Here is a 70,487-nt window from a genome sequence, read left to right as displayed (position 1 = left end):
GACAATTCTCTAGTTCTGGCCTTTCCTGGTAGTTTGACTTGTGAATTCCTAAGAGCTTGCGTGCTTGGGAGGAGCAAGCTCATTGGTTGAAGTGGTTCTTCCCAGAAGCCCTTGCATTATCCCACGCCCATTCTCTGGGAGGATAAAAGAGGACAGCACTCCAGAGATAAGAGAAGTCTCTGCACTACATCAGGCTTGACAGGGCTCTCTGCAGGAAGGGAAGTCACTTCTCTGGACAAGAGTTAAGGGCAACTGCCTGGAGACAATGGTTCTCTACAGGAAGAAGAATCTGTCCCGAGAGATTTGAGTTGACACAGCAGATCTTTTCCCAGAGAGCAATCGGCAGCTTCTGGAGACAATGGCACGCTACAATTGGCATCCACACGTGGGGCCAGGACCTTTCCTTATCCTGACAAGGACTTATTCTGAGCCCTTCAGAGGAGCTAGACTGGACCATAGCAGTCCTGGACCTGGGTGGTAAAGAAAGCTAAGAGGTCTAAGAGAAGAAAGTGACATGGGAGACTCTAGTATAAATGCATGGAGATTGGATGTGAAGCCTTGTGTATGAGGATTGGTAAGAAGGCTAGGACCGAGAGGCCTGAGAGCAATCTATTTTGCAAATGCCAGTAGTTGGAAAGTTTTTTCTTATATTGTTCCAGTTGCAAATCAAGCAGACATAACTATACAAAATAAAGTAAATGGGGGAAAAGGAAGGGAAGCCGCAAAGTATAAATAGTCATTTTTAATCAACTAAGAGAGGAGACAGAGAACAATACTTATAAAGGACAGTGAAGCCTGTTAAGTCACCAAGGTTTTTTTTTTTTCTTGGTAAATATGAGGAAGACTTGGACAGGTTTATGGGCAACAGAGAAGGAGTCAGTAAATCGTGAAAGACTAGCAAGGTAAAGCCAGGATGGTGGAATAGCAGGAAGAAGTACAGTAACCCCAACCCTAACCCTGACCTTCCTCATCAAATTCCTCCAAACAGATTTCCAAAAGGACCTGACCAAATCCTGATTGAGAAATCCAAGAAAAGGTCACAGTGAGCCATTTTTACTGTCCAGAACAGCATATGGGGAGTCAGAGACATCTGTAGATACTGAGGAATGAGTCAGGTTAACAGCAGGCTGATTGAAGTACACCGAGAGCCTTTGCACCCAGGGCAAGAGGAGTATGGTCTCATGAATAGTGAAAGAAGAGGTCAAACTGGTAGGTCTATCACTCACCATCTAGTTCTGATTCACAGATACAGGGTGAACTAAGGATATGGGCACATGGAAGAAGAGTGATTATAGACACTAATCTGTGAACTGAGCAAGGTCTCAATTCTAACTCATAGTCCAATGTGAAACCTGCACAGGAATAAAAGTACAGGAATCCCAGACTGAAGGGGAGGTTATACCTTTGTTACTCTGAGCCAGCAGAGCTCCCTAAGTGACCGATAATAGATGAAACCTGGCAGGATCACATTACTGCTCAGACCTAAACCCACTTCAGGAACTTGTGGAGCTCAGAGAAGGGGGAAATGATCAGACTTTGCCCTAAATCAGACTATTTTTTGGGAACATTGAAAGCTTACAGATCCCCAATTGGAGCTTTCCATGAGATCATGAAACAATACTCAAAGCTGCCAATAAAAGAGCAGAATTCCCTCCAGAAGTGTGTAGAGCTTGGCCCCAACATCAAATCCAAAGTCAGTAAATGGGCTGGAAGAATGAGCAAAAAAAAAAAAAAGATCCCACCATAAAAAACTTCTATGGTGACAGGAACCCTCTAGATATAAACTGAAAAGAAGTAAATTTTTCTGAAATATTTACAAGCAAAGCTTCAAAGAAAAATACACTTGGGGCACAAATTCAACTAGAATTCCTCGAAGAGATGAAGCAGTAATTTTCAAAAGCATTTAAAACATTCTTATAAATGAAATCAGAGTGCTAGAGGAAAAGAACTAGAAAATAAGTGACAGCTATGGGAGAAAGAATTGGAAATGGAATTAACAACTTAGTACAACAGGTACAAAATCTTTCCAAAGGAAAAAAAAAACACCCTGAAAATGAGAACGGACCAAGTAAAAACCATGAGACCACAAGAAATATTAAAATAAAATCAAAAGATTGAAAAAATAAAACAAAATGCTGTGTATGCGATAGCAAAAACAGCTGACTTGGAAAACAGATCAAAGGAAGGAAGTAAAGGGATGAAATATGCATTTATTAAATTCCTATTATGTACTGGGCATTGAGTTACAATTGTTACAATTACATTGAGTTTACAAATATTATCCCATTTGATTCTCATTACAATTCTGGGAGGTAGGTGCTACTGTTATCCTCATTTTACAGTTGAGGAAAACGGAGGCACACAGAGGTTAAGTGACTTGCCCAGAGTCACACAGTTAGTAAGTTTGGGCCCAATACTCCATTGATAATTTCTCCTAACTTTCCTCTATTTCCTATTCCTATTCTCCCTCCCTTTCAGTTCTTTTAAGAGCAAGCCATAACAGAACTATGACGGATTTAGACTCCCTTTATGACCCCTGAGGATTGACATCAGAGGGAGATACATGTATCATTTCCCCATGTTAAAATATAAGCACTTTTTTCTTGTTTAGTCTTTGATTGTTCATACATGTTTACCTTTTATGTTTCTCCTGATGTCTGTATTTGAACTTCAGAATACCTAGGTAGCTCTGTTTTTTGTTTGTTTTTCAATCAGGAATGCTGGGAAGTTTTATATCTCATCAAATCTTCATTTCCTCCCTATATATATATAGCTTTCTCGGGTAAATTATTCTTGGGTTTGTAAGCCTTTGCTTTCTGCAACACTGTATTCCTTTATAAAGATGGCTGCTAAATTCTGTGTGCTTCTGAGTGAAGCTCTTCTGTATTTTAACTAATTTTTTTTGGTTGATTGAGGCATTTTTTCTTTGATATGGAAATTCTGAATTTTGGCTATCTTGTTATTAGGAGTATCCATTTTGCCATTTCTTTTAGGAAGTGACTATGGATTCTATTTCTACTTTGTTCTATGATTTTAAGAGATATGAGCAGTTTTATTCTATGATTTATTGAAATGATATCTGGATTATATTTTTAATCACAGTTTCAGGTTCATAATTTACTCTGACTCTTAAATTATCTCTTTTTAATTTTTTAGGTCATTTTTAATGAGCCTTTACATTTTCTTCCTTTTTTTAGGCTGTTAACTTTGTTTTAATATTTCTTGTTGTCTTATGGAGTCATTGGCTTGTATTTGGTCTAGTTTTTTGTGCTTTTTGTGCCAAGCCATCAATTCCATTTCCTTTTATATCTCTCATTTCTTTTCTAATTTCCCCCCCAACCATGCTCATTTCATTTATTTTAAAAAACACAATACACTTGAATTCTTTTTTCCTAGTTGAAACTGGGGCAAACAGGATTAAGTGCCCAGGATCATGCGGCTAATAAGTTCCTGATGCCAAATCTGAATTCACAAAGAAGAGTCTCTCTGACTCTGGTCATACCTGGTACTTTGCACTGTGCCACCTAACTACTTGAATTCTTCTTTGCTTACCTTCTCAGTGTGTGGGGGGGTGGGGGAGGGGGGAGGAAAGAGGAGAATCTGAAACACAAAGTTCAAATAAAGTAATCAAAGCTAGCTATATGCACATAAAAAAATATGCTCTAATCACTATTGATTGGAGAAATGCAAATTAAAACAAATCTGAGTTTAACAAATGTTAAATTTTGTTTTTATGTGTAACTGGAAAAAAATACTAAGTAGAAAAATTGTAAACATTGGATCCTTGTGAAGTCTCTTTCAATTTCTCATTTGCATTTACATTTAAAATTTCTCTTTTACTTTCTCTGTTTTGACTTCAGACTTTCTACTCAGCTTTGGTCTTTTTTTTTATCAGGAATGCTTAGAAGTCCTCTATCTAATTAAAAAACCATTTTCCCTAGACTAATTGTACCCAATTTTGTTTGCCGAGTTATTTTTGATTACAAACCTATATCTCGTGCCTTCAGAAGTACATAGCAAGCTCTTCTTTCCTCTAGCTATCAAATCTTGTGTGATCCTGACTATAGCCCCTTGATATTTGGATTCTTTATTACTGGATGCTCATAATATTTGTACATATGTATGCATGCATGTGTAAGTATAGGGAAACTCTAGATCTGGCCTATAATGTTCCTATGAGTTTTCACATTGACATCCTTGATTTCTTTCAGGAGGTGACTATGGGGTTCTTTCTATCTTTACTCTTTACCCTGTGGTTCTAATAGATCTGAGCAATTTCAAGATCATGATTTGGTGTTAGTGACAGAGCTGCAGATCAGCCCATTTTGTGCCCAAGGGCCCATGGCCGATGTGACAACTTCATGCTCATACCTGGTCAGCTCTTTCAATCCTCATTTTCTGCCTCTCTGAAGCATTTGTCCCCGTTATTCTCTTCCCAGATATTCTCTACTCTACAGACACTTTCTTTCTCTTGGTTCTCCTCTTATCTGTTAATTGACTACTTCTCAATCTTCTTTGCTGGACCTTTAACCATGTCATATTTATTAACTATGGGTGATCTTCAAGACTCTATGCTGAGTATTCTTTTCTTCTCTGTTTATACTATCATTCTTGGTGATCTGATCAGATCTCATAGGTACAATTATTATCTCTATGTACATGATTTCCAGACACACACACATACACACATATACATACACACTTCTAGTTGCTCTCCTAAGCTCTGGTGCGATATCGTAATATCACAACTAACTACCTGTGGATATTTCAAAATGAATGTCTCAAACTCCACATATCTAAAACCAGAATTCATCATCTGTCTCCTGAAACACCAAACTTTCCCGTGACTGTTAAGGACACTGATATCTTTCTAGTTATGGGAGTTCATAATCTCAATGTTAAGCTCAAGGCCTCCACTCCTCTTCTGCAATCATTTACGAACTCATGTTGTTTCGACATCTATAACGCATCTCATACATAGTTCATTCTCTCCACTTCTAAAACCAGCACTCTGGTTCAGGCCCTCATCACTGCTTACACAATTGCACTAGCCTTTTAATTGGTAGCTCTGCCTCATCTTCCCTTTCTCCAATTCATCCTTCATAAAGCTGCCATAAAGAATTTCCTAAAATGTAGGTCTGATCATGTCAACCCTCTCCCCTACTTAATAAACCCCAGTGGCTCCCTATTATCTTTAGGACCAATAACCCTTCTGTTTGACACTGAAAGCTCTTTTGAATTTAGATCCTTCCTGTCTTTGCAGTGTTCCCCCAAAACCTATGGCCCAGCTATTCCGGCCTCCTTATTGTTCCTTACTCACGTCACTTCAGATCCCTTTGTCAGTCCAATAGGGCCTGATGAAACTTTTCAGCTACTTGATCCTTAAAGAATATAGCCCTCCGTAGTGCTTGAGTTGCAGAGGAATACAGCAGCAGGATCCCATATTCAGGGTCAGTGTGATACTTCCACGCTCCATTTCTAGTCGCCTTTTTTCTTTTCTTTCTTGAGGCAATCAAAATGAAGTGACTTGCCTGATGTGTGGGACTGGATTTGTACTCAGGCTCTCCTGACTCTAGAGCTGGTTCTGTGTCCACCACACCACCTCCTAGCTCTCTCCTCCCCACCCTCGACTTTTCTTCAGGCTTCATTATTCTTCAACCCTCTGAAGCATTTGACACGGTTGATCACCATTCGTCCTGGGATATTCTTCACTTTCTGGGTCTGGGTCACTTTTCTCTCTTGCTTCTCCTCTTATTTGTCATCCCACTAGTTCTTTGAATCTGTGGACACCCATCTTAGAATGCTCTTCCACTTTACCTCAACCCCAGAGTCTCTGACTTCTTTCTGGATACAGCTCAAATTGCACCTTCATTAGGAAGCTTTGGTTCTCCTGAGTGCTATTTCATCCCACTAAGGTTAACTTCCATAAACTCTGCCTGCATCTTGTACGTACGTATACATATACATGTTGTTTCTGTGGTGAGTGAAAGATAAAATGACTGAGGAAACAGAGGTCTGAGATTCCAAGAGTATTGATTTATTAAGCAACGTATAACAATGGCCCCACAAAGTAGGACCGGGCCCCCTCAGCTTAGTCCTGAATCCTGAATACAAGGGGAGACAGACTTTTCTACATTAAAAACAATTCATCCAATAAGATCAATTCATTCAAAGAAAACAATTAACCAGGATACAAGATTAGGTTATCTAATTTCGACTTGGAAGAGAGATGAAGGATTTTCCAAGTTGGGTGAGAGAGCACAAATAGGAGTAATTCCCGAAAATCAGAAAAAGAGTTGTCCCACTTCTCCCAAGTGTCAGTGAACAATCAAAGGATCATGGAAACAGTAACAACTGGTCAGTGTGGGACCAGTTTTCAGGTAAGACATATGGGATGCTTGAAATATAATTGTGAGAAAAGTCCTTGCATCAATCTTTGAATCTGACCTGGATTCTGGTCAGCATCAAGAACCTAGGGGTCTTGGGTAAAGGGTCTTTAAATACCAAGCAGTGGTGTTCCAGCATCCCAGCCATACAGGTCAAGGTTCAAACAATACAAGGTTTTCTCCCAAATTCCCCAGTTGAATAAAGTTTTTTTTTCCCCCAGAGGCTGGGGTTAAGTGACTTGCCCAGGGTCACACAGCTAGGAAGTGTTAAGTGTCTGAGACCAGATTTGAACTCGGGTCCTCCTAAATTCAAGGCTGGTGCTCTAGCCACTGCACCACCTAGCCGCCCCCTCAGTTGAATAAAGTTGACAGAAGTTGGATTAAATCTGTAATTGAATAGAAAGAGCTAGCTTCAGAATTGAACACAAGACAGGATCAGTGTGGTTCACTCAATTCCCACAATTAATCACTTGCTGTCCCAATCCTCTCAATCTCCCCATCAGAATGTGAGCTCCTTGAGATCAGTTTTTGCCCTTCTGTATCCGCAATGCTCAGCACAAGATTAGGGATCTCCTTCCACTGGACTCTCTCCTTTCTCAGATCTTGACCACATCCTCTAAGATCTTCTCAGGCTTGTTCTTTGTTGTCCCTTGAGGATGAACAACTTCGTAGTAAGTTCTCCTGGCCTTGGTGGTGTCATAAGTGGTCTTTGGTGCTATTCTTTATTATAAACCTATCCCAGATTTGGTGCTCGCGTTGGTCTTAGAGGGCCAAGAACCCGAGACCCCAACCGGGATCGTTAGTATAGCTAGGGTCTCCCCATGAAGTCGTACACCGGCTCCATGGTCATGTTCACTGACCTCTCACTGACAGATAGATACTTCATTTTATCAGAAGATTTAGTAACTCAGTTAGGCCCCAAGTTTCCCTGTGACTGAAGGCCGTAGCAAGGAGATTGGCCACTCAGTGTCATGGGGGACAGAATCACCCACAGGAGGCCAGAAGAGCTATTTAAAGGCTTCACCTGCCTTTCTCTTGAAGGGAGCCATCTCTCTATTGAACTTACAGTCAAGTCCTTGGGACTTTCACTCCAAGAGAGGAACACTAATCAGAAGAGGTCAGGGAGCTGAAAGTCAGTCTCAATTTCATCTGGGCCAGGACACATTCATGGAGAATTTGTCATTTCTATTTTATAGTTCTTTTATTCTTCAAGATAGTCACATAAGCAGCTGCAACTTTTTCTTTTTGTAGAATTTAGCTGAGCCCTCCAACAATTTTGCTCCGGTGATTAAGTAGTTAATGATAAAATAATTCCTGGCTCAGCTTGCAACTTTTTCTTTTTGTAGAATTTAGCTGAGCCCTCCAACAATTTTGCTCCGGTGATTAAGTAGTTAATGATAAAATAATTCCTGGCTCAGCTTCATTTTCTCGTGATTGGCATTTCCTGGCTACTTGTAAATTATAGAACATATCCCCTAAGATTTACTGATCAATTTACACATTTATCCTATGTAGATATGTTTTACTATCAGCTCTTTGGTGTATAAATCTGAATGTTCCCCTTTGGCCTGGTAAAAATTCCTATATTTCTATTTTGCCTTGTGCTTGTTGTTGTCATTGTTTATTATTGTTGTTAGATATGTATATACATAATATTATTATTGTTAAAGATGCTACTTGTGGCCCTTCCCCTTTTTAACCATGGGACTGTGCTCTGGGTATAATAAACCTGTAATAAAATGTCTCTTATGGATAGGATAGAAAGCTAAAGCGACTTCATTTTGTCTGCAGTTGCTCTATCTTGCCCTCGAGCCTGTTTCTATTGCAACTCTTGTGTGTGTGACCTTCCTGCCTGGTGAAACAGCAGGGACAGTCCCATCTATTAGGGTGGGTTATAAGAAAGAGCCTTTCCTGCTATTAGGGCCAGCGACAGGCCTTCCAATAATGGATATCACATCTCCTATTCCTCCAGAGGTACTTCATACCCAATTCACTTCCCCTAAATTGGAACCTATATAAGTTTGGTCCTTTTGTTGCTTTGGGGAGTCTCCTGTGAGGGTGGGGCTCCCTTGCAGGCAAACTCAATAAATCCTCAATGGCTCCTCAGTTTCCAGTTATTGGGCTTGGGTTCTGGTCTGTTGAGGTACTGATGATTTCACCCACACACTCTGGAGCCTGATAAGTAGGATTGGCAGCAATAGCCATCAACAGATCCATGAAGAGTTTTCTCACTTGCATATGTACCAGCTGTAGGTGCTATTGTGATTTCCTTTGGGCACTGAGCATACCTTTTTTCCTTTAAGGAAGTATGCAGTTAATCCATTTTAGGGGAAACCCTAGATATGACCATGTGATAGAACAAAGCTGCCTCCCCCACCCCGGCTCTTGGCCAATGTGGGGTAGGCCTTGGATGGACAAAGCTGCCCCGGAAGCAGTTTCCTGGTTATCTAAGGTCAGACACAGCCTGGGTCATGTGAGATCTGCCATGGCCAAGGCCTTGGTGAGTGCCTGAGATTATCCTACTTGTCTTACCTTGATGACCTACTAACTAGTTGGGCCTTCAGAAGAAGATGAGGGGCCTGTGTCCTGAGAAGCAAAGTACCAGTATAAGTATCAGTTGCCTCTTCTTTCTGTGTTAGGGCAAAGTAAACCTCCTTGGCTAAATGTTCAGTGATTTATGAGAGCCTCATTCTAACCTAACATCAAACCTGAATTAAGGGGCCTCCAATATGAGATGAGATGAGACGGCTTTGTGGCTCACACCACGGTGGAGTTAGACAGTTGGAAAAAGACTGCATGGATCCCTATCACCAGAGGCCTCCTGAACATGTTCCTGTTGAGACCAGAGGCCTGTTACTTAGGGGGAGAAGAGGAAGAGGACGAGGAGGAGGAGGAGTAAGAGGAGGAGGAGGAGGAGGAAGGCTAGGCGCTCTCTTTACTGAGGAGCTGGTTGCAGAAGTTCTGAAGTGTCCCTGGAACTGGCTTCTGAGGCCATGGCCTAATAGAGCCAATGCTAAAAGGTTCTTGGTGGTGAATTCCCAGAGCCTGGGGACCTACTTTTATAGGAGGGTCAATGACATTTATTAGAGCCTTCAGGATGTGAATGCCCTTTGTCTCTTTTTAGGAGGCCCAGACAGAGCCTCACTCACACCACACCTTGTGAAGATGAATTGCCTCTGCCCATGGGAATCTACAAGGGCAAGAGTGAAGTTTCAATCAATTGAATTTCTTGCCAATCGGTGAAGTTCCAGATTAGGGTATGTGTAGCTTGGGCCAATTTTGCTGCATGATGGGATTGGGAGAAGTCAGGGAGAAGACGATGGCCCATCTCTAAGAGGAGGGTCCTGAAACTTGGAACTGAGAAGAAAGAATAGAGAGGGCTGTCACTGAAGTGTATCATGAGGCTATCATTGTGCAGTCTGAAAGAAAGCAGAACAGATATCTCTAGTCTCTTTCCCCTAGCCCTGTTATTAGGGGAGATTTTGATTCTCCCCTAATTAATTAAAAGCAGGAAGTTGGGGCCAAAGGCTGACCACTCTGCTCGATTTAAAGACAGGTGACTGGGCTAGAAATAGATTAGATATATTTTTCAGGCGCATTACCTTCTGACCACTTTTTCATTAATTGGGGTAAAGGAAGACTCTAACCCCAAGCTTTATAGCCAAGGCTCAACTCGCCACTAGATACCAGCTTCACAATGAACACACACATAGGGGTTAGCCAAGAAACCCATTGATCCAAAACATTGCAAAGAAAAAGAAATTAGAGAAAGTTTCCATAAAAAATACAGACTGAAGCTGAGAAAAAGGTAACTCAGTTCAACCAAGAGAGAGAGTCCCACATCTTGCCCCAAGAAAGTTCCCCAAAGCTTCTAGTGTAGTAAGCTAGGGATAGGGACATGATGGAAAGAGCAAGCCTCACTCCCATCTACTTCATCCCAGAGTCTTTTATTTCTGCAGCCTGAATTGGGTTGACATCTTCCATCATTTCTCCCAAAGCTAGAAGCCAGAAGCACCCCAGATCCCTGCACACAAGACTCTGGAACTTGAAGAGGAGTTAAACGCTCTCCTCTTTCCCACTCTCACCACCAACTCCACCCCACTCGTCAAGCAGGTGCAGGGCACTGACCTCCACTATTCAGGAGAGTCCCATACTAACGGGTGGGAGGACTGGAGTTACAAAAGCAATTGATGGCCAGCCCCTGAGAGTGCTGGTAAAAGCGTACGGGAAAAATAAGTCCCAGATCACTAAGGGCCCTTCAGCCCCAGAAAAGCCTGGATCATCCTTTAAAACACTTTAAAACATTAACAAGTGAATCATTCAGGAGAGACTAAAGAGAGAACTCCACAGAGGGAAGCTCAGCATCTTTGCAGACTCTCAGCGACCTCTAAGGCTGTTACTGTGGGCAAGGTTAAATGGAAATCCTTAGGGTTGCTCAAACTATCTCACATAATTAAAACCATATAAGATCTGGGCCTCAGGGGAGTGAAAGATATTTCTTCTTTAGTAATAGAGAGGAAGGAAGCTGGAGTAATTCATCACATCAGATCACTTTACAACAAATTCTGTCACTTCTGAGGAAGGAGGATGGCATCTGGTAGCTTACAGTGGGCTACAGAGAACTTACAAAGTCGCCGGGCCTATCTCTATGGCTGTACCTGACACAGGCAATGTTATAGACAAGGTACCCCAGGCTCAGGGTCAGTGGTCTAAACTAGCAACCCTGCCAATGATTTTTTTCCTATTTCTGTGACTAAGACAAGGAAGGAACAGCTTTCACCTGAAAAGGAGTCCAATATGCTTTTCCATCTTTCCCCAGGGTTACCTGAATTATTCTCTATACTGCCACATTATGGCGAAAAGGGGCATTTATCAACCATCTACTTTGTGCCAGACATTGTACTAAGCACTTTACAAATATATTATTTAATAGTCTCTCATTTCAAGAACGGACCTGAAAGAAGTCCCCCTTCCTGAGGGCACTGATAGATATCATTACAATGATGACATAACTCTCTCTGACTGGGCCAAATGAGCCCTTGGTGGCAGAGGCCCTAGATCAGATGGTGGCCCATGTGAGGGACAAAGAATGGGAAATCAACCCAATGGAAATCCAGGATTCTGCAGGATTCAGTCAAGTTTGGGGAAAAATCTAGAGGATTCTAGGCAGTCTAAAATAAGCCACTGGAACGTGTTCCTTTGATCTAAGAAGGAAGCCTGGAGACGATCCCACTTCCCCACTTGGCTATCCTGATGGCCTCCATTTATGGCACCATCTGTAAGTCTACCTCTTTTGAGTGGGGCCCAGAACAGGATCCAGCATTGGCAGATGCCCAAGTCTCCTCTAGGGCTCTTATGCCTGCAAGGCCCATGTTTCTGGATCTCTGGAGCTTTTGGCCAGTACCAAGGAGTGGCCAAAATAAGCCCCTTTGGGGTATCTTGAACACCATGTTCAATAGAACTGTCACACATTATACCACTTTTGAAAAGCCTGCTTCTTACTGGGTCCCACTTGTTGCTGAATAGATGGCATTGTCCTGTGGAGGGCACAGGACTAGCCGATCAGGGGCTCTTTCTTTGGGGGTGAAGCTTAATGGCGGTATTTTTCTGAAGCAGACAGTTGATTGTGTCCACAAACATCAGAGGCATCATATACGAAATGACCAAAGATATTATAAAAACAGAAGTTGGGGAATGGGTCCAGTGTCAATTTGGATAGTTAAGTGGTGATAGCATGCTGTGCTGGGTACAGAACTATATAATTTCCCTATCAAAGGAAAAGGTTGCCTTTCTTTTCTTTTCTTTTTTCAATCAACAAACATTTATTAAGCACTTACTTCAGACATTCTGCTGAGTATTAGGGATCAAAGAAAGGCAAAATTAGCCCCTGTTTTCAAAGAGCTTACATTTTCATTGGAAAGACATCAAGGATATAAATGGGCAAATACAAAATATACACGGAATAGAAAGAACAATTAGAGGGGAAGGGCTTAAGACACTAGAAAATGTCTCTTGCTAACGGTGCCGCTTGAGTTGAATTTTGAAAAGTAGATACCAAGAAATGGCGAGGAGACACATGGAAAAAACCTGCACCATCATTCCTTCTTCATCCCATTCCCACTCCCACCTCAATCCAGAATGGATACCATTCTAATTAAAATGGACAGTAATCATAAAGACGGTAATCATGATCATTCAAGAATTCACACAGAATTCTGTCACCATGTCTTAATGTAAAATTCCCCTTTGCTGTTTCTTAAATATTGGATGGAAGAATCATTTTCGCTAAAATCAAGAATCTTCATCTTTCCTAGAATCGAAATAGAATAGACTCAGAGATCATGTAATACAAAGAGCTTGCTATTCTTGAATGGAATGGACCTCCACCTGTCTCCAACTGGTAAAATGGTACTCTCTCATCTTAGGAAAAGCAGTTTAGCTCCACTGACCAGCAGCTACATCATTATGCATCTGACTCATCAGAAGCCGGATCTGGGACAAATCAATGCTAATCTAGAAAGGTGAAGCACTCTCCCATCCAGTGGTTTCTTGGAGATTTTACCTGATAAAAATTCGTTCCTTTTGGACATAGTTCTGGCTGACCATCTCCAGTCCCTCCTTACTCTTTCCCCAGCACAATATTGCCTTGGGCCTCTAGGTCCTTGCCCCCTCAGAGGACTCTGTACACCCTAAGTAGCTCAGGTTCCTCTCAAAGGGGAGGTTCACTTTCCTCTGAGATGGTTTGAGAACTGCTTCTCAGAAAGGCCTTGGGAACAGAGGGATGGAATTGCTGAGGTTTTCTTTCTTTCTAACAGCATAGAGGAAGTGAAACTGTGGCTGTATAACTATGGTGGCTGTTTTGAGTCATCGGATGAGGATGAGGGAGTCTCTATTTGGCCAGAAGAGAAGAAGAGCATCCTCTCCACAGTACTTTAAGGGAACCCAAATTTTTGTATCGTTCCCTTGAGGTGGCTCTTATGGGGGGAAGGAGGGTTTGGGCAAGTGGGCTGAGAGGCTGTACAGAGAGGCTTTATGGAAACATAGAGCCCAAGACAGGGTGAATGTAAGAGACTTATGACCTCTTAGTCATCTTGCCAGAGATGATCGTGATGCAGGAATACTGTTGATCTTCCAGAAGTTTTCATGTTGTGGTTCTAATGAGGAGACTGCGTGCCAAGTAGGATTCGGCAGCAATTCCTAGTTTGAATAAGATGCGAGGCGCATGTAAAGAATTCACAATGGCTTTTTCATTGCCGAACAGGCCATTTATTTATGAGAAGGTGTTACGGACAAAATGAAAAGCAGAGTGGTAAAGATGAAGTAGATGTGGGAGAGCAGAGAGTTAGCAAGGAAAAGGGTTTTAACAAGGAACAATGGAAAAAACAAGTTGCCCAGTGGCACTCACGATTAACCAGGAGAAAGGGACTATATCATGAGGTGGGAAAATGCCATGAACTGGCAGGCTAAAATCATAGAGTAGTTTAGCACCTAAAATAATTAATTAGCTATAACAAGGAGAAAGATATCATGAGGCAGGAGGAAGTGGGTGGGACAAGGGAGAGAGGGGAGGAGGGAAACTCCACGAAACCGAACGTCATAGCAGGCTAATTCCAACAGGGATTTAGCAAAGATGGGGGAGGCCATGGGCAGATATATAGGGGAAATTTAGCCTTGGGGGTTTGGTATCCAATTGGCTTTCTGATTGGATATAGTAAGGTGGGATTTCTCAAGACCTCCACAGGGATAGGACTGGAAGGTTGGGCTGCTCAACATCAGTGTCCTTCTCTATTTGACTCAGGGAGTAAATTTTTTTTAATTTTTTCTTTTCTTTTTTTTTTTAAAAGCTTTTTATTTTCAAAACATGCACAGATAATTTTTCAACACCGACCCTTGCATAGCCTTGTGTTTAAATTTTCCCCTCCTTCCCCCCACCCCCTTCCCCTAGATGGCAAGCAAGCTTTTTATTTTCAAAATACACAGTTTTCAACGTTCACCCTTGTGTTCCAAATTTTTTCACCCTCTCTTTCCCTCACCTCTCCATTAGAGTGTAAGTAATCCGATATATGTTAAACATGTGCAATTCTTCTATACATATTTCCACAATTATCATGCTGCACAAGAAAAATCAGCTCAAAAAGGAAAAAAAAAACGAGAAAGAAAACAAAATGCAAACAAACAACAACAAAAAAAAGTGAAAATAAGATGTGATCCACATTCAGTCCCACAGGGAGTAATCTTATCAGTACTTCAGACTTTCTCTGCCAACCTCATCTAGTGATCCAAGATTCATCATTAATGTTCCTGGAGCTGTTCCTGCTCCTCACAACCTCTTATCAGGAGAAGAAATATTCATCCACACTGAAGGTTTCATCATCTGTCATGGGGCTCAAATGCTGCTCTGATTCATCATCCACATCTTGAATTAGGAAGAGCACCATGAATTGTAAATAATATAATAAATAATAATAATAATATAAGACTTGAGCCTTGGTCCTTGTGAAGGAGAACTGAAAAGCCTAGGATTATTGGGTTTTGTTTTCCTCGTACTTTTATGTTGTTTGTGTTTGGTTTTGGTTATTTTTGTTTTTCCTTTTTCTCCTCTTAGTACTGCCTGGACCATCTAGTAAGATCCCTAGAAGTATTTAAATGGTCTTCTATTTATTTATTTTTTTATTATTATGGCTTTTTATTTAGCAGATATATGCATGGGTAATTTTTCAGCATTGACAATTGCTGAACCTTTTGTTCCAATTTTTCCCCTCCTTTCCCCCACCCCTTCTCCCAGATGGCAGGTTGACCAATACATGTTACATATGTTAAAGTATAAATTAAATACAATATATGTATACATGTCCATATGGTTATTTTGCTGTACAAAAAGAATCAGACTTTGAAATAGTATACAATTAGCCTGTGAAGGAAATCCAAAATGCAGGCAGACAAAGGTAGAGGGACTGGGAATTCTATGTAGTGGTTCACAGGAAACTCCCAGAGTTCTTTCGCAGGGTGGAGCTGGTAAAACCCAGCTTTTTAAAACTGTATTTCGAAAGCTCATATCAGGTCTGATGTGGGATGGGGGGGTCTTGAAATGATGATTTATTATCAGTAAATGTTATTTGTATACCTATTTTATATACCTATATAACCAGAGTCACAAAAATTTCTCAGGCAAAAAGGGATTGAAAGTGGAAGACGTTTAAGAACTCCTGGTCTAGAAAAAATGTAGGACTTTGCTACTAAGGGGTGGGATGTGAAAGGGAAAAACCACACGCCTGGGACCTAATTGGCCTGTTTTCCTTATGTAGCTTTGTTTCTCACTCCCCCCCCCCCCCTAACATTGGAGAGGCCAGTGACAAGTCTACTCCTGAGATTTGATTGGCTCTGGCTTCCCTGAAGTCCCGGTGATGTGGAATCTGTGCCTATCATAATGACAGCGTCAGTGTGATGAGTGTCTAAGACCACCCTTGGAACATACCCTCACAGCATCCAGAGAAGCCAAGGTCCACGGGATCCTTATTGAAAACCTCTTTTGTCAAATTGTCAGTGAATTTCAAGTTCCTCATTTTGTCCTAACAAGAAGTAAGAGGGTGCTAGTGTTAGGGATCAAGTTCTGCCAGAGCTACACCTGAAATTTCCCATAAGTGATGTTCTGAGATCCTAGAAGAAGCCAGAGAGAGAGAAACCTGATTTCTTCTCTTTGGCCTGAGACTCCCACAGGGCTGAATGAATTCATGTGAGTCCAGACCAGGAGCCCCAAGTGGGCCAGAGGGCATCAACTGTCTGAAATGACACCTTTCTCCAGCTGAGGCTATAGCTTAAGAGGAGGACACTAGGCCAGGGATTTACTCATATGTTAATTAAGGAGTATTAGAATCCATTTTCAGGAGTGAGACATCTGGCTTAAACATCTTTATTGTGTAGAATAAGAGGATCTAGTCTACTGAAGTTACAGCACAAGCAGATGGTTGGCAGGGACCGAAACACTGAAATGTAAAGGGGAAAGCCTCTGGATACAAATAGTTCTCTCCCATCCTAGAAGGAGTCAGAGGTTTTTATACCTCAAGTGTATAATGAAGAGGCCACAAAGACTTTGTCTCCTGGGCACGGACTGCCCATATATATAGGTCCCTAGCCACTAGACTACAAAGATGCCCAAGGAATATGGGAGGGGAACAAATCACCCCAAGGAAACAAGGAGTACCTGAGAGAAAGCACTTTTGAGCCAAGAATCTGATGATGGCAAGGCAAGCTTTCACTCAACTCTGGACTGTTCCAGAGCTAAGAATTTAAGGGGCTTAAAGTGAAGAAGCTTCCATCCATCTTAAACTTAGGAGAGTCGTCCTAGAAGAAAAATCTTGGCGAAATCTCAGCTAAAAAGAGTATAACATTACAGCTGAACAGAACAGCTTCTCAACTGGCAGAAGATAGAAAACTTGGCCATATAGCTTTCCTACATATATGCTGCACTACCATTGTACTTTGTTCCTACTGTTGCCACCTCCTGGGCTTTAGGTATATTTGTAGGAGCGTGCCGATGATTTTGGGGGAGATGCTTTGTAAAGAGTGTTCTGCCTATGTAGAATAAGTGTTGAATACATACATTTGCCAAAGAACCGAGTTTACTGATTGACTCTTAAGAGGAAGTTTACTGAATAGTATTTAGGATCACTGGGTGTTGTCCTTAGTGCTAGAAGAAAATAAAAACAAACTCCCTATGTTGGGGTCAAGTCATGTGTGTGACTGTGGCTGATCAGGCCAAGAAGAGCTCAGAAGGCTCTCCCACAGGTTGGGCACAAATAGTCCACATGAATATTGGGAGTGGACATGGCTCTCACTTTGCAGGTCTCACATCTATTTTGAGCTTTACTCGTAGAGCACGGCACCTTCTTTGATTGTAGCAAATCACGTTGGGCAGTCCTGTGCCAGTGTCTGCCATATCTCACAATTAATTTCACAGTTCTTCAGAGAAAACTTGAGTGTTTTTGTATTGTTTCTTTTTATGGTTGCTTTAGTATCTCTTTACTACTAGAATCGAGGAAGTAGTAACTACCAGCCTTCTCGGGACTGAACCCATTAGTCAAAGGGCTGGGGGAGGGTTTGCAATGAAATTTCAAGAGGGGCAAAAAGTTTTGGTATAGCTCCTTCAATGACTGGGTTAATGAATAAAATAAGAGGCATAAAAGAATTGTTTTGCTGCATTGTATCAGCTGAGATTAACTGACATAACTTTGCAGAAGACCTAATCAGCATCATTTCATGATTTTCTCATGCTTTGGATCCAATATGAATCCTAGAGAAGACAGTGGATGCTGTGAATAAAACAAAGTTGGAAATGAGCAAAACCTAATGCTTGGATTGGGACTTGAGAATAATTTAGAGAGGAACTAGTTCACTGAAGGGTCAGAGTGGGGCAGGATGAAGAGTGTAGGGTGACTGATAACCTAGGAAAAAAGTGAGCTCACAGTTAGAATGAAGGTTTAGAGTTGGATTTTCCTAGGCCTACGGTGCCTTGTGGGGGTCAGAATTAATCCATTGTTGAGGGATAAAGCACTCCAATAATGTTTGGGGGCCCCCAGGTGGGTATTGTAGGTATGGCGAAAGAATTCACAAGCTCTGTTTGTCTCCAAGTTAAGGGGCAAAAGATTTGTTACCCTGACAATAGTGGGCTAAGTTCCAAACAGGAATTAAATAAAATCCAGGAGCAAGAAGATAATTTTATAGGAAAAAGATCAGGTGCTTCACGTCACTGATATGTTAATTTTGTGGCCCAGAGGTAGAACTGAGGAGTGGTCTCAGGAATTTGATTATTCCTGACCCACAGATCACGTATCTGACAGTCAGCACTGTTTGTAGACAGATTGTTAGAACAATAGCACTCAAAGGTCAGAGAGCCCAGGATCATTATGTATCTTCCTTAAAATCTAAGAGAAGAAATATTATATTCCTAGATCAGATGTTTACAATCATCGATGGACAGATTACCAGAACAAAAGCACTCTGAGGTCAGAGGGATCTCAGGCTTACTGATTCCAAAGCCAGAATGATGGGGTTCTAGTGGCAGTCAGAGAGGTGTGGAAATCTCCTTTTGATTGGAGGTGCAGATCTTTCGTAAAAGAAAGCTTGAGAAGTTTTGGGTGGGAAAATGGAAGTTTATTGTTGGATGAGAAGTCAGCTTTGCTAGAAGATTGATTTCATAGTGGCAAAGTCCTATTAGGGAAATGGAAGCTGGCACTGAGAAAAGAATGTCTTCTCAACTGGCAGGGTCCTGATGGGCATCTATACCAAGGGACAAGGCATGGTCCTGCTTTGGATATTCTGCAAAAAAATGAGTTTAAAATTGCCTTTTAATAGGGAATCTTGGGGCTCTGGTTTCAGGTTGAAAAAAACCCCAAAGTCCCAGGCCTAGATCTTCAATTGAATGGGAAATCACTTTTGAATTTGGAGTTTCCTGAAAAGGATATCAATGGGGTGATTTGCCTTAGAAAAGGCCAGCCAGGGAGCAGCTAGGTGGTGCAGTGCATAGAACACCAGTCCAGAAGTCAGAAGGACCTGAGTTTAAATCTGGTCTCAGACAATGAACACTTCCTGGCTGTGTGACCCTGGGCAAGTCACTTAACCCCAATTGCCTCAGAAAAGAAAAGAAAAGAAAAGAAAAGGCCAGCCAGGAGGATATGCTCTCATAGACTCTCTGCAGTCTGGGGAGATATGCTTCCCAGGAGGGCCTGACACTCAAATCTCCCTTCTTTACAGATCAAAGGGTACACAAATTTAGAGCATTAATTTTACTGATTAAAGGGAACACAATTTCATATCCCCATCAAGAAGACTTTAGAATCACAGATGGATTGTTAGGACAGAAGCACCCCGAGGTCAGGGGGACCTCCCTACTGCTGTCTCCCCTAAAACTTATATTCTATCACCATCACCCCTCCCCAATAGCACTTACATTCAACCATAGAATTTGGTGGCTGTTAGGTGGCTCAATGGATAGAGGGCCGGGCCCGGAGTAAAGAAAACCAGAGTCCACAGCCACCTAGGAGCTATATGACCCCGGGCAAATCACCTCATCCTGTTTGCCTCAGTTGCCTCATCTGTAAAATGAGCTGGAGAAGGAAATGGTCAATTAACTACTCCAGGATTTTTGCCACGTAAACACCAAAAAGAGTCAAGAAGAATCGGACACAATGAAAACGACTAAACAACAATACGCAGGTACACAGGGCTTCATAGACCTAAGATGCCTCTCAAGGGTCACACATCAGTCTATCCGCCCTCTCCATAGTCATGTCATTCAACTAAGAGAAGAGTGGACTCAGTGGAGTATAAGATCGCAACGTTTGAAATCTCCTAAGTACACATCCCAGAATGCCAGGGGACTTTCAGAGACACACAGGATTGCTCCTCCCTCTCCCTTCCCCGCCCCTCGCCCTGTGGGCATCTATAACCTCTTTTAAGTTCCGGGGCAGATCCCGGGGCCAAAATAGGGCATATTATCAAGTATAGGAAACAAGGCTGCAAAACCTGAGTTTTCTTAGGACTACGGTGCCTCGTTAGGGTCAGAATCAGCCAGCCTATTACCCTCTCTCCCGGAGGATTCAAGCGCCCTCCGATTGGCTTAACGCCGAAGTTTGAAATCTCGGACTAGAACTCCCAGAATGCAAAGCCACACTCTATTCCCGCCCCTGGCCCCATAGTCTTCCAGGAGTGTGCAGAGCTCGCCCTTTCGCTGTCTCAAACCTTGCTTTGTGGTAGAGTCCGCTGCCTGGGCCGGAGCCGGGGGCTGAAAGCCGACATGCCAGGTTAGATGATGGCATCTATTAAATAAAAGAGAACGACAAAAGCCAGAATGGCAATCGGTTCTCAAAATCAAACTAGATCCACTTTATAGGATTCTCACGATTTCCAAAATCTTTAAAACTACCTCTTTCGCCATCTGTAACCTTGCCCAAGTTCCAGGGCAGAAGCCCCGAGTCATGATCCTATAGCCCACAACAGGAGATACTAACAAGTACAGGAAATAGACTCCAGGCCCGGGAGCTTCCTAGACCTACGGTGCCTCGCAAGGGACAGAATCAGCTCCCGCTCACTCTTCCCTAGTCGCTTTTTCACTTAACATGAAAATTTGCTGCCCTCTATAAACGAGTAGTTCGAGAAACTCGGGTCTCAGAACTACAACTCCCAGAACGCCACTGGACTAACTTCCTTCTCGGCCCGCACGAATACAGGAAGTCCTAGAACTCCCTGTATCAGCGTCTGTAACTTCTCTGTTATCTGGCAGAGTCCGAGTACTAAGGTTAGTCAAGCCAGAATTGGGGGGGGGGGAGGGGGCCGGAAGGGGAGAGAGGGAGTATAAATATAAGGAACGGAGCCCCGACGCGCGTTTTCCTAAACTCGGGGCGACTCTCGAAAGTTAGAATCAGGAGCTCATCGCCCCTCCCCCAGTCATGTTTGCTTTTCACTTGCCGCTTTCCCTCCGCCTCCGGAAGAGAGGCTGGATAAACTTAGGTCCTGGAACTACAGCTGTTAGAGTGACACAGCGACTTTACAGCCTCAGTACATTTACTCCCCTGCACCAGTATGATTCCAGGAAGTTCCACAACTCCCTTTCGGCACTTGTAACTTCACTTCTGGGAAGGGACCCCAGCCTGGGCAGATGCAAGGTACAAGGGCCTGCGGGGTGGAATATGGGATACTATGAGGTATACAAAATACAAATCCCAGAATGCCAGTCGGCTCTCAAGGCCAAATTCAGGTGACTCTCCCTAATAAATATTGATACTAAAATCTTAAATAAGATATTAGAAAAAAGACTTCAGAAAATCATGCCCAGGATAATACACTATGATCAAGTGGGATTTATTCCAGGAATGCAGGGCTGTTTCAATATTAGGAAAACTATTAGTATAATTGACCATATTAATAATCAAATTAATAAAAACCAAATGATCATCTCAATAGATGCAGAAAAAGCATTTGACAAAATCCAACATCCATTCCTACTAAAAACTCTTGAGAGTATAGGAATAAATGGACTATTCCTTAGAATAATCAGGAGCATATATTTAAGACCGTCAGTAAGCATAATATGCAATAGAAATAAACTGCAACCTTTCCCAGTAAGATCAGGAGTGAAACAAGGTTGCCCACTATCACCATTACTATTCAATATAGTACTAGAAACGCTAGCCTCGGCAATAAGAGCCGAGAAAGAGATTCAAGGAATTAGAGTAGGAAATGAGGAAATCAAACTATCACTTTTTGCAGATGATATGATGGTATACTTAGAGAACCCCAAAGACTCTGCTAAAAAGCTCCTAGAAATAATTCAGAATTTCAGCAAAGTGGCAGGATACAAAATAAATCCACATAAATCCTCAGCATTTTTATACATCACCAACAAAATGCAACAGCAAGAGATACAAAGAGAAATTCCATTCCAAACAAATGTTGAGAGTATAAAGTATTTGGGAATCCATCTCCCAAAGAATAGTCAGGAATTATATGAGAAAAATTACAAAACACATGCCACAAAAATAAAATCAGATTTAAATAATTGGAAAGACATTCAGTGCTCTTGGATAGGCCGAGCGAATATAATAAAGATGACAATACTCCCCAAACTAATCTCTTTATTTAGTGCTATACCAATCAGCCTCCCAAGAAACTATTTTAATGACCTAGAAAAAATAACAACAAAATTCATATGGAAGAATAAAAGGTCGAGAATTGCAAGGGAATTAATGAAAAAAAAAATTAAGTGAAGGTGGCCTAGCTGTACCTGATCTAAAACTATATCATAAAGCAACAGTCACCAAAACCATTTGGTATTGGCTACGAAATAGACTAGTTGATCAGTGGCATAGGTTAGGTTCACAGGGCAAGATAGTGAATAAAAATAGCAATCTAGTGTTTGACAAACCCAAAGATCCCAAATTTTGGGATAAGAATTCATTATTTGACAAAAACTGCTGGGAAAACTGGAAATTAGTATGGCAGAAACTAGGCATGGACCCACATTTAACACCACATACCAAGATAAGATCAAAATGGGTCCATGATTTAGGCATAAAGAATGAGATCATAAATAAATTAGAGGAACACAGGATAGTTTACCACTTGTGGAAGAGGAAGGAATTTGTGACCAAAGGAGAACTAGAGACCATTATTGATCACAAAATAGAAGATTTTGATTACATCAAATTAAAAGGCTTTTGTATAAACAAAACTAATGCAAACAAGATTAGAAGGGAAGTAAAAACATTTTTACAGTTAAAGGTTCTGATAAAGGCCTCATCTCCAAAATATATAGAGAACTGACTCTAATTTATAAGAAATCAAGCCATTCTCCAATGGATAAATGGTCAAAGGATATGAACAGACAATTCTCCGATGATGAAATTGAAATTATATCCACTCATATTAAAGAGTGTTCCAAATCACTACTGATCAGAGAGATGCAAATTAAGACAACTCTGAGATACCACTACATACCTGTCAGATTGGCTAAGATGACAGGAACAAATAATGATGAATGTTGGAGGGGATGTGGGAAAACAGGGACACTGATGCATTGTTGGTGGAGTTGTGAAAGAATCCAACCATTCTGGAGAGCAATCTGGAATTATGCCCCAAAATTGTCAAACTGTGCATACCCTTTGACCCAGCAGTGCTACTACTGGGCTTATATCCCAAGGAAATACTAAAGAAGGGAAAGGGACCTGGATGTGCCAACATATTTGTGGCAGCCCTTTTTGTAGTGGCTAGAAACTGAAAAATGAATGGATGTCCATCCATTGGAGAATTGTTGGGTAAATTGTGGTATATGAATATTATGGAATATTATTGTTCTGTAAGAAATGACCAACATGATGAATACAGACAGGCTTGGAGAGACTTGCATGAACTAATGCTGAGTGAAAGGAACAGAACCAGAAGATCATTATGCACTTCAACAACAATACTGTATGAGCATGTATCCACTTCTGATGGAAGTGGATATCTTGGACAAAGAGAAGACCTAATTCAATTCCAATTGATCCATGATGGACAGAATCAGCTACACCCAGAGAAGGAACACTGGGAAATGAGTGTAAACTGTTCGCATTTTTGTTTTTCTTCCCATGTTATTTTTATCTTTTGAATCCAGTTCTTCCTGTGCAACAAAAAAAAAAAATTTGGTTCTGTGCACATGTATTTTGTGTAGGATATACTATACCATATTTAACATGTATGGGACTGTCTGCCATCTTGGGGAAGGGGTGGAAGGAAGGAAGGGAAAAATTGGAATAGAAGTGAGTGCAAGGGATAATTTTGTAAAAAAAAAAATACTCATGCATATGTACTGTCAAAAAATGTTATAACTATAAAATTAATTTTTAAAAAAATGAAGAAGAGAAAAAAAATTCGGGTGACCATTATTCTTGGCCTCTCCAGAACTTCCCCTGCCAGTGTCTGTAATCCCTCCTCAGGTTTCCTGAGCCAAGGTCCCTAAGAGCAGGGTGGGGCATCTTAACAGATATGAAGCAGGACCCCAGGAAATGGGTTTTCCTAAAGACTTCCTAAGGCTCCTCTCTAGGGTCAGAATCAGATGTTATTACCCTTCCCCATTCACATTTGCATTCAAACTTGGAACTTTTGTGGCCCTTGGAGTCTGGAAGACTTGAATTCAAACCTGCCCTCAGACAATTAATAGCTGATCTTGGGCAATTCACCTAACCTCTATTCAATTAGGAAACAATTACATGGTTCAATGGATTGAGCTAAGGGCCTCAAGTTAGGAAGCCTTGATTTATTCAGTCATGTCTAACCATGACCCATGTGGAGTTTTCTTGGCAGAAATACTGGAGTGGTTTACCACTGCCTTCTCCATCTCATTTAGCAAATGAGGAAACTGAGGTAAGCAGGGTGAAGTGATTTGCCCAGAGTCACACAGCTAACATTTGAGGTCACATTTGAATTTAGCCCTTCAAGACTCCAGGCCCAGAGCTCAATCCACTTCAGCAGCTAGTTGCCCTTACACAATACACACTTCCACATAACAGCTCTTCCCCTAGAGACAGATAGCACTTTCCATCACAAATCCTTAGTAGTTACTAGGAATGAGCATATTACTCAGAATAGTTTAATCTTTCACAGTCACTATGAATAATTTTGCTGTTACTGTTGGTTCTCTTGGTTCTGCTCATTTCACTTTGTGTTATTTCATGCAACTTTTTTCATGTCTTTCTAAAGTCAACCTGCTGATTATTTCTCATAGCATCACAATCATAAACCACAGCTTATTTAGCCATTCCCCAATTAACAAGCATCCCCTCCATTTCCAGTTCTTTGCCACCACAAAGTAAGTTGCTATAAATGTTGTTGAACATATATGTTCATTTCTTTTTTTCCCATGAACACCTTGGTATTTCTGGATCAAAGAGTATAGTTTTATTCTTTTGGGACCTAATTCTAAATTGCTCTCTCAAATAGTTGGATCAGTTCACAACTCCACAGTCTAGTAGTGTCTTAATATTTTTACTTCACCTTTCAGTATTTGTCATTTTCCCTTTCTGTTATTTTAACCAATCTGAGATGTGTGAAATGACATGTCAGAATTATTTTAATTTGCATTTGTCTAATCAATCATGATTTAAATAAAATTTTTCCCCCACATGACCATGTATTGCAGGTCCAACTGCTCAGAAGGTGGGGCACTAATAACTGACCCAATGTCAGTAGCATCTGAAGCCCACAAGCTGGAGGGAACTTGGTTAAGAGCCAGATGGTTAGAAGGGGTTGAAGGTAAGAGACCTAAAAAAATGGGAACGCTTGCAGTGGTAGGGGTGTCAGAGACAAAAGGCACAAAGAAGAGGTTCCTTTTAAGTTAAATACAGTCACATTGTCCCCAAACATTCTGGAATGGGCCTTTTCTCAGAGAAGCTCTGAAGGAAGTTCTTCCTATTAGATTTGTTTCTCTGGTTCCAAACTACTTGCAGAGATTACTAGGCAATTCTGTGAACCTCTCAAATTTGTTTTTCCAGTAATCAGATTATGTGGTGAGACTAACTCAAACTTTATGGATCTAACTCTATTAACAATAGACTTATAAACAGAACGAATTAGGAATCCACATTCCTGAATTGGATTAGGAATCCAAACCTGAAAATTCAGAGATTTTCAGTTTTTACATACCACTGGCCCTTTTTATCTTTACCCAAATATTGTACCTAGAGTGGACAATGCTATCAAGAGTCTCATTTGTTTAGTTGTTTAGGATATATAATTGATTATAATTCAGATTAAAAGTAGGAAGACTTTTCCTGCTTGCATCCTATTATAACTCAAATGTTTTAGTATTTATCTACTATTTCTTTTTGCAGTGACAAAAACTGTGGTTCATCTGCCTTGATTACAGAAATTTGCTAGGAAAGGAAAGGGAAGAGATAGTGTGGCAGACCATCCAAAGGTCTCATGTCTAAAAAAGTTACCAAGATACTGAAGAAAGAGCAATATACCAACTTGTTAGTAAATAGGTTTTATTTGGGAGGTTGTCCTTTGTCTCTGTTTGATCCCAGACAAGAGTCACAATCAACAGCCCATCATGCAGTAAAGATTTATGTTATTTGCAGGCTACTAAAGCCAGGTTCAGAATTAACCATGGGAAAATTTGCTGCTCAGAAAGGGAATAGCATAATGGGAAAGTGAATCAAGAAAATGCTACCTTTGCCTATACAAAGTTATCCACTCAACTTTTCCCAGGAACATACATCCATCTGCAGCAGTTCTCAGATGGTATTTCCTTTGGGCAGAATACGGCATTTCCCTCAAATGGTGAACTATTGTCTTCAGGTCAATTCAGACAATCATACCTGAAGTCAAATTACAGTCCCAAGAGGTTCTACCTCAAATAGAAAAATTTTACTAATCATAGTTTAGGGTTAGGCTATCATTAATTTTCTCATGTTTCAATAATAAACAGTGAGGACCTAGAAAGACATCTTATTTATTCTTCATTTATAGTTTCATACGTACAATAAGTACATAAAAATTGACTCAAAACCCCCAGAAAATGTTGGCTACTCTAAGTTCCCAGACTAACAGATGTTTGTAAACCCGTATTAACCCCTAAGTCAAAATGGACACCTTTGAATGGAATGTCTATTGTTGTTCCAAAAATGTAACTTCAACATGTACTATTCATTAACTGGTAAAATTTCACAGTCCTCATAAGTGATACCCAAATAACTTCAGTTAAATTCACTTTTTACTATAAACAAACTTATAAGTTCTCTATTTTGATTGGAAGTAGTCCTAATTTGTCAAACTTTATCACTTCAGCATTTTACAGTGTGCTGTCAGCAGGGCCAATAAGATTAAAACCTTTTCCAAATAGAAAGTTCTAAAAACTTCACAGATGATGACAGTTTAAGAGGTTTTTGCATCTTTTTTTTTCCCCAAACAGTAAATTATTACTACTATTTTATAGCAAAATATATCATTAAGTACTTATGCTTTCAAACAGTTTGACCATATTCTTTAACACTATCCAGATTAAAAGAAAAGTTACCTTTATAATAGCATTTCTGATGCATTCGTTTCCCAAATTTCATAATATAGGGAACTTGAAAGTGTAATAATAGCACAGTGTTATTGATTCTTTAAAAAAAAAAAAAAACAAGAAATTTTTTACCAGACAAATAACATAAATTCATTTGAATTCATTTCCAAATCCTCTTCTATAGAAAATGATCATCTACCAATTTGGCATTCTATAACAATCACATTCAAAATCCAGTATACATAATAAAAATAATAGTTAATATTTCTACAATGCTTACCATGTGTCAGACACTATGCCTCGCCCCTTAAAAGTCATGAGCAAAATGCAAGTTTAAAGTTTATAAGATCTTGCTGTTTTCTGTCTGAAAATGTGTGGTCATTAGGTAAATGATTGTTTTCCATCATTGGGTAGATGAATATTTGGTCTAATCATCTTCCTGCTACTAGAGAGGTGTCTTATTAGAAATATGTTTGTATTAGGTCTTTAAATCTTTCAAAATGTAAGAATCTTTCAAATGTAATTTGGCTACTGATGCAACTGTGAGATCCAGCTGCTATTCTCATGCAGTGTGACTTAGAGTAGAGAATTTTAGTGCAGTCTTGGAATATTTTGTTATAGCAATGGGAAATTGAATTTTATTTGTTTATTCCTAATGTGGGAATAACATGTTTGTCCTGGGTGTCCTCTTTTCTTATAAATAACTCATTTGATATGCACAGACCAAAGCAATGCAGTCATAAAAATGGCTGTTGGCCAGTCTATCTTGGCCTCTCCCAGTCCATCCTACAACAGGTCCTGGCAAAGAGGGGATATACCCTTCTCCACTCTGGGTGGTTTTAAACACCCTCAAGCCAGCTTGTAATTGCAGAGACAAATCAGTAGAAACTTCTTTTAGGTTCACATCAGGCTACAAAGAATACCTTCAGTGAAATCTATTTTCATTAGTCACAATCTAAGGGAAACTATTCAGCAGGATTATCAGACATGCCCAGGGTCTGATATTTTGTGCTCAAGTGACTCCTGAAAGTGCCATTAAACTCCCTGTTCTAAAACCTGCTCAGAAGAGGAGTACTTGTCTAGGAAAAGATTGGCAGAGTAGGGGTTTGGGCTAATTGATCTCATCGTCCTGCTTCTTGACAGATAATTGTTAAATCAAGTTCCACAGCCAAAATGGATTGAGGGATGATTTTGTAAATACCTCTGTTACTCTGGTGGGATCCCCATTTCTAAAAATTGTTTTGGGGTGAAATATAACTTCAGGTCCCCAAAGTAATCTTTTTCTTGGGGATCTTGGCTATTCTCTTTGCTTGATACCCTGCCGTGGCACCCCACTTCTAATCATCATCCTAGCCTTAAGCAAGTCTTTTGTTGTCAAGTAGGATTTTGTTAAAAGACTTTTGGGTGGAGGTCTCTGGAGACTCCACTCCATCCCCTTCTTTTAATGATTACTTCTGGGTTTTCTTTATCAAACTGAGTACAAGGTTTCTCCTCTCAGATAACATAGTCTCTATTAAGAGACTTCACAGAAATCTGCTCTGCCTAGCATCATCTTCTTCTTCTTCTTCTTCTTCTTCTTCTTCTTCTTCTTCCTTCTTCCTTCTTCCTTCTTCGTTCTTCGTTCTTCCTTCTTCGTTCTTCGTTCTTCCTTCTTCGTTCTTCCTTCTTCCTTCTTCTCTGAGGCAATTGGGGTTAAGTGACGTCACACAGCTAGGAAATGTTAAGTGTCTAAGATCAGATTTGAACTCAGGACCTCTTGACTTCAGGGCTGGTGCTTTAACCACTGCTCCACCTACTGCCTCCTGATGCCTGGCATATTCTAACTTGAGGGAAGATAGAAAACATTAATCATATTCCCTTTAGTCATATCTCCCAACAATGAAGGCTCTGCCTCTAAGTGCTCTCTCTGTAGCTCTCCCTGCCTCAACTTTTTGGCCAAACTACAGGCTGTAAGATGAGCTTTCTCTAAACATTTCTGACAGCCCTGAGAGGAATGTCTCCAATTGAAGACCTCCTCAACCAGTCATTTTCCCTAATGTTGCTCAATAGGACTTGTTTATTCTAGGCTTTGGTCAATTTATCTTCAAATGATTGGCACTTATCGATCAGCTTCAGCAACTGGATGCTGCTCCAATGGGCTCCTGGTCCACCCTCAATTCAAGCTCACCATCCTTCAAATTGGGACTCTGTAGGATAACTCTGTTCCCAGCAGGAAATAGTTTCAGAAGATGAGATCATTACGTCATACTCTGTGCTAATGTCTGTAATTGTGCCCTGGTAATCAGCTCTGTACCCTTTTGGTGTCACCCTATTTTGGCTTCAGGTCATCTCTGTAACACTCCCACCCCACAGGCCACTGTATTTCACTTGAAGCTTCTGGACATTACTTAACAAATTTCACTTTCAGTCTTGATTACCTCTTATTTAGGACTCCAACCCATTTTTCAAAAGATTTCTTTAACAAATTCAAAGAGTGGGGAAACGATGAGATCCCTAGTAACTAAGTGGGGTTGGCAGAGACAGCCTGAAGCATGGGTAAAATTATCCCCTGAAGCAAGCAGGCAACTGTTTAACTGATAGGAATCAGTTCAATTTTATAGTCCCACCCTCTGTGGAGTTTGTGGGTAGCCCCCACGTTGCTATGTCCAGTCAGAAATCCAAGTTATAGCTAATCCCTGAGATTAAAATTTCCCCTATAGAGCTGTCTCTCCCATACCATCTTTGTTGAATCCCTTCTGGGGTTACAACCTGCCATAGCACTCTGCTTTGATGTATCTTTCCCTTCCCCCATGCCTCATGGTGTCTTTCCTTTCATCCCCCCACCAAGCTTCATGGTGTCTTTCTCCTTATAGCTAACTCTTTTAGGGTGTTAAACTCCTATGGATTTAACCTGCCAGTTAAGGACATACTCCAACCACACTGAGTGTTCCCTTTTTCCTAGTTAAATTGTGAATTCCATTGCTTATCATTTCCATTGTTGATTGTTCAAACCCCCTTTCCCTGCTATGTGTTCTCCCAACTCAATTTCATGTTTATCACCCCTGGTGTTTATCGGATCTCTTCATTTTGCCTGTAGCCTCTTCTCCTAAATAAACCTACCTTTTGCCAAAGAGAATGGCCTTTGTGAATTCTTCACATGACTGCATCCCAATATTTGGTGCTGAACCTCAAACACATCATTAGGAATGGCTACCCTGAACACATCATCTGGGACCAATCCATCTCCCAAAGCTCATCATTTGGTACATAAATCACATCATCTAGTCTCATCCTAGATGGGCCAAAGGCCTATCATCAGCTGTTCCAGTCAGTTAGTTGAATTCCCCAGTGAGAGCTAGCAGGCAAAAAGCCCACACCCCACTGACAGGTACTAGAAGTTAAGAATACAAGGTCATCGGTAATGAATTCACAGACCCATCTTCAAGTCAAAGGGAATAGCTTTATTGTGATGCTTAACAAATGGGAAAGTTCCTAATGAACTCAAAATTAACTAGGGGGAAGTGGCCATGAGACTGGCTAAGCTCCCCTGGGGAATTCGAAATTTACAATGGAAAGGATGGGGACCTTTTATAGGAAAGGACTCAAAAGCAAGGTATGCTAATTGGGCTAAATGCTTCCTTCAAAAAGTCCACTGGTCCTTGAGGAATGTTTGTACAAAATAACCTTGGGGATTGACATGCTGGGCTTGGCCCCTTGGTTGTATGCAGTAATGGTGGGTCTGTAATCCTGTCAGTGCAAGGAGTGCTCCAAAGGCCCACTTCTGGGCCAGTATCCCTCCATGGAGTGGGGCCTACCTAGATGCCAGGGCCTTTTGCTGGGGTCTATTCTCCCCATCACCACCACAGGCATCAAAGAAAAGAGTTTATTGGAGCCTCCAAGGCTGGTGACGATTCCAAAGAAGCTGAACCTCTTATAATAAGAACAGGAAAATGCTTCGAAGTCTATCTTGGTAAGGAGAGGCTTTAAGGGCTGCAGACGATGCCTGGAACTTGTGGTTTTAAACAAGATTCTACGATGGAGTAGCCAGACTGATCAGCACAAAATACAGTCTTCCCATACTAGGAAGCTCGAGCCTCACCTCAGGGAAGGGGCCAGCCTGGGCCAGAGCAAAGGAGCAAGAACTGGAATAGGGAATATTATTTGTATTTCCTTATACAAATCCTAGAATGCCAGTTGGCTCTCAAGGTCAAATTTGGTTTACTCTTCCTTGACCAGGATTCTCAGCTTCTCCAGAACTTTTCCTGCTGGCCACTGTAAAATGGTCTTCAGTTCTGGGGTAGAGCCTTAAAGCTAAGGCTCTGAGGACAAGAATAAGTTTTCTGATCAGATAAAAGAAACCGGGCCCAGCAAGGAAATGGAAACCGAGTTAGGGAAAGGGCAAACAGTGGATGCCCATCAGTTGGGGAATGGCTAAATGAGTTATGGTATACGAATGTAATGGAATATTATTGTTCCATAAGAAAGGATCAGCAGGATGAATACAGAGAGGTCTGGAGAGACAGGAACTGATGGTAAATGAAGTGAGAACATTGTACACAGCAACAACCAGATTAAGGTGACGATCAACTTCGATGGACTTTGGCCCTTTTCAACAATGAGATGATTCAAGCCAGTTCCAGTGGCTTGGCATAGATTGTGCTATCCACATCCAGAGAACTATGGAGACTGAGTATTTTCACCTTTGTTGTTGTTTGCTTGCATTTTGTTTTCTCATTTTTTTTACCCTTTTAGATCTGGTTTTTCTTGTGCAGCATGATAATTGTGGGAATAAGTATAGACGAATTGCACATGTTTAATCTATATAAGATTACTTGTCTAAGGGAAGGGTTTGAGAGAAAAGATGGAAAAAATTTGGAACACAAAGTTTTGCAAGGATGAATGTTAAAAACTATCTTTACTTGTATTTTGAAAATAAAAAGCTATTATTAAAAAAGAAACAGGACGCAGGAAGTGCGTTTTCCTGACGCGGGGGTCAAAATGCTCATCGCCCCTCCTTCTACTACATTTGCATTAACCCAGTAGCTGTGGAGGGAAGCGGTCTGATAAACGCCCATCTGGGAACTTCGTCTGCCACAATGACAGGGGACGATCACAGATTCCCTCTTCTGGCTTCGCAAGATTGTAGGAAGTTCCAGAACTCGCCCTTTCAATGCCTGTAACATCGCCTCAGGGAAGGGGCCACAGCCTGGGCCGGTGCAATCAGGTACCCAGGGCCCGGAGGGTGGAATAGAAGACTCCTACCAGGTTTAGGAAATACAAATCCCAGAATGCCAGCCGGCTCGCGAGGCCAACCTCGGCTGCCTCTTCCTTGACCACGATTCCCGGCCTCAGGAGAACTCGCCCTGCCGGCATCTGTAAACTCTCTTCAGTTCCCGGGGCAAATGCTGGGAGACATGGCCCGAAAGACCAGGATGGGGCAGCATTTTAGATAGAAGAACAGGGATCTTAGTATTTACATTTTTCCCAGGCCTACGGTGTCCCGCGAAGGCCAGAATTGCTTGCTGCCCCTCCCCCAATCATATTTACATTCAACCGTGGAGCTTTGCTGCCATCTAGCGAAGAAAGTGCTGCACAACCTCAAATCGCGGAACTACATCTCCCAGAATGCCAATGGGCTTCTAGCGCCACAAAGGATTCGCTCTTCGGGCCCTGTAAAATTCTAAGAAGCTCTAGAATTCGCCTTTTCGGCATCTGTAACCTCGTTTTAGGGAAGGGTTTATAATCTAGACTAGTGAAAGACACCAAGGGCCCACGGGCCATAATAGGAGAGTGTATAAAGAATAGGCATACAACCGGAAACTACAAATCCCAGAATGCTAATCGGCTCTCAAGGCCAAACTCCGTTGATTCTTCCTTGACTACGATCCCGCTTTGCCAGAACTCGCCCTGCCCGCGTCTGTATGCTCTCTTCAGTTCTGCAGGTTCGGCATTTCTGCAGTTCTAGAGCCGAGGTCCCGAAGACAAACATATTTTCAGATATAAGAATCGAGATTCTAGGACTTACAATTTTCTTTTGTAATTTTAAAATTAATTTTTATAACATTAATTTTTTGACAGTACATATGCATGAGCAATTTTTTACATTATCCCTTGCACTCCCTTCTGTTCCGACTTTTCTCCTCCTTCCCTCCACCCCCTCCCCTAGATGACAGGCAGTCCCATACATGTTAAATGTGTTATAGTATATCCCAGATACAATCTATGTGTGCAGAACCGAACAGTTCTTGTGTTACACAGGGAGAATTGGATTTAAAAGTAAAAATAATCTGGAAAGAAAAACAAAAGTGCAAACAGTTGACACTCATTTCCCAGTGTTCCTTCTCTGGGTGTAGCTGATTCTGTCCATCATTAATGAATTGGAATTGGATTAGCTCTTCTCTATGTTGAAGAAATCCACTTCCATCAGAATACATCCTCATACAGTATTGTTGTTGAAGTGTACAGCAATCTTCTGGTTCTGCTCATTTCACTCAGCATCAGTTGATGTAAGTCTCTCCAGGCCTCTCTGTATTTCTCCTGCTGGTCATTTCTTACAGAACAATAATATTCCATAATCTTCATATACCACAATTTACCCAACCATTCTCCAATGGATGGACATCCATTCATCTTCCAGGAGTTAAATTTTACAGGCCTATGGTGCCCTGTGAGGGTCACAATTGCTTATTGCCCCTCCCCCAGTCACATTTACCCTCAACCATGGAGCTTTGCTGCCATCTACAGACCAGGGCTGAAAACTCCAATCCCAGAATGACAGTGGGTATAATCTTGCTTCAGGGAAGGGGCCACCATTGGAACCGGAGCAAACTACCAAGGGCCGGCCCAGGATGCACCAGGATATTCTTATTCCAGGATTTGTGTTTTCCTAGGCGTACAGCACCTCGAGAGGGTCAACATCAGTCGCTCATACCCCTCCCCATTTCAGCCATAGAACTGTCCCCTTCTTTATGAAACCTTAGCTTCTCAACCGCCTCTTGTGGAAATCCAAGCCGCCATCAGGCTTCTCTTAGGTGCCAGGTACTGGGCTAGGCACCGAGGGCACAAAGAAAGGCCAAATCGCTCTCCTAGCTGTCCTCCTATTTCTGTACCCGGCCACCAGAATGCCTTGAGTCGGTCAGTCGACAATGATTAAGCACTTTACTGTGTGCCAGACGCTGTGCTATATGTTGGAGATACATAAGAAGGCCAAAGCAAGCCCCTTGTGAACCTCCCAGTCAGATGGAGGAAAACAGGAGCCAAGGAAATCTGCCCACTTAAGCTACAGGAAGGATTGATGGGAAATTATGAAGAGAAAGGCTAAGTCCTTACTCTGTACTAGACCCAATGCTAAACACTTCGTAAAGCTTATTTTATTTGATAGGAGAATGGGATGGAGAGGGGGAGGGGAAGGCTTCCTCCAGAACGGACCTGGGTGGGGGGAGTAAGCCAGAGAGCAGAGGAAGGAGAGGGTTTCTGGGGGAATGGATAGGGAGAAGCCCAGAGCCCAGAAGAGATGGGGGGGGGCAGCTTATGGGCGGATCAGCCAGGAAACTAGGCCCACTGATGGGGAGTGAGAGGACTGGGGAGGGTGGACAGAGCGGGCCAGGAAGGGCACTGAATGCCAAGGAGGGCATCCTGTATTGGATCCTGGAGACATAGGGAAACACTGGAGTCTTATTTGGTAATGTTTTAGGAAGATCACTTGTGTGGCTGAATGGAAGATGGGCTGGAGCTGGGGAGGGCCTAGCAGACTATTGCTATAGTCCCAGAGTGAGATGGTATCACAGGGGAGATTAACAGATCACAGATTGAATGGGGGGGCTCCCAAACTCCCAGAATTCTTACCCTGGAAGTACTCTTTGCCCTTGACGCCTCTTCTAGTTGCCAACGCCTCTTCTAGTTGCCAGGTGCAGGGGCCCTGCTTTCTCCCTTCCCCCTCTCTTCCATCGAAGTCTTTACCTCCTGTTTGTATTTGTTCCACCAGCACATAGTCAGCACTGACCTCGCCTAGTGATCAGGACCCACTTCACACCTGCAGCTTAGGAGAAGCTGAGGGCAATGTTTGTTCCCACTGAGGCATGTGTGACCCCAAAATGTGCTGGCATTGGACGTGGAGTTCAGGTACAAAACAGAGGTCTGTGGAATCCAGAGTAAACCCAAGGTGGGGCCTGGCACTAAGCACAAGGCAGAGGGGCCAGGCCTGTGCCAGGTTTGGGGTGGGTGCTGTGGTTCAGTGGGGCAAGGAAAGATCCCAATGGCTGCTTGGCATGGGGGTCAGGGTTCTAGAGTCCTGGTAAATAGTGGATTCATAGTTGGATAAGGGGGCCAGCACCAGCTACTTTTGGTAAATAGGCCAGGTACCTGTTATTATAGGATCTTTCAGGAATTCTAAGACATTGTCATCTATTCCCCTTCTATCTACTGCCCAGGCTAGCTGAGCTCCTTGTGTCTGGTCCTGGTGTATTGTGGGCAGCAGTAGGCAACACTACCACACTACGAGGAGCTCGTAGGAGGAGTGTACAGAAAAGTGGCCAAGCTAAAAATGGCAGGAGGACAGTAAGGTAAAGAGCAGAGGCAAGAAGCAAAGGCACTGGGGGTGGGGTGGGGGTGAAGGCTCAAGCTGAACATGATGAAGGGGGCAGCCCCCAGCAGGGACTAGAGTCCAACAGCTCCAGGCTAGGCCTGGGATAAGGTCCTGGGTCACAGGGCAGGCCTGGACTCAGTGGTAGTTGACAGACTCAGGAGCTTATGAGTCTGTGTAACTAGTGCTGATGCGAGTGGGATTGGGGGGCCACAGGGAAGGACGGGTCGTCTGCGTCTAGGCCAGCAGATGCTGGTGCTAAAGATGGGCCTCAGGGTCTCCTAGTGGATTGAAAGGATTAGGACAGCAAGCCGGTGAGTTGTGGAAATTGAGTGAACGGCACTTATTCCACTTTGGGACTCAGTTCTGGAGCTAGTTCCCTCTGTATTCATTTTGGGGCTAGTTCAACTGTCCTGTGAGAAAAGTGTATTCAGTCGTGGGGGTTGGGAGAAAACCTCATTGATGGTTTGAACCTGGCCCCATGTGGCTGGGAAGGGACCATCCCCTCCCTTCTCCCCGGCTGCTTGGAGGCCCCCCTGGTGCTGACCAGAAAGCCGGTGGGCCCGAATGATGGATGCAAGGAGTTCCTCACAGTGGTCATCTCAAACGAGCCCCGTGCCTTATCTGAAAACTGCCCCTCATCAGTCTCATCAGTCTTGCTCCCATCTGCCCAGACGCCTGGGCGAAAGGGCCCCCTCCTTTTTGGATTTCAGGAATTGCACTTGTTTCCTGTCCCCCCAAACTTGGACGGGGCCTAATGTTTCTTCCCAAGCCTGCACTGAGGAGGCCTCAGCCCACTTTGTGGGGCAATTGGCAGCGACCTCAATGAACGCATATTCTCAGAAGTTCAAGCTTCTGTTGGGTCGCCCATTTAATCTCGCCACCGCCCCAGCCGTGAAAGGCCAGACTGATGCCAAAGAGAAGCGGCTGGGTGGGTGCTAGGGACGGGGACGACGGAGGCAAAGCTCTAGCTGAGATTACAAGCTGGCCACAAGAAGCGACCTCTAGGATGGGGGCGCCCAGAGGGATGGGTGCTAAGGGCCCGGCCTCCGGGTATGACCCCGGGAGGGTCGGGGGGCTGTTGGTCGGCACGGAATTTAGTGCCTCGAGGCCAGGCGCTCTCCTGAGTCGGTGCTGGAGATAGGAGGCAGAGGGAACAAGGCGGGCCGGGCCAGGAGTGAGAGCTCTGCTGTGGCCGGGACCCTCCCTGGGGGCTGGCGCTGCCAGGGAAGGCGTCCAAGGCTCCCTGGCCCTTTGTCTGCAGCCCGGCTGCAAATCAGGCCCAGCTGAACTCCTGGGCTGTCATGGAGACTTTGGCCACCAGGTGTCAGCAGAGCTCCACCAAAAGATAGCCTGCAGTGGGAGAAGAGCAGGAAGAGACAGCCACTCACAGGAAAGCTGGTTGTGGGCACCCTGGCTTTGGGGGTAGGGGGCAGAGGGGCAGCTGAGGCCATCTTGGATTGGGCTTGGCCCTGGGGGTGTTAGCCCGAGCTGAGAGGAAAGGGTCAGGGTGCCAGAGTCACATCTGGGCTTCCTGCTGGAGAGGTTGCCCCAGGACCAGAGAATCAGGGTTGGTGGAGGGGAACGAGGCTGAGGCCAGGATCGGTGGAGGGGTTCGGGGTAAGGTATCAAAATCTCAGGGATCAGGAAAAGATTGAGACTGCTTTTCTGAATGGGGCGAGACATCGTGGCTCTTGCTATGTGCTCTGGGTACTAGCTTCTTGGTAAAGAATCTCTGAGCATCCTTTGAATGGGCCCCCCTTTTTTCCTCCCCTACTCCTCTTCCTTCCTCCTGCCCCAGATTCTTTGTCTGCCCTGGCTGAGCTCCCGGTGTGCTCCTCTGGACCCTGGGGGTCAGCGGAGCTCCAGGCAATCTGTGTTGCAGGAGGGAAAGGGATGGAAAAAATGGGTGTCTTTGCCAAGGGCATAAGCCAGTTTGGTTCTGGGCATGGGAGACATTCTGGAAGCCAGCATCACTATAGCTAGGGCAGGGGGTTTTGCTAGACAATTCTGGAATCTACAAGGTTGTTTCTGAAAGCAAAGGCCAGGTTGGGATGGGCCTGGCCGTGGAGAGTGGGAGCCAGCGGTCACCGCTCTTTATGTCTGGATACTCTGGCCTGGTCATGGAGAGTGGGAGCCAGCGGTCACCGCTCTTTATGTCTGGATACTCTGGCCTGGTCATGGAGAGTGGGAGCCAGTGGTCACCGCTCTTTATGTCTGGATACTCTGGCCTGGCCGTGGAGAGTGGGAGCCAGCGGTCACCGCTCTTTATGTCTGGATACTCTGGCCTGGTCATGGAGAGTGGGAGCCAGCGGTCACCGCTCTTTATGTCTGGATACTCTGGCCTGGTCATGGAGAGTGGGAGCCAGCGGTCACCGCTCTTTATGTCTGGATACTCTGGCCTGGTCATGGAGAGTGGGAGCCAGTGGTCACCGCTCTTTATGTCTGGATACTCTGGCCTGGCCGTGGAGACTGGGAGCCAGCGGTCACCGCTCTTTATGTCTGGATACTCTGGCCTGGCCGTGGAGACTGGGAGCCAGCGGTCACCCCTCTTTATGTCTGGATACTCTGGCCTGGCCGTGGAGAGTGGGAGCCAGTGGTCACCGCTCTTTATGTCTGGATACTCTGGCCTGGTCATGGAGAATGGGAGCCAGTGGTCACCGCTCTTTATGTCTGGATACTCTGGCCTGGTCATGGAGAGTGGGAGCCAGCGGTCACCGCTCTTTATGTCTGGATACTCTGGCCTGGTCATGGAGAGTGGGAGCCAGTGGTCACCGCTCTTTATGTCTGGATACTCTGGCCTGGCCGTGGAGACTGGGAGCCAGCGGTCACCGCTCTTTATGTCTGGATACTCTGGCCTGGCCGTGGAGACTGGGAGCCAGCGGTCACCCCTCTTTATGTCTGGATACTCTGGCCTGGCCGTGGAGAGTGGGAGCCAGTGGTCACCGCTCTTTATGTCTGGATACTCTGGCCTGGTCATGGAGAATGGGAGCCAGTGGTCACCGCTCTTTATGTCTGGATACTCTGGCCTGGTCGTGGAGAGTGGGAGCCAGTGGTCACCGCTCTTTATGTCTGGATACTCTGGCCTGGTCATGGAGAATGGGAGCCAGTGGTCACCGCTCTTTATATCTGGATACTCTGGTCTGTTAGTGTAAGAAAGATTTTCTTGGGGGTCCATAGGCCCATTCTGCCCTTTTCCCCCAGCCTGCCTTCTTCCAGCTCTAGCAGCCCAGGTTCCATGTTAGGCACTTAGTCAGCAAGTCTGACCATTTGTTGTCACTAGGCCCTCACACATGGATGACCTGGAGGAGGGGTAGGGATGGAGGCAATTTAAATGTGAAAAGAGCTTTTCTAGGATTGATTGATCGATTGTGTGTGTGTGTGTGTGTGTGTGTGTGTGTGTGTGTCCCAGGCACAGATACCAAGGTGATGGGAGAGGATTCTGGGTGGTTCCAACCATTAGGTCAGCAGTTTGATTTGTGTTGGGCATGGAATAGAAGCCAGGCCAGGAATGGGATTGGTGGTGGTTTAAGAGAAATATCTGGGCCACGTGGGTTGGGTCACTAGGCTCTTCTCCCTTTTTGGCTAAGTGGCCCTCTGCGCTGTCTTTGGGTAATCTGCGTTCAACCTGATGGAACCTGGGGCACCTGGCTTCTTGATAATGAAAGGGACTAGGTTGTCTTTTCTCACAGAGTTCGGCTTTTTGTAACCCCACCCCAGTACCTTGGAATAATTTACTTCAAGCTTAGGTTTTGGTGCAATCCGGGGTCTTCCCAAACAGGAAAGGAGAAGGAAGCTCAGTGTATTCCCTAGTGAGGAGCCTCTAAAGATAGTTCACCTCAAATACTTATTGCCTATAAGCAAATTTATCTCCCCAGTGAACAAATGGAGAAAAGTAATGGCCCTTTATTCAGAAAGCTAAATAAAGGATACCACCTGCCAATTATGAAAAGATTGTCTGAGCAAGATGCCGCTCAGAAGGTGCCATATCCAGTGTGGAAGGAGCATGTGGCTCCCTGCAGCTTTAGAGCAGTTGTCTTGCCTACAACTGCCTCCATTTCATATCAGACACCCTCTCCACCCACTTCTGTTGCCGCGATACTTGCCTTTGTCCCAACCTGGTGCCCCTCCATGGCTCACTTCCTGTTCCAGACACACTTGCTGCTGTCCTGACACAACTCTGAGGCAAACCCCCACTGTGCACACTGATAATCTACCTGAACTCATTCCTCCCTGGTCACCCTCCTTCCCCCCTCAAACCCTCCCTCACCCCAGGGATTCTGAGTCCCGGGCTGCCATTGCTCGGCCTTCATTCTCTTTTCTGCGGACTGTTCTCTTATTCTCAATCCCTTCGATCCCTCTCAACTCTTAAGCTGTCCCTCCCTTCTGCGGTGCCCTCTGGAACACCTGCTCCACAGGCAAGACACTAAACTTCCTCTGAATCCTTTTCCTTTCTTACTCTCTCCATCTTACTGCTGCCATCGAGTCCTGGCTGCCTCTTGATGACACAACTTCCCTTTCCAATACTGGCTACCCTTTCGCTCCTTCTCCTTGGCTCGCTGGTCACGCCAGAGAAGGAGGCTTCTTGCTCCCCATTGCCACTTTCAGGATCTCCCTCTATTACCTCTCCTCCTTTGAGGTTTAGTCAACCCCTTTTTATCCCCCAGTCAAGAATCTGGTGGATATTCTCTACTGGCCCCCAAGAAAGTCTCCATCAAGGAGTTCAGTTTCTGGTTCAGTCTTTCTCTGCCCTCGTAGTGGGGACATTTACCATACAAACCTCCAACCTCCCAATTCCTCAACTTATTTGTTTTTTATGATCTAGTCCCCCCTCTCACCACAGCCCCCCGAGATGGCCGTGCCTTTGATCTTGCCATCCCCCATCTTTGTGAATTCTGAAATATCTTTATCTGATCATGATGCCATGACTCCGTTGTCCCTCGGCCCTTGATCCCTTACTTGGTTCTTCCTCCTCACCCGGCCCTCCAAAGCCTTCAGCCTGAGCCAGTGTAACTGCACTGCCCTTTGCTTTCAAATCACTTGCCTCCTTATCCTATGGCCCATCTTGCTTCATCTGGAGATCGGTTTACTGGACCAGAGGTGTGCTGAAGCTGGCTGATGCTGGTTCACAAAAGCCAATGATTACATGTTCAGTTTGAGTATTTATATCTCGGGAGTCAGCAAATGGTACAAAATGGAGCTTGATTTATCATTCTGTTCATTATCTGGAGTTTAAAAAGTGATGGAGAAAATGTTAATGCACATTGAAAGTGTGACCTGCACATATTTTCCCCTCAGAGAGGTAATTGGTAAACATTTATCAGCACATCCCTGGAATATTCCCATCATCCACTGCCTTCACTCCTCTTTATCTGCTGCTGGATGGAGGTGGACAATATCACAGAGCTATGTTGGCTCCGTCTACTACAAACTTATGCTCATAAGGCAGTCCCTGATCAATTGGTTATTTCATCCATCACAGGGGTTCTTCCCACCCTTTTTATTACTTCCCCAAACCTCCCATGATTCTCTCCTCCATGCCTTCACAGTTTAGAAAAATGCTCATATGGCACTGAGAAACCAAGCTCCCTCTTCTCCTCTACTGATCTCTTATCCCTTAGATGCCTCCTACTACTCTTTCTCCCTGTCTCTCATGAAGAGCTAGCCCTACTCCTTGCCAAGGTAAACTTCTCTATGGGCCCAAGTGATCCCACTCCATCCTATTTTCTCCGGCAGATTGTCCTTCCCGTGTCATCCCCACTTTCTCACTTACCTTCGAGTGGATTTCTCCTCCATCCTCCAAAAACCCTTACCAGAGCCCTCCATCTCTTTTAGCTATCATCCCATATCTCTCCTCCCTTATCACATCTAAACTCCTCAAGAAGGTTGTCTACAATAAGTGCTTTTGGGGCCTTTTCTCTCACTCTCTTCTCAACTGTCCACTGTGTGGCCTCCCTGGTCAGCCAACACTGCTTTCTCCCAAATTGCCGATGTTCTCTTAATCTAAAGGCCTTTTCTCAATCCTCAATCTTCCTGACTTCTCTGCAACCTTGGACAACATTGTTAATCACGTTCTTCTCCTTGATCTTCCCTCTGCTCTCAGTTTGTGTATCATTGACCTCTGCTGCCTCACCTACCTTTTCTGGCTGTTCCTTCCCAGTCTCTCTCATGCCCCCTGCCAAGGAGTGTCCTCCAAGCCCCGTCTGGGACTCTCTTTTCCTCTCTCTGCACTATTTTGTTTGGTGATCTCCTCAGCTCCCATAGATTCAGTGATCATCTTTATGCAGATGCTTCCCAGATATATTTATCCAGCCATAATTTTTCTCCTGATCTCCAATCTCACATCGACTGTACGTCAGGTGTCTCAAACTCAGCATCTCCAAAACTCAGCTTGTTTTCTCCCCACTTTTCCCTCAAGAACTCTTCCGACTTTTCAATTACTGTCAAGAGGCTCACCTGTCAGATCCTGCAGGTTCCCAATGTGGGAGTCATTCTGGACTCCTCGCTCCCTCTCACCATCCTCCCCATGTCCAAGCTGGTACCAAGTCTGCTCAGATATGTTCCCTTTCCCCCAACCCTGCCCCCATCCTGATGCAGACTTATCAGCTCATGCTTGGATTGCTGCCTTAGCCGTTCGCGTGTCTGCCCACTTCCACTCTTTCCCTATTCCGAGCCATCCTGCTCAGATACAGGCCACAGGAAAGTTACCCTAGCCTCCAAGAGAACTGAAGGTGTTCTAGTTGCTCATGTAGCCAGATGGTAAGAATGACTATCATTCATACAATGTCTGCCTTGTATATATTTATTATTAATGGCCACGTTGCTGCATTTTAGATGGTATGCTGCCATTTTTTTATCCTGCTGTTTGTCCTTCCCAGTCATACAGCAGTGTTCTGCATGTACTTCCTGGAGCTACGTTTGTCTGGCAGTTTTGCATTGGTTTGCTGTCTGCTTAAGGACGAGCAAATACTTATTTACATTCTCTTATTTTATAGGCCTGCTAATTTTTCTTTTGCTAGTTTGCATTGTTCGGCTGCTTTTGTTGATTTTCTCATGTGTTATGGATACGTGTGGATGATTATATGTGTGTGATGTGCCTTACAGATCATTCAAATCACTGAAGCAACCTTCAAAACAATGCTTTGCATGGTTAGAGCTATTGCAGTGTCTATTGCCTGAGATGACCCCCTGAGACTCGGAGACAAATATTAATGTTCTTAAAGAGCTGATGTTTATTTTGGTACTTGTGATATATATATGTATACATATATGTGTGTGTGTGTGTGTGTGTGTGTGTGTGTGTGTGTGTGTGTGTGTGTGTGTCTCTCTGTGTGTGTATATATATCAAATGCAGTGGGCCTGATTTTGCAGGAACATAACCAGCCTTTGGGCCATATCCATGGGGAAGAGTGATTCAAAACACGTGAGGTCAGGTTCTGGTACTGGAGTGAGCTTTCCCTATCCTTCCAAGCTCACCTTTCCCTCCCTTCGGTAAAAGGTCTTGTAGGTACAAGATCCAGGAAGCCAAGCAAGCTAGAGGGAGGGGGAAACTTAGACCTTTGCAAACCAGAGAGACAAATATGGAGTGATGGAGAATGGATATAAGCTGAGGTCTCTCTGACAGCAAGTGATTTCTGAGGAGCATGTTACTAAGAAGTCATGACATGTTTTTCATGCTGTTCTTCCCTCTTTTCAGGGAGAAAGCCGCATGTCCTCAGGGTATAGTTCCCGCTTGAACTTCCTTGCTGGGCTCAGGAAGCGGTAATTCTTGCTCTAAACACGCACTTTATTCACTAATCTAGCTCTGGATGAAAATGTGGGCCAACAGAAACCCAGACTTCCATAGTTTGCTTATTGTTCACGTATGCAGATGATTAGAAGAGGGAGAGAGAATATTCCCCGTGTAGAGATGAAATATTTGGTCTGGCTGTGGGAGTGGTCAAATCTGGGGGTGGCTGGTAGGGGAAAATGGGGATAGTTATATTGGACTATGTAGGCGACATAATCCCAGACCTAGATATCCTGGGAAGTTTGGGAAGAGACAGGAAATCACTGCTTCCTCCTCCCCTCCCTCAGGGAGAGTAGGGCAAGTTGGGTTCGGAAAGCAAGCCAGACCTTTTGAAAGAGAGGGTGAGTGAGACTGCCCCACCCATACAAAGGGAGAGGGAAAGTCGATTCCCTAGACATGCATTGACAGGCCTTGGAGCTCAGGAGATGATCCACAGCTTAGACTGCCTGACTAAGTCCTTACACCTGGAAGGTTATAAGAATTGGGCCGAGGGAGTCTGGGTGAACAGTCATGGAAAAGTTCAGTGCCTAAGGCAGCTCTTAATCCCTTTGGCCTTCTCTACAGTCGGCCTGGGTAGAAGTGGATGGAATGGTAAAGAAGCTGAAACTCTGGGGTCCTGTGGCAGAGAAATGTTCAGGGAGGGTGGCCACTTTAGCAGTATGATCTCCACTAGTTGTATATATTTCCCAGCCACACATATTCACTGATCGTGTGAGATCCTTGTCCGTGTCGCCCTCCATGTATTGCCCTGCCATCTTCTCGGGCCATGCGGGTTTCCAGCATGAAGGCCCTCCCCCACTGGTGGTATGGTGACTTGTGGAAGAATGAACCCCAATGGGAATGGGAGCAGTCTCGCTAAATATTTTGCCAGACTGTTTCACGAAATGGTTTTGCTTTGAACTAACATCCTCAGATTGGTTAGGGAAATAAATATATTGGTGAGGGCTTCTGAGCAGTGGATTTGAAAATAATGCCAACTCATCTGTCGATGCTTCCAACTCGGGCTCACTTTCAGGATCCCCACTTGTGGCGCCCACACCGGGTGCCCCAAATCTACACGATCAAGGGATTCTGTGACATTACAGGATATCTGAGTGGGTAGGTCCCTACAATGGGGCCATTGATTCCAAGCTACTTCTGGTCAGGATTATCCTATCAAATAGCTCTGACAAGTAGTCATCCAAGCTCTTCGGAAAGATTTCTAGTGACCAAAAATCCACCAGCTCCCAAGTCAGCCCATTGCCCTTTGGGGCAACTTACATCATAATGAAATCTGCCCATCCCTCCTCCTTCTGGTCTCTGTGACCCAACAGGATGTGGCAGATCTCCCTTTCATATATCTTTTCATATCCTGTGAGATAGTTGAAGACAGCCCTCATTTCTGCCATAGGCTTCTCTAGGTTAACCAATACCAGGTTTTTTTTTTAGTCTCTTCCTTTAGTTGTTTAGTCATTGTTTAGTCATGTGTGACTCTCCATGACCCCATTTGGACATGATTTGCCATGTCCTTCTCCAGCTCATTTTACATTTAAATAGGTAAAGTGACTTGCCCAGGGTCACACAGCTAGGAAGTATCTGAAGCCAGATTGGAACTCAGAAAGATAACTCTTCCTGACTCCAGGTCTGGAGCTCTAGCCATTGTAACACCACCTACCTGCTCTTTCCCTTTTAAGAAAAGGGTACCAGGACAGGGATTTTTCCTCACTGAAACTTTTCCCATTGAAGGAAATTCAACCATGAGGAGGATGTCAGAGTAACTTTTAAATAGTGACACACCTTCCATCCTTATAACACTTATACCTCTAGACCTCAGTTTACTTCTTCAAAATGGGGGGTTTAGACTCGAGGATTTTTAAGGCTTCCTTGTAAAGGGCTAGAACTGAGCAAATACACTTGGATAATGGAGCACGTGAGACTAATTGCCAATTGGACAATTCTCTCTCTATTAACATGTTTGAAGGAAAACCCTCCCCAACTATTCAGTGCTGGCTGGATCGGTGGGTATGGGCAAAGAAGGGGAAGTGACATGAGTGGGTGGAATAGGAGGAGGAAATTGAGGCATTCTGGCGGTGGAGAGGGAGGAAGGAAGTGTGGAGATTGCTAGATCTAATCCCCTGACCGCCACCGCAAAAGACCAAGAATAAAGACTTTTGATTATTCTGACTCCGGCTGATTCTAGGAAGACAAGGTTCCAGCACTTTCTCCCACTTCTAGAACCCATGAGCAGAAGAACCCTTTGAACAGAGATGTTTGAAGCTGGAAAACAATTTCTAGAAAGGCAATAGTGAAAACAACCAACTTTGAAAGATTCAGAAATTCTGATCAATGAAATGGCCCTCCCACACAATTCCAGAGGACTGGTGCTTGTATCCAGGCAGAGAACTGATGGTTCAGGACTGCAGGTTGTGCAGATTGGTTCTTTCTTTCTCTCTCTTCCTTCCTCTCTGCCTCCATCTCCCTTTTCTTCCTTTTCTCCTCTTTTTCTTTCTTTCTTTTCTTCCCTCCCTCTCTTCCTCTCTTCCTCTTTTCCTTCCTTCCTTCCTTCCTTCCTTCCTTCCTTCCTTCCTTCCTTCCTTCCTTCCTTCCTTCCTTCCTTCCTTCCTTCCTTCCTTCCTTCCTTCCTTCCTTCCTTCCTTCCTTCTTTCCTTCCTTCCTTCCATCCCTCGTTTAGGGAGACCAATCTCAAGAGTAGATGTGATGAATTAGAGAGTAAATATGACCCTATCTTGGCAGTCAGGTTCCCCTAAAACATAATCCCAGTCTATGTGATTCTAGAACTAGGGTGCCCCCCTTTTAAAGTTTAAACTGACATTTTCTCCCATAATTTTAGCCTGGTCCATTATGCCATACATTTCTCTCTTTTTATTTTTTGAGGCTGGGGTTAAGTGACTTGCCCAGGGTCACACAGCTAGGAAGTGTTAAGTGTCTGAGACCACATTTGAACTCGGGTCCTCCTGAATTCAAGGCTGGTGCTCTATCCACTGCGCCACCTAGCTGCCCCCATTTCTCTCTTTTTAAAAGTTTATTTTTAAATTCCAAATTCTCCCTTTCCCCCCTCCTTTCCCCCTCCTCATCCACTGAGAAGACAAGAAAAATGAAACTCATCACAAGTATGTAGTCATACAAAACAAATCTTCCCATTAGCCATATCAAGAAAGGAAGAAATAAGAGAGAGAGAGAGAATTATGGGAGGAAATGTCAGTTTAAACTTTAAAGGGAGCACCCTAGTTCTAGGATCACATAGATTGAGCTTATGTCCTAGGGGAACCTGACTGCCAAGATAGGGTCGTACTTACTGTCTAATTCATCACGTCTACTCTTGAGATTGTTCTAGCAGTCTCCCTAAACAAAGCTGAGGTTTGGTTCAAGAGCCTCCCCAAATGGAGAACTGTCTTAACAGGGTCCCTGGGAGTCTCTGGGACTGTTCTGTAAACAGGCAAGGTACCCAGTGCCTCCACAGCTAGGTATGGAAGAGCTCTCTGGCAATCTGCTAACTCACAGGTCCCTTGACTATCAAGGATTTTTTGACTATGTCCTTGTGGCTAGTCCTGAACTCCGGCATCATCCATTTATCTCTTTGTTTCTGTGGGAGCTCTCCCAAACAGAAGTCAAAGTTTCAGCAAGCTTTTCCCAGCCTCTCTGTCAGCCACAAGTCGAACTGGGTTTTGAATATGTATATCCTCTCCATCTTTCGAGACTCCAAAACACGAGTCAGTGGAGAGATGTAGCTCTCCCTCAAACAGTGCTGGGAAGGGCGTCGTTGCTGGTGGTACTATAGATTTTACTTTGATTCGTGTTCTAGTCTCAGAAGTCTCAACGCACTCAGGCTGTGGTTCCTCTTGGGGATAGCCAGTTCTAACTCTAGCCTCCCTGATCCCTGCCAAAGGTGGTGTTTCTGGGAGCAGCCAGCTTTCCAAGGCTCTGCTTCAGTCAGCCTGAGACCTGCTGGGGAATCCCAGGTCTGAGGACTCTCTCCTGCTTGAACAACTGTGGCTACCTTCTGGTTGCTGGCTGGAGATGCTCGGACGTACTTGGTGAAATGATTGGCTATTACTGCTCATTTAGGACTTGATATTCTTGTCTTTTTCTGGACAATTTAAAGTGAACAACTATGGACAGATTCCAAAGGTTTGCCAGTGCTGATCTTCTCCAAACTGGCAGGACATGCTTTTCTTTGAATGGTTTTATACTTCATAGTGCCAGCTGCCACCCAGAGCCAGTATAATCGGTTTCTTCCTTGCCCTGGTGCCCTTTCCTTGACTCACGTGTCCAAAGTCATCCTTCAGTGCTTTCAGGACCTTAGAATCGCTGTCCTGCTTCTTGACGTGTAATAATTCCTGGAGTCCTGCATTAGGCAGCTGCTCTAGGCTCTAGGGACCCACACACAGATGACTGAGGTGGAGAAGGGTGGGCCACTTATTCTGTCGACATGTTATCTGGTGAAAGCCCCAAACTCTTAGCAATATATTTCCCTGTGTGTCACATAGAGCTTTGCCTCGTTTCAAGATCACTGTCATACCAATGTCCCGTGGTCTTTGGGCACACGTTTCTGCATATATGGTAGTCGTTCTGGTGAATTTAAGAGTTGGCTAGGATGGCTCTCCATCCCTTGCTATCCAACCTGGCGTTGGTCAAAACGCACTGTCAGCCTACACTTGGGATTTAGTGCCACGAGCATGGAAGGACAGGGTGGAAACCCTCCCTCCATTTTATCTCAATACTTTGTGAGAACATCTCTCAAGCAACTAATCATAGGCTATAAGAGTAAGAGCTCAAACTCTTTGGAAGCCATTCAAAGAAGCTAAATCATGGCAGACCTAGGTCTGTTCCCCTTGGCTGGGAGATTTATTACGCCCTCTGAGTCTTGTATGAAAGTACGGCATTAGGTGCAATGTGAGGAGTTCAAGAAATTGGAGCGGGCATGGAGTTCCGGCTGAACCCCCCTGGTAAGAAATCACCTGGGGTGGGGGAGAGATATTAGTTTTAGTCTTGGTCAGATTTTTCTTTTTCTATCCCAACCTTTGAACAAGGTAGGAAGCGGGGCTTTCCTTCTTGAGAGGCTCCAGAAGATGTTAAGACTTCCCATCTTCTCTGATCAATGTTCTAAAACTGATCTCCTCAGAGCACTTTGGGCCACTGTTTAATCCCTGGGAGCTGAGGACAGATTGTAGTTATGACTTTCAAAGGAACTCAGGAACAAAACCTCATCATACAGAAGTGAAATTGCTAGAGTACCCCCTGAGGGGAAGAAAAGGCCCTCCCAAAGCCCCCCTCTCCCCCCCCCCCCGCCATGCTGTCTTTCCTCTAGGAACTGTCTCCCTAGGTGACCTCAGCATTTCTCAGGGGTCCAGGATCATCGCTCTGTAGGTGGTTACCAGATCCCTCTAGCCAGCCCTGATGAGCTCTAGACCTACCTCACAATGACCCATGGACACTTCCATCCAGATATCCCACAGTCATCTCAAATTCAACCTGTCTGAACTGAATCTCCTCATTCCCCCCAAAAAAACAAATAAACAAACAAACAAACCCTTTCCTTTTTCTGAACTTCCCTATTACTGTCGGGGGCGCCGGCATCCAGGTTTGTAGCTTCAGCTCATGCTCGATTCTCCTCTGGCTCCTTGTCTAATCACTTTCCCATCTGATAATTTTCTTTTCTACGCTATCTCTTGCTTATGTCCCTTTCCTTCTAGTCAGTCAATCAATAGACAGTCATCTATTAAGCTCCTACTGTGTACCAGACACTGTGCTAAGTGCCTGGGGGAAAAAAAAAGGCAAAAGCCAGTCTTTGCCCTCAAGGAGGGCATTTTTATGGGGGAGGCCACGTGAAAATGAATATATACATCACAAGAGCTATACAGGATAAATGGAAGGTCCCCGATTTAAGAGGGGTGGGAGAAGGCAGTGAGATTTTAGTTGGGAATTGAAGGAAGCCAAGGAGGTCAGGAGTCAGAGCAGAGAAGGGAGAGCCTTCCAGGCCCAGGACACACCCTGAGAGGATGCCCAGAGCCCAGAGATGGAGGAACTTGTTCCTGGGCCAAGCAGGTGTCCCAGCTCACTGGGTGAAAGAGGGCACGTTAGAGAGGTGCAAGGAAATTGGAAAGGGGGCAGGGAGCAGGGTACAAAGGGCTTTAAATGCCAAAAAGAGCATCTTGTATTTGCTTCTGGAGGCCATAGGAAGCCAGTGGAGTTTATTAAGTGAGAAGGAAGAGTGACATGTTCAGACCTTAGACTGAATAAAATTACTTTGTGATTGAATGGACTGGAGAAGGCAACACTGCCCCCCCAAGCAGATGTGGGGTGATGAGGATCTGCACCAGGTGGTGGCCATGTCAGGGGAGAAACATGGCAGCGAGTGAATGGCAGGCCTTTCTAGTTCAAGTTCACCACCTTTCTGAGGTGGGACTATTGCCGCAGTTTCCTGATTGGCTTCTCTGCCTCCAATCTCCCTTGTCTTCTAGGCCTCCTCCATGCTAGAGTGTCGGTCTGCCTATGGCACCCCATTCTACCCCATTATTAAGTTCCTGGGGTTCCTTCTTTCCTATCAGGCCAAATAGAAGCTCTTCCCGAACACCCCGCTCCAATCTACCATTCTCACGCCTCCTGGTCTCTTTATAATCCAGACATTTTTAGTGTCCCCGGAGCCTGGCTCTGAATTCCTGCTTGTTGACCAATTGGTTGACAACCAGATACTAATGTGTAAGAATAAGAGCTGTTCTCCAGGAAAGAAGCAGTCACAGAGAATGGGCGGTTGCCTTGGTTTTTGTTTTATTTTGTTTTGAGTGTTTACTAAGTGCCTAATATATCTGAGGCACTATGGGAGGTTTTGTATGATTTGGAGTCATCAATAAACATAAATATTTGGGTAGACACACAAGAAATAAGAGGATCCTACATGAAAGTGTGCCCCTGTCTCCTAGCTGCTTTCCGGCTCCCTTAAAATGCACCCATGGTTCCTCCATCCTGAAAACCCTTCCACTAGCTAATATCCTCCACCACTACTCCTGTCCTTGCCTAAATTTCTTGAGAAAGTTGTCTACTCTTGGCACTTCCTTCCTCTCCCTCTTCCTCCGTCCTTTGTTCCTTCCCTCTCTCTCTCTGTCTGCCTCTCTCTATTTATGTCTGTTTTCATCTCTGTCTCTGTCTTTCTGTCTCTGTTTCTGTCTGTCTTTTTTATTCTGTCTTTCTGTCTTCATCTCTGTCTTTGTCTTTCTCTGTCTCCATCTCTCTGTCTTACTCTCTCTGTTTCCATCTCTGTCTGTCTCTCCTCTATCTGCTTCTGTGTCTCTCTGTCTGCATTTCTCTGTCTCTGTCTCTCTGTTTCCATCTCTGTCTGTCTTTGTCTCTGTTTCCATCTCTCTGTCTCTTTCCCTGTCTCCATCTCTCTGTGTCTGTCTGTCTTTCTGTTTCCATCTGTCTTTCTGTCTCCATCTCTGTTTTTGTCTCTCTGTCTCTGTCTCTTTTTTAAATTAAAGCTTTTTATTTTCAGATCATATGTATGGATAATTTTTCAACATTGTCCCCTTACAAAACTTTGTGTTCCAATTTTCCCCCCTCCCTCTATGACCCCTAGATGGCAAGTAATTCAATAAATGTTAAGCATGATAAAACATATGTTAAATCCAGTTAAATCCAATGTAAACCTATTTATATAGTTTTCTTGCTGCACAAGAAAAATCACATCAAAAAGAAAAAACATTGAAAAAGAAAACAAAATGCAAACAAACAATAACAAAAAGAGTGAAAAGACTCTGTGGTGATCCACCCTCAGTCCCCACAGTCCCCCCTGGATGTAGATGGCTCTCATCATCATCATATCATTGGAGCTGGCCTGAATCATCTCATTGTTGAGAAGAGCCACATCCATCAAAATTGATCCTTACCTAATCTTGCTGTTACTGTGTACAAAGATCTCCTAGTCCTGCTCATTTCCCTCAGCATCAGTTCATGGAAGTCTCTCCAGGCCTCTCTGTAATCATCCTGTTGGTCATTTCTTATAGAACAATAATATTCCATTACCTTCATATACCATCACTTATTCAGAGATTCCCCAACTAAGGGTACCCACTCGGTTTCCAGTCTCTAGCCACTACATGCCACAAGCATGGGTCCTTTTCCCTTCTTTAAGATCTCTTTGGGATATAAGCCCAGTAGAAACACTTCTGGGTTAAAGGGGATGCAGAGTTTGATAATTTTTGAGTATAGTTCCAGATTGCTCTCCAGAATGGCTGGATGTATTCACAACTCCACCAACAATGTATCAGTGTCCCAGTTTTCCTGCATCCCCTGCCACATTCATCGTTATCTTTTCCTGACATTTAGCCGATCTGAGAGGAGTAAGTGGTATCTCAGAGTTTTCATTTGCATTTCTCTGATCACTAGTGATTTAGAGCACCTTTTCATATGTTTGTCTCTCTTTCCTAGTCTTTCTCTGTGTCTCTCTGTTTCTCTTTCTCTTTTCTAAACTTTGGCCTTTTCTCAGTCCTTATTAAACTCTGTGTGGATCACCTTGTCTGAGTACTTTCTACTGTCTCGGTTGCCAGTTCTTTCCTGGTGCACTCCTGGTTTTCCTCCCACCTGCCTAAATGCTCCTCCCTCTTCTCGGCTGGGTCTTCATCTAGGTCATCTTCACTAATTCTGACTCTCTCCTAAGGCTCTGTCCTGGACACTCTTCTTCGGCTCCAAGTTCTCTCACTTGGTGAGCTCATTGGCTCCCATGGATTCAACTCCGACCTATGCAGATGATCCCCAGATCCATATCGGCCTTTGATAGCTCACCTAGGCTCGGCTCATCGCCAACTGGCTTTTGAATATTTCAAACTGGGGGTTTTATTGGCATCTTAAACTCAGCGTATCTGAACCTGAACTTATCTCCTCCTCCCTGTCCCCTCAAACTCCCTCCCTCTTCCCAACTCTCCTGTTACCCAGTGTGCCCCAGCTTCCCAGTTACCCAGTAGCATACACTTAACTTCTCTCCAGATACCCAACCCATTGCCAGAGCTCGTCATTTCCATCCTCACAGTGTGTCTCTTCCCCGTCCAATCAGCTCCTGCCCTGGTCTAGGTCCTCACTACCTCTTGTGTGCACTATTGCAATAACCTTCCATCCACTCTTCCTCCCAGCCCACTGTGCTGGGGAGAACTGCCTCGGAGCAGGGTGGGTAAAAGGTGGGGGCAGCTGCTAGCTCTTTCCCTACTGTGACATTGATGAATGAACCCCACTTCTCTACACGCTCCTGGGCGTGATGGCAGCAATGGCTAGTGTCGGGATATGGGGATCTTGTTCATTGACTTCCTCAGGACACGAGGGAAAGGTAGGGGAGTGTGTGTGTGTGTGTGTGTGTGTGTGTGTGTGTGTGTGTGTGCACGCACTTCTGGCCTAGACCCCTGGGTCTGGGGAGGGATTTAGAACAGAGCTTACACCTCTAGCTGCCGTACCCCCATCCCACATCCCATCCTGGTTCAAACAAAATGGAGCTGCCATGGCCTTCTGTTCTAGGTCATACCATGCTGGGCATCCATAGGAGCGCGGAGCAGAGACTATATAAGGGCTCAGCATGTCTGGGCTTTGGCCCCAGCTTTACTCGAGTTTGCGCTGCCTGCTTTTGGGTTCTAGTTCTTTGGAGAATGGCAACACTAGCACTCCTCTCCCCGCCCTCCTCCCCAGCTCTGGAACATTTGACAGGAAGCAGAAAAAGGCACTGAAACGGAAGGCAGTGGTCCTGCCACCGGTTTGCTGTGGGATCTGGGCAAGTAAAGCTCCGGGAGCTTCAGCCTCCTCCACCAATCAGGAGGTTGGGCTCCTTGGGTCCCAGAGGGCAGAGCCAGGAGGCAAAGGGGGAAGCTGCAAAGCAAGCTGACTTCATTATGATGCCGGGAAACAGGCGCCCTCCTGGAGTATCCCTGGGCAGGACCCTGGGCGGAGGGCTCCAAGTGGAGGGGAGGGGAGGCAAGTCCCTGTTGGAGGTGGGGGGTAACAGCAGGGATTCCGAATTCTCGCTGAGGAGTGTTCCATCCAAGGATCTCGTGATTCCCGGCACCAAGTGGGCCTGCCCCGGAGCAGAAACAGGCTGGGCTGCAGGAGAGAAAGCCCCTGGCCAAAGGGTACCTGGATACACGAGGGTCGTTCATTCTTGGGAGTCTCTGTTGGCAGCCTCTGACCCTGAGGTGAAACAAGGGGAGATGTTTCAGAGAGAGGAAGGTGCTTTGCCCACCCCTCTGAACTGGCCCAGTAAACAGCCCGATCCATGGCTTATGTTGGCAGCTGGCATATCAGGGTCACGTGGGCGCAGCCATCCATCCTCTGGGGGTTGGGGTAAGTTTGATTGACTTTGGGGCCCTGACTTTTCCTTCTAAAAAGCTGAATGGCTAGCTCAGGTTGGCAATGGATGTAGGGGATTGTGGGGTGGGTGATGACATCTGAAACTTGGCTTGAGATGAACCTGAATGCCCAGCTGGGCTAGGAGAGCTGAAGTGGTAAGGGGGCGGTCCATTCAGGTGGGCACCAAGTCCTGAGGTACATCTGAGAGAAGGGTACCCAGTTGTTTGGGTGTTGGCTGGGCCTGTCCTTTCCACCTCCCCCCACTGGACAGTTTGAATGTGGAGTGGCCGCTGTGGGCACCCTTGGGAGTTGGGCACCTTTGGGCGTCAGAATCCTGAGGAAGCCCTGCTATGCTCAGAGCACCCCAGTCCCTGCCCTCGGGAAGGTTTCTGATTTCTGGAAATGGGAGGAGGCCCCACCCCAGGATTCCACCTGAGTCAAGGAGGGAGGAGCTGGCCTGCTGAGGAAAGCTCACTCCCAACAGGTTGGGAGGGGACTGCTGCTGAGCCGAGCTTTCCAGGCTGGCCCTGGGTCACTTGGAGAAGAGAGAACCGGAGATACCGAGATACGAGATGAGGGAGAGGGACGGGAGGCCTAGGGGAGGGTAAGGGATGTTAGTGGCTTGTGGGCATCTCAGAGCAGCAGCACTGGTCTGCAAGGTGGGGCAGCCTTGGAAGTGAAGGAGTCTGGGAAGGGGAAGCAGGCGGTCTCAGAAAGGAGGGAGGGGCTGGGATGAGGGAGAGCCTGCATTCCCCACAAATCCCAACTTCCTGACTCCTTTGCCTAGCCTTAGGGCCCTGAATCACTATGGTTCAAGGAGGGAAAGGGAGAGGGAGAGGGAGAGAGGCTTCTGCAGGGTGGGGTGGGCTGGAGTTTCTGCCCTTCACCAAAGCAAGGAGTGTGCCCAGCCCCGTTTCCAGGGCTCAGGCAGCTGGCACAGTGGCAGTGCCATGACCCAGCCTCTGAGTCTATCCTGGAGCTCAGCTAGGGGTGGGTGGGAAGACCAAGGCTTACCCCTACAGAACGAGGCCCCCCTGCCCACCCTGTCCTCCATGGGAGAGCCTTGGGGCTTCTGGTAGCTGTTTTTCCTTCCCATGGCTTTCTTCCCCTGGTGTTCTGGCTCAGTGGTTCCTAATAACTTGGCCTGGGCACCTCTGGCTAGGGCTCCAGAGAGCTGGGGGGTGGCACTGGGAGGGCAGAGGGGCGGTGGAGTAGAGTCGAACTGTCTCTGAAGGTGGGGAGGGGGTTCTGAGAACACTCCCTGGGCTGCCTCTAGACCGGGCTCCTCCTTGTGGCCTACAAAATCCTGGATGAGGCAGGGTCAAGGACTGGGAAGTTCTAGCTGGGGCCCAGTGAAGGGGTGGGATAGCCTGAGCAAACAGCTGTTTGCTGAAGTCTCCTCCCTTGCTCTGCCCTAGGCCAGCCTGAAGCTGGGAGGCCTTTTTCCAGTCCAGGCATCTGGCAGTTTCCAATCCTGACCTCCAGAATTTGGCTTCCCCCTGCCCCTGGTCCCTAATCTGCCCCCGCCCCTGGTCCCTAATCTGCCCCCCCCCCCAGCATGAGCCTTATGTGGTTCCCTGAGTCCTGAGGGGGGGGGAGGGAGCCCTAGCTGGACTCAGAGACTCTCGGGGCAGAGGTGCTTGTTATTCCTCTTGGAATGGCGTAAGACAGGGCATTCATTGGCCTGGAAAAAGGGAAAGAAGGCAGCAGTGGGGAGAGGCAGCTCTTCCAGCCCTGAGGACATGGACTCTGCCATAGAACAGAAGGACATATGGCAGATCCAGGTGCTTCTATGTCATTCCCAGGGGGCAGTTGGAGGGAGAAGAGGATGCTGGTCATTCCCAGGGGGCAGTTGGAGGGAGGCGAGGGATGCTGGGCATTCCCAGGGGGCAGGTGGAGGGAGAAGAGGATGCTGGTCATTCCCAGGGGGCAGTTGGAGGGAGAAGAGGATGCTGGGCATTCCCAGGGGGCAGGTGGAGGGAGAAGAGGATGCTGGTCATTCCCAGGGGGCAGTTGGAGGGAGGCGAGGGATGCTGGTCATTCCCAGGGGGCAGTTGGAGGGAGAAGAGGATGCTGGTCATTCCCAGGGGGCAGTTGGAGGGAGAAGAGGATGCTGGTCATTCCCAGGGGGCAGTTGGAGGGAGAAGAGGATGCTGGTCATTCCCAGGGGGCAGGTGGAGGGAGAAGAGGATGCTGGTCATTCCCAGGGGGCAGTTGGAGGGAGGTGAGGGATGCTGGTCTTTTCCCAGGCTCTAGTTCCAGAAAGGGCTTTCTGTGGCTCCCAGAGGCCCGCTTGTGAGCATGATGGCAGGGGGTCCCCGCGGAAGTCAGCCTTCAACCCCTAGACACGCTGGCCAGCCGCTAAGCGTTTCCTGCCCTCTCTGAGGGCTGTGGTCAACGGCCTGCTTTTTCTCCAGTTGTAGGAGCGAGTCCCCAGACCCCAGCCCCTCCCTGTTCTCCCGGGCTTCCTCTTCCCTCTCCCGCTCCGACTTGCTCTGCCCGAATCCCTCCCTACGTGGGACAGAGAAGCGGGACCCGGCCCAGGCTGGCGGACTCCAGCCTTGGAGAGCGCCCAGGGGCCAAAGGGCTCCCCCAGTAGGCGCCTACCGCCGCTGCCGCCGGTGGTTCTCCCGTGGACCTCCAGGAGGCGCTATTGGCCCACAAAAAAAGCATCCGGGCGCCGCCTGAGAAGCGGCCCTAGAGGAGCGAAAGGATTCGCGAAAGGTGGCCGTTGTCTCGGCCGGGGCACGAGGCCGTGCTGAGCCACAGAGGCACAGCTGGCCCGCCAGGCTCGTCCCGTCCTCTGGAGCTCGAGGCCGGAGGCCGGCTCGGCTTTGCCCTCTCTGGCAGCGATTTATCGTCCACGTATAAGCGGGCCGGGAGACAGACTGAGCAAAATGCCCTCCCCGTCGGAGCTGGAAATCGGTACAGCACTAAAAGGGAAACTGAGGCCCAGAGCCCGGAGACTGGGGATTCCGGCGCGACGGTTCTGGCTGGGCCTCGGGGCCCCTCTGGCTCGGGCTGTCCCCGCTTTTTCGCACCGTGGCTCTCTGGGAAAGTTTGGAGAGGGATCTTAAATTTCAGCTCCTAGCCGAAGGGAAATGGACCGTGAACCTGAGCGTGATACTGCCCTTCATCCACATTCATGGGCGCCCCGACCCCTATCCCGAGCCGGTCAAGACCAAGTCTAGGCCAACCCCGCCCCATCACAGCGGGGAAACCGAGGCCCGGAGCCGGGGAGAGAACTTGGGATCCCTGACTGGCGGTCCTGAATGAGTCTTCAGCAATCATTTCTAGTCTAACTTCTTCCTTTGACAGTAGAAGGAACTCAGGTCCCAAGAGAGGAGACCCGACCAAAGTCCACGCAGAGAGTAGGTGCCCTGAACACTGGTGTCAGTGAAGACGTTCATTGGCCAGAAATGAGCCGGGGCCCCTTGGGCGCCGTGGGTGTCTCTCTTCCCCCCACCCCCCACCTCAAGCCTGAGACAGAGAGGCCGGCGCCCGACAGGAGGGCAGAGGCCCCCCTCCCCCCGCTTGAGTCACTGTGCTGACTTAGAGCGCTTCTCGGAGCCGCCCGACGGGCCGGACTGGTGCCCACGCGGGCATCGGGCATCCTCCAACCTGCTGGCACAGGCGGCGCGGCACCCTTAAGAGCCGGGCTCCCTCCCCGCCTCCTCCCCGCTCTGGGGGCGTGGCTCGGGGCGAGGACCCCGGCGCCGACGCTCGCCATTGGCCAAGAGGACCGAGGCTGCCCTTGAGTCCGCCTGAGCGGGAGAGTAGCCGGCCAGGCCCCGAGCGAGCGGAGTCTGTGCGCGCTGAGTCGCCGTGGCAGACGTGTGTGCCTATCGCTGCTCGCCGCTGCTCTCCGCTCCGCGCCCCGCGCCTCGCCCCGCGCCGCCCCTTCCCGGGCCTTCCCCGCCGCCCACCGAGCGAGCGAGCGAGCTGATGGGCGGGCCCCGCCGGCCCCCGCCCCGGCCCCGGCCCCGGCTCCGGCTCCGGCCCCGGCCCGCGGCGGCACAGGCGGTCCCCGGGCGCGGCTGAGGTAGCAGCCGTCGGGGGGCGGCCCGGGTCCGAGCCAGCCGGCCAGCTAGCCAGCCAGGTGCCTGGGCCGGGCCGGACCGTTGCTGCGACGATCACAGCCTCAGGTGGCGATACCGGGATCGAGGTCGGGATCGGGATCGGAGCCAGACGGGACGGGTGGCGGGCCATGGGCGACTGAGCTGGTCCGAGCCAGCAGCGAGCGAGTGACCCAAGCGGGAGAGTGACCGACCCACCGGGGGGGGGGGGGGCGGGCGAGCGAGGCAGCGAGCGCTCGAAGAGGGGAGCTCGGCAGGATGGCCCGGCCGGGACTGCGCTCCGCCGGGGGCAAGTGGCTGCTGGGGCTCGTGCTGGCGCTCTGCCGCCTCGCCACGCCGCTGCCCAAGACGCTGGAGCCCGTGTCCTGGAGCTCCCTCAACCCCAAGTAAGTGAGCGCGCGCGCGGCTGCCCGTCCGTCTGTCAGCTCGTCTGTCTGTCCGTCTGTGTGTCTGCCTGCCAAGCTGGCCGCCTGGCCGCCCGCCCATCTGGCCGTCCGTTGGTCCGTCAGGCCGCCCGCCGAACTGTCTGTGCCTGTGTGGGGCTGGCCCCGGCCTCGCTCCGGCCTCGGCTGCGCTCGGAGCCCCCCGCTCTGGGACGCCCGGCGGGGTTGGGCGGGGCAGGGCCCGCTCCGGGTAGCTCGCTCCGGGCCGGGCCGACGGCTGTGCCGAGCTGGGCTGGGTTTCGGAGCCGCCGCTTGCGGGACCGCCCGGCCCGGAGCTCGCTGCTCTCGCCCCTTTCTCCACTCAGCCTCCCGGCTCGGGCTCGGGCTCGGGCTCTCCCTCTCCGCTCTTCTTTATCTCCCTTTCTTCCTCCATCATGACCCCCCCCCCCCAACCTTCTCCGTGCTGTTCTCGCCTCCTCGCTGCCGGGGGCCCGGGGAGGCGCCGCTCGGAGCTCACAAAGGCGGGTGACGGCGGAGGGAGGAAGGGGGGCGCCCCAGCAACACCCCCCAAGCCGGATTCGTTGTTCCGCCCCGCGGCCTTTGTGCAGCGCTGCCCCCCCCTCCCAGCTCGGGAGGAATGGAGGCCCGGGGGAAGGGGGGAGCGGAGGCTCCCCCCTCCGTTGTGGACCTTTTGGCCACCCCCCTCCCTTCCCTCCGCCACACCTTTCCCTGGGGATTTTTTGCACTGGAGCAGGGGTGGGGGGCTTCGAGGAGCTTCGAGCACCGTTGTCTTGGAGCCAGGGGCAAAGGGCGGCTATTCTCCACGCCTTGCTCTCCCCCCCTCCCCAATCCAGCAGCTCTTCCTCCCTCTAGAGAACTTTTCTCCACTTTCCCAGTTTTTCAAGTCTAACTCCGAGGGGTCCCTTCAGCCAGAAACTTCCCCGTTCTTGGCTCCGAGAGCCCCACGGAGCTGCTCTAGCCCCAGGGCCCTTGCCGAGCACCTACTGTGTGCGCGAGGGAGCTGCAGGGATCCCTGGGGTGGGGGGGGGGCCACGGCGACGGAGGGGGCTGGGTGGGGGGGTGCCCGAGGGAAAGACTTGGGAGCTCTCTTCTGGAGCCTTGAGGCGCCCACTGCCATGAGGTAGGCCGCGGCTGAGCCCCTGTGGTCCCAAGGGGGCGGGGGCCGGGACCTGGGCAGCGGAGCCCCAGCACAAGTTGCTAAGCACTTTGGTATGTGTGTGAGTGTGGGGGGGTGCGGCCGGCAGGACGGGACAGGATGGGGACTGGAGAGCCTTTGCCTCCAGGCGCCCGGGGTTCACTCACACCCATGTGTGGGAGTAGAGGGGGGCGGGGAGCGGGCGCCCTAGCTGGCTCCTCGCTTCCCCAAGTGTGCAGAGCGCCTAGGAGAGGTGAGCAGACGGAGACCTGGCCCTGGGCAGGCTGGAGGAGGCTGGCACAGGGGGCTTGGTGCCCCTTCCTGCCCCGGGCCCTGCTTCCGGCCTCTCCCCTCCACTCTCCCTGCCTCAGTTACCTTTGTCCGGTGCCGCCAAAGGCTCCGCAGGGGAAAGCTGCAGGTGGCTGGGAAGGAGGCCGCTGCCCCCTGTACCATCTCCCTGACAGCTGTGCCAGCCTCCGCGGCCTCCACTCCCTTCCGAGGGCTTCCCCCAGCCTCACTAGTCACCCCCTCTTACCTCCTTTTGTTTTCACGGGTACCAGCACTTTTCCTCCCAGCTCTGTCTGTCTCACCTTTTCTCCCCTTCTCTCACTTGTCTCCCTCTTCCAGATTTCCCCCTCCCCCCTTTCCCTCCTTCCCTCTCCCCTCTTGCCCTCTTCCCCTCCCCCTTTCCTTTTCTGTTCTTCCTCCCTCCTCCTCTTCTCTCCCTTTTCCCTTCCCTCCCTTTTTCTCTTCTCCCCTCCTTATCTTCTCTTGTCTTTTCCTCTTCCCCTGCTTCTTTCTTCCTTCTTTACTTCCTTCTTTCTTCTTTACTTCCTTCTTTCTTCTTTACTTCCTTCTTCTTCTTCTTTACTTCCTTCTTTCTTCTTTACTTCCTTCTTCTTCTTCTTTACTTCCTTCTTTCTTCTTTACTTCCTTCTTCTTTCTTTCTTTCTTCTACTTCTTCTTCTTTCTTTCTTCTTTACTTCCTTCTTCTTTCTTTCTTTCTTCTTTACTTCCTTCTTTCTTTCTTCTTTACTTCCTTCTTCTTTCTTTCTTTCTTCTTTTCTTCTTCTTCTCCTCCTTCCTCTTCCTCTTCTTCTTCTTCTTCTTGTTCTTCTTCTTCTTCCTCTTCTCCTTCTTCCTCTTCTTCCTCTTTCCTCTCCTTCCCTCCCTCTCTCCCCTTTTTTCCCTCTCCCTCCTTCCCTCTCTCTTTTTCTCCCCTCACTCCCCCTCTCCTTCTCTGTCTCTCCCCCCCCCTCCCATCTCCTTTCTTTTTAGCTTTTAGTCTCAGCCCTATCAGGGAGCTGGCAGCCTCCACCCCTCCCCCAGCTCCCATAAACCTGCCTTAATTGCTTCCTCCTTGGGAAAAAACCTCAAAATAAATAAGGGCCAGGGGTCTCTGTTTCCAGGTTGGAAGGCCAGCGTGGGCCGCGTCCAGGTGCCGCCAGGCAGCGGCTGGCGCGGGGTTTTCCAGGAGTCTCTTCACGTGGCCTCTGGGGGCCGACCTGGGTGACCAGGGCCTCTGGGTTTCCCTGGCTGTCCCCTGAAGATGAGGGAAGGATACTTTCCAATTCCCTTACAGAAAACCTGGATTAGGCAGGCTCCCCCAGGCCTGGGGGGGCTGCTTAGCCAGCTGCAGCTGCTGCTGTTCCATTTGGGACTTGTGCCGCTCCCATTCTAACCTCCCTCAATGGGAAGCTGCCCTCTGATGTCTAGAGCCAGGACACAGAGCCTGAATTCCCACTTGCCCTTCTTCAGCTTCAGCTGGTGGCCATTTGGGGGGGGGGGCTGGACTCTCCCCACTTGCCCTTAAGGCAGCCTCAGCTTGGGAGGCCTTGCTTTCCACCAGCTGGTAGCTGGGACTCTGCCGAGTAGGAGATTTGGGGCTCCGTATCTCAGCCTACCCCCTTCCCTCTTGCCCTCCACTGTGGGGGAGTGGCGGGGTGCAGTGGACCTCTGGTGACACCACAGCTAATGCTTCCTTCCTGGGATGGCAAGACCCAGTGGCACTGGGAGAAGCTCGGACCCCGGCTCGTTTCATCCCTTAGTACTCGGCGTAGGCCCCGGGTGGGCCTGAGTTTGGGAGGTCTCTGGGTGGCGGGCCCTCAGCCTAATTCTGTGTCTGTGTGTTATTGTGACACAGAGGAGGGAGGGAGAGAGACCCAGAGAGGAGAGAGTGACGCCTTCCAGGTGGGACGGGGCCCGATGGAGCCTGCGAGTCCGCACGGCAACACCAGAAGCTCGCTGCTCCTCCCCACCCAGTTCCCAGGCCTTCCATATTGTGCCGTGGGTAGGTGAGGCCAGCCCCTGGGCCTGGGGCCAAGGCCAGCAAACTCATGGCGTGGCTCTCTATCTTGTGGGTCTCAAGCAGTGCCATTGGTCTGGCTTTGCCTCTCGCCATTCCCCTCGCCGGTGGCAGGGGGGCTTCCTGGGAGGCTCTCTTGGATGGAGTTGGGGGAGCCACGAGAAGCCATGTGGGGAATCTCACACCCAGCTTGAGGGAGAGCTAGCCCAGGCTCTGGAGGCAGAGCCTCCAGTCTGGACCCCTGGGCTCTCGGAGGCCCGGGGGCAAGGGCTCTGGGCCCTGAGCTCTGTTTCCAGCCGGCAGGGTGACTGCTGACCTTTGGCCCTTGTGAGCATCTGAGGCGAGGGGCTCGCGTTGAGGGCGAGGTTTTGCTCCTGAGGCTCCCACCTGTTCCCTGGTGGAAGTGGGGCTGCTCCTTCCCCCAGCCTCCCCTTCTCGGTTCTCCAAAACCACCTGGACTCTGGCTTCCATATAGCGGGGAAAGGGTTGTTCTTGGGGGTGACCTAGGACCCACCAGGATCAAGACTGGATTGGGGGAGAAGTCTTCAGGGGTTACCATGGTAACTTGCTCCAGACTCCCCGCTGAGCCATGTCAATCCCCTTAGTTTCCAGAAAAGGGCTTTGTCTGGGGGTGGCCTGGGCAAGAAAGCGCTCCTCGGGCAGGGGGGCTGGGGTAGGCTAAGGTCTGGAAAGGTGAAACTGGGTGGGGAAAGGGGCTGGGCCTCCACCCCACCCCTAGCCCTTCTCCCACGGAGTGGGGGTGGGGGAGATAAGGGGAAGGAAGACTGCAGAGTTCCCCAGTGGAGAACTCTGGGAGAAAATGGAGAGAGCTTCCAAGCTCCCATCAGGCCTCACAACAATGGCCTCTGGTCTCTCTGCTTGCCGGGACTTAGGGCCGGGACAGTTTCTGTGTTTGGGACCGTGGGCCGAGTTCACATTCCCCTGGGACTGGACAGAGGTGACACGTCTGGGTAGTTAGTCCAGCAGTTAAGCAGCTGTGCTGTTTCAGGCACCAGTAGGTGCTCCAGAGACTTGAGTAAACCCATTTCCTGCCCTCAGGGAGCTTCGAGCTATGGCCCAGGCGGTAACCCGGGCAGCTGGGGCAGGGCAGGACTAAGGCACGGAGAGGGGAGATGCAGTGAGCGACAGCAGTGGACTCCAGGGAGCACAGAGGGGAGGGATGGAGGTGGCGGTGTGCCGGCCCGAAGAAGCCGGGACTCTCAGCCAGAGCTGGGGCTTGGGGACATCCTTGCGGCCTCGGGAACCGGGCCTTGGCGGCGGTTGTGGCAGTAGAGACAAGGGGGGAAGGGAGCAGATCGAGCTTTGCAGTGGCTGTGGAGGGGCAGTGCTGAGGGCAGTCTGGCCAAGGGGCGAGGCCGGAGCCCCACCACGCTGCTTTGGGCCACATGATCAGGGCAGGACCACTGAGTGGAAGCGGGATTCTGAGTGTGTGTGTAGGGAGGGATCATTTCCAATGATTTCCCTGTTTCCAGTAGGTGCCAGCCTCTTGCCCCCTCCCCCGCTCCCTACGATGACCCTTGGCCTCAAGCCTGGTCTCCTTCCTCAGGAGTGGGGGACTCCTCCTCCAGTGCTAGCTCTTCCTAACTGGGCCCCCCAATTCAGGCTAGACCTGTCACTTCCATGGATCCCCAGTTTGGGAAGAGCTCCCCATTGTTGATGTCCCTCGGGTGACCTTCACGGCCTTGGGCAGCCCCCGCCCCATTCTTCCCTCTCTGTAGTCCCCTCTCTGCCACTCGTCCCGCTCGTGCCCATCACTGTGGTCCTTGGCCCAGAGTGCAGCCTCCTGCCGGCTCATTGTGGTGGGCCTCTCTCTGTCTACACAAGAAACACCGGTTCCCTATAGGTGCTGCTTACCCAGAGGTCTCTTGAACCCCCCGGGGAGCAGACAACCCTTTGTCTGAGTTCTGGGCCCAAACCAAGACCAAACAGCTTAGCTGCCGGTTGGAATTCTGTCACCCGACTGTGTCTTGCCTACTTCCAAAGCCCCGGGGGAGGCGGGAAGAAGGCCCAATTTGGGTTTTTGGAGTCTGTGTGCAGGACTTTGTTTCCTGCCTCCTGGGTTAGCGCAGTCAGACCCAAGCCCATTCCTTGGGAGTTAGGCTTGGGGCACTGCCAGCCTTTTAAGCTGGGGTTGCCTCTTGTTTTGGGGAACGAGAGGGCCGCAGGTATGGCGTCTGGAGGCCCTGCCTCTGCTCTCGTGGCCGGCCTTTACTGCTCCTTCTCTTTGGGGCTGCGCTCCCCAGTGAGCGTGCCAGGCGGTGAGCCCCGTGGGGCCTGGGTGAGAGTGAGGACCAAGAGGAAGTCGTGGAGAGGCTTGTGCCCCCCACCTCCAGGACAGAGTCTTGCCCTGTGCACCCTGTGTTCCTTGCCCTGCCCTTGCTGGGTTTGCTGTGGGGTGAAGGAGGGGGAGGGGGCAGCTTAGGCTTCCTCACCCTTGGCTGGGAACATGGAGGGTGGTGGCTCTCAGGCAAGTGAGAGCTTGCTGAGCTGTGAAGTCTGGGAGTGGGGAAGGATGAGCAAGGGACAGGAGGCAGGGGTGTGTGTGCGACAGCCGTCCCGCTTCACACAGCCCGGGCCCGGAGCCCAGGAGTTCCTCAGCTGCAGACGTGGCCCGGGAGGGCCTGGGGGTCCCTCCTGCTGGGCTGAACTCTCCCCTGTCCCTCCCTCTTGGGCAGGTTCCTGAGCGGGAAGGGCTTGGTGATCTACCCCAAGATCGGCGACAAGCTGGACATCATCTGCCCCCCGGCGGAGGCCGGCCGGCCCTACGAGTACTACAAGCTGTACCTGGTGCGGCTGGAGCAGGCCGCGGCCTGCAGCACGGTGCTCAACCCCAAGGTGCTGGTCACCTGCAACCAGCCCGAGCGGGAGATCCGCTTCACCATCAAGTTCCAGGAGTTCAGCCCCAACCACATGGGCCTCGAGTTCCAGAGGCAGCAGGACTACTACATCACGTGTGAGTGCCCCCCCCGCCGGGGCGCCCCCTCCTCGCCCGCTTTGGCCCCGGGGTGCTGGTCCCCCTCCCCACCTTGTCTCCAGGCAGTGCAGGGGGAGGGGCTCTGTCTGCCGGGGGAGGGGGTGGGCCAGCGATGCTGGTACATGGGAAGCTGTGGCCTCGCCGAGGCACCGGTTTGCCGCAAGCTCCCAGTCCCGTCGGGCTCAGGGCCCGGTGTCGTAGCCTCCCGGGGCTTTCTGCTGTTTCTCTTCCTTCCTTGCCCTGAGAAGGCCCTGGCCCGGGCATGTGTTGTGCCCTGGGGGCAGAGGGGGGTTGAGGGGAGCCTCTCGGAGCTGCCTGCTCAGCATGGAACCTCGAAGCTGAGGTCCCCCCGACCCCGAGGGAGCCTTGGGGCGTCCCCCTGGGGCTGACTCCCTTCTCTATACCCTTTCCCTGGGACCTTCTGGGATTTCTGAGGAGCCCCAGCTTCCCTGGCCTCGAACTCACCTTCTCCCTCTGTTCCAGCCACATCCAATGGGAGCTTGGAGGGGCTGGAGAACCGAGAGGGAGGCGTGTGCCACACACGGACCATGAAGATCGTCATGAAGGTCCAGCAGGGTGAGTAGGCCCGCTTTTGAACTGAATGGGGGGGGACATAAGCTTCCCATGGGGGGCTCCCCAGACCGTCACGGCTCTTGACCACCCCGGTCTCTCTTTGCCGTGTCACCAGACCCTAATGCTGTGGTGCCCGAGCAGCCAACCACCAGCCGGCCAAGCAAGGAGACAGACAACAGGGTGAAGGTGGCGACACAGCCCCCCCGAGGGCGGGGCCCTTTTAATGACGACAACGGCGGAAAGCGTGGTGAGTGTCCCGGGTCCTCAGCCAGCTGGCGCTGCCAGCGCTGCCGGGAGCTGTCGTCCCGGGCCCCTCTGAGCATTTGTCTCCCTCTCCCCCTCCCCCCCTGCAGAGACGGGGAGCCCCAGCAGCAGCAGCCCCGGCGGGGGGGCCGACGGCTTCTTCAGCTCCCGGGTGGCCGTGTTCGCGGCCATCGGGGCGGGCTGCGTCATCTTCCTCCTCCTCGTCATCTTCCTCACGGTGCTGCTCCTGAAGCTGCGGAAACGTCACCGGAAGCACACACAGCAGAGGACGGCGGCCCTGGCCCTCAGCACCCTGGCCAGCCCCAAAGGCAGCGGCACCGCGGGCACGGAGCCCAGCGATATCATCATCCCCTTACGGACTACAGAGAACAACTACTGCCCCCACTACGAGAAGGTGAGCGGGGACTATGGGCACCCCGTCTACATCGTCCAGGAGATGCCTCCCCAGAGCCCCGCCAACATCTACTACAAGGTCTGAGTGCCCCGAGCTGGTGCAGCTGGCCGTGAGCAACGGGCACGAGCCTGGACGGGCACCCCCTCCCATGCCAGCCGGGCCCTGATTTGGGTATATAGGTTTTTTAGCTTCTTGGCTTTTAGAATTCCCTGCCCTCTTGTCTCAGGGGTGGGTAAGAGGGCAGGGGCGTACCCTTGGGAAGCACTCTCCTGTCTCTCTCCCCTCCGTTCTTGTGCCTTCCTCATCCCGTGCCCTACCTGGGCCTCTGGTGCCAGCTCCATGATGGCAGGGTTGGACATTGGCTAGCAGTTGGCACCCGGCCCTGCCCTCTCCTTCGTGTCACACCCACCCCAGACTCGGCCCACCTTTGGCCATCATCGTTTTCTTGAACTCTGTTCACTTTTAAGTGTCCGTTTTTCACATTCGGAAGAAAAAGCGAAAGGGGCCAACGGAATGAGCAGACCCCAGTGAAGGGAGGGGCCCTCTTGAGCCCGGCTCTCCGGGCCGCCCCCCTCCCCATCCCAGCTGTTCTTGACATTTCTCTGGCTAAGCTCCTTGGGATTTCTGGCCTCCACCATGTGGCAAGTGGGCACGCGTGGTGAGCGCTGCCCTGAGCCCATCCCTCTGCAGAGAGGCCCGAGAGTTGGAATACTGGGTCCTGGTTGTCGTGGGGCTTCTTTTTTGGGGGGGATCATCCCACCCTCTGCTCCCCTCCCCAGATCCCTTCCTTGTGGGATTCTTGGGCAGCTCTTGCCTCCCTCACTCTCACGGTAATTAGTGTCTTAATTGGCTGTTGCCAGGGCAACAGGAGAGCTGCAGGCGTGGTGACCTCATTGGGGGTGGGGTGCACAGGTGGCTATTTGCCCTAGAGAACTGGGAGTTTCCCTTCTCCCCTCTCCCCTTCCCCCTCATTTTCAGCATTGCTCTTCTGGCCGAGCCCAGGGGTTCTGCTACCCTCTCCAAGCTGTAGCAGGTGTGTGTGTGAGCCAGAAGTCCGAGCTCTGCCCGCCCCCCAGCCCCCCATTCCTTCGGGTTGGGGAAGGGGGAGCCTCGGGACAGATGCTACCACTGCCCAGGGTCCCACGGGGCCACCCGACATAGGGCTCCCCTGCTCATCGCCCTCGTGGGGGCTGGGCCGCTGCTCGCCAGCAAGAGGGGGACCAGGGGCCGGGCTTCTCACGCCCCCGCCTCTCCCTCTAGGCTGGGCTCCACGCCCCGGGGACAGGGCACCCGGCCACCCTCCGCCCCCTGGGTGACAGGCCGAAGGTCGGGGCTTCGTTGCTGTTTGTGTAAATACGAGTCTTTTTGGAAGAAAACCTGTAAAGATGTTTTGTACAAACAATTATTTTCTTGTTGCTTTTTCTTAGAAAAAAAATGAGAACTAAAAAATTAACCACACAGAGAAATGGGTGTAAGCAGTGTCGTGATGCGCCTGGGGAGGAGGGCAGTGTATCGTGGGTAACTCTCTGGGCCCCCAGGAAGGGCAGCCAAGCCCTAACCTCTGTTCCCTTGCTCCCTTTGTGGCCCTCTCGAGAAGCGGGGAGCCGGGACCCCCGTCGGACCCTCCCAGTGTGCCCCAGCCCTTAAAAAGAAAGGGCCAGGGTGGAGGTGGGCCAGCCAAAGGGCAGGAAGTGGGGCAGCATCCTGGGAGCAAGGCTCCTGGGTGGGGCTGAGCCCGGCCTAGGGAGTTCCCAGGGCCAGCTGGGGCTGAGGCCGGCCCTGGCTACTCATTAACCCCAGGTAATGGCAGGCTCACCTCAGGGCTCTCGCGGCTGGCCGGGGCAAGGCCGAAGATGACCACCGACACTCCTCTTCCCGGGCTCCCTGCTGCTTGTCCCCGGGGAAGCTGGGAACTGTTGGCTCGCATCTTCAAGGAGAAAGGGATGGCGACCCTCGTTGAACTTCCATATGGCAGCTTTTGTGTGGCTGAGCCCCCCGGGGTCTACGAGATGCCGCCCTTGAGCCTGGGAGCCCCCTTCTCCCTGCTCCCTGGCCCGTTTGGCTGCGGAGAGACTAATTGGTGGGTCCTCATGCCGCCTGCCCGTGGCTGCCTGTGGCATCGTGCCCTCCTGAGGTCCTCTGAGAAACAGGAGGGAGGGAGCTGAAGCCCTTCTGGGGAGTGTGGCCCAGCAAAGCGGGCATAAACATTTGTGAGGGGGAGGAGCCTCCCCGTAAGGAACCTTGCATGGGGGCCAAGCCCGCCGCCGGGAGCCAGAGATGGAAGGGAGCTGCCTCCCTGCCGCAGGAAGATGGCTACATCATCCTGGGAGAGCCAGACAAACAGGAGAGATTTTCTTCCCTGTTCTGTCTGGTCTAGGGAGGAGCTGACAAGGATTTGGGGTGGCACCCTCGGGCCGCCGGGCCTCAGTCTCTGCCCCACCCTGGCCTCTCCTGTCCCGGCTCCCCAATGGAGCTTGGCACTGGGGTGTGGAAGGTCCGGGCCTGGGTGGAGAGAAAGGGCAGCTGGGATGGAGCTTCCTGCCTGAGTCAGATGGGGAGGGTGGGACCCCTTGCCTCGCCTTGCCTGGGAGAAGCTTGGGGCGTTTGAGGCAGAGCCGGCCTCAGCAGCGAGTGGCGGGTAGTGTGGCACTGAGATGCTGCCGGGAATCCCCTCGGAGACCAGGCTGCTCTGCGTGCCCCTGCCCCCGCCCTGCTTTCCCACCCCACCCGTCAGAAGAGGGGGAGAAATGAGAGGCCTGAATCATCCTGGTTCCCCTGACCGAAGGGTCCAGGGTGGAGGGGCCGGGCCCCATCTCCCCACCTGTGGGACCAGTGGGCAGCCGGCCTCCGTCAGGCTCTCGGCCTTGCTTGGTCATGTCAGCCTGGGAGCTTTCCCAGCCACTCAGAGCCTGCCCAGGATGCCCCCTGCCCAGCTGCTGGCTCACCCTCCTGTCCAGACTTCCAAGGGCAGGGATGGAGGTAGGAAGAGCCCATCACCATTTACTGAGAAAGTCCCAGGGCTCACGACTGAGCTGAAAAGCATTTTGGGTGCTGGGCAGAGGCAGCCAAGCCGCTGGCCTGGCCTCTGGTTAGCTCTCCCCTTCCTTCTCTGTCGTGTTTGTCCGGGCCGATGGAGCTCAGTCTTGGCCATGTCCTGGCTCTGTGGGCACCAAGTCTGGCCCACTGGGAAGGCGGGAGGAGCCTTGTTTTGTCCTAGGATGGCGGGGGGCTTTGCTGTTCCCATGGAATTGGTGGCTGTTTAGAAAGGGAAGGGACCTTCAGGAGAGGCTCTCCTGTGCCAGCCTCCCCTCCCCCCTTCATTTCACAGAAGAGCAAACTGGCATCAGAGAGGGGGCTCTAGGGCTCTCAGTGACAGATGCTCGGGCCTCCTGACTCACAGCTGTCTCTGGGGCCCCCGAGGAGCTGCCCATTTTTCCTGAACTCTGCTCCTGGGAAGAAGTCTCAAAGCGGACCCCTCAAGTCTCTTCCTGCCCCACTGATAACGCTGGGTTGGTCACTCTATCATGGGGTAGCCTTGGTGGGGGGTGCCAACCTAACATGTGACCCCGGCATAGCTCTGGCCCTTTGGGCCTCAGCGGGGCTCTTGCTGGTTGCCCGTCATGGGGATCGGCTGCACCCACTGCCCAAAAGTCTTCTGTCCGCTATCCATAAGGGTAGGCCACAAAGATGCTCAGCCCAGCCCTCGGTTTGGCCCACTTCTTGGCGGCAGCCACCGTTACCGTCTGTGGGAGTGGAGCAGAGGGTTGCAAGGGGAGCACTTATGTGGCAGGCCGAGGCGGCCCAGCATCCGTCTGGCCCAGTCTGAAGCGACCCTTGCTCCTGAGCCTGGGATCTGCACACCGGTACACCCATTCCCTAAGCCAGTGGGCCTGGGCAGGGGGCAGGAAGGCCCTAGGGCCCCTCCCTTTGCCTGTTGGCAGAAGTGAGGGTCATCCAAAGGGGCTGTGCCCAGGCTGTCTGCACAAATGGAGACGAACCACGGTGGGCTTTCCAGTGATCTTGGGAGCTGGCTTCTCTGTCCATAAAGGACCTTTGGGTGCCTATGCCTTATGCCAGGCTGGTGGAGCAGCCAAGGCAGGGGCAACAAGCCCCATTTTCCAGGTCAGGAAACTGATGCCCAGAGAGATTGATGAGCCAAGATTGGCAGATGCCATTTCATGGGGACCTTGTGCCACACCCCCCAAACCTTTTCTTTTGCTGTTGTTTTCTTCTAAGTTAGGATGGCGTCCGGGAGGGAAGGTCCCGGGCATCCGACTGTGACGTGTGGCCTGAGCTGGCCTTGTCTGCCCTCACTGACCAGCTTCCAAAGGTCCTGTTGGCACCGGGCAGGACTGCTGTGGGGCTGGCGTTGGGAGGCTTCCCGTTCCAGAGTCTGGCCCGAGAGCTCCTTCATATTCCGAGCTCCTGTTTCCTCCAGGGCCGCCTGCTGAATTGGCCATGTCCTATTGAGCCACTTGCCAAGTCCCCGCTTCCTCTGTGAGCCCAGATGCGTGGAGAACACCCTTGATTTGGCCCTGGTTAGCTCAGTGGGCCGGTCCCGTCAGCGGCCCGGTTCCGACCTGCGGTGCCACAAGCCTGATCGCTCACAGCCTGATTTCCCATGGGCCGCTTGGGTTCCCCAAACACTCCAGAAATGCCCAGATTTTGGCAGCTGGGGCCTGTCGAGTCAGCAAATGTTGTAAGAAAAAAATCTATCAATCACGGAGACTCAGATGCTTGGTGAAAA

The 70,487-nt window shown here is 48.6% G+C and overlaps 1 protein-coding gene and 2 long non-coding RNA genes across 5 annotated transcripts; 2 read left to right on the top strand and 1 right to left on the bottom strand.

The window, feature by feature from the left end:
- Positions 1-14,373: 14,373 nt before the first annotated feature.
- On the bottom strand, positions 14,374-20,204 carry LOC141549170 (uncharacterized). The gene is made up of 3 exons (XR_012484265.1): positions 20,124-20,204; positions 19,333-19,477; positions 14,374-18,701 (listed from the first exon to the last, which is right to left on the bottom strand). It is a non-coding gene; the product is annotated as an uncharacterized LOC141549170 (long non-coding RNA).
- Positions 20,081-30,037, top strand: LOC141549169 (uncharacterized). Of its 3 annotated transcripts, none has more exons than XR_012484263.1 (4): positions 20,081-20,679; positions 20,873-21,046; positions 25,057-25,169; positions 28,991-30,037. It is a non-coding gene; the product is annotated as an uncharacterized LOC141549169 (long non-coding RNA). The 3 variants fall into 3 exon arrangements; XR_012484264.1 differs by having other exon boundaries at positions 20,090-20,185; XR_012484262.1 differs by lacking the exon at positions 20,081-20,679 and having other exon boundaries at positions 20,695-21,046.
- A 27,351-nt stretch (positions 30,038-57,388) lies between these two features.
- Positions 57,389-67,206, top strand: EFNB1 (ephrin B1). The gene is made up of 5 exons (XM_074276978.1): positions 57,389-58,056; positions 64,211-64,488; positions 64,993-65,085; positions 65,198-65,329; positions 65,436-67,206. Exons 1-5 carry the CDS (start codon positions 57,929-57,931, stop codon positions 65,822-65,824), a joined length of 1,020 nt encoding a protein of 339 aa, XP_074133079.1. The 5' UTR covers positions 57,389-57,928; the 3' UTR covers positions 65,825-67,206.
- Positions 67,207-70,487: the final 3,281 nt, after the last annotated feature.

The sequence above is a fragment of the Sminthopsis crassicaudata genome, chromosome X, assembly GCF_048593235.1.
Source record: "Sminthopsis crassicaudata isolate SCR6 chromosome X, ASM4859323v1, whole genome shotgun sequence".
Taxonomy (NCBI): domain Eukaryota; kingdom Metazoa; phylum Chordata; class Mammalia; order Dasyuromorphia; family Dasyuridae; genus Sminthopsis; species Sminthopsis crassicaudata.
Note: the sequence above shows the minus strand (reverse complement) of the source record. Positions and strands in the feature narration are given on the sequence as shown.

Coding starts and splice junctions, on each gene's coding strand:
- EFNB1 (XM_074276978.1), top strand. CDS start 57,929: ATGGCCCGGCCGGGACTGCGCTCCGCCGGGGGCAAGTGGCTGCTGGGG. Junction 64,489..64,992: donor GCAGGACTACTACATCACGT/GTGAGTGCCCCC, acceptor CCTCTGTTCCAG/CCACATCCAATGGGAGCTTG. Junction 65,330..65,435: donor CGACAACGGCGGAAAGCGTG/GTGAGTGTCCCG, acceptor CCCCCCCTGCAG/AGACGGGGAGCCCCAGCAGC.